Source organism: Salvelinus fontinalis, chromosome 1 (genome assembly GCF_029448725.1).
Source record: "Salvelinus fontinalis isolate EN_2023a chromosome 1, ASM2944872v1, whole genome shotgun sequence".
NCBI classification, from domain to species: Eukaryota; Metazoa; Chordata; class Actinopteri; order Salmoniformes; family Salmonidae; genus Salvelinus; species Salvelinus fontinalis.
In genome coordinates, this window is record NC_074665.1 from 48,728,455 (window position 1) to 48,800,113 (window position 71,659).

The 71,659-nt window shown below is 41.6% G+C and overlaps 4 protein-coding genes across 7 annotated transcripts; 2 read left to right on the top strand and 2 right to left on the bottom strand.

The window, feature by feature from the left end:
* Positions 1–5,130: 5,130 nt before the first annotated feature.
* On the top strand, positions 5,131–11,236 carry LOC129856813 (peptide Y-like). The gene is made up of 4 exons (XM_055924524.1): positions 5,131–5,264; positions 7,412–7,599; positions 10,705–10,785; positions 11,036–11,236. The coding sequence occupies exons 2-4, from the start codon at positions 7,412–7,414 to the stop codon at positions 11,058–11,060; spliced, it is 294 nt and encodes a 97-aa protein (XP_055780499.1). The 5' UTR covers positions 5,131–5,264; the 3' UTR covers positions 11,061–11,236.
* Positions 11,237–11,550: 314 nt separating this feature from the next.
* On the top strand, positions 11,551–54,734 carry mpp2b (MAGUK p55 scaffold protein 2b). Of its 4 annotated transcripts, XM_055924506.1 has the most exons (14): positions 11,551–11,986; positions 14,385–14,523; positions 22,625–22,706; positions 41,364–41,464; positions 45,222–45,398; positions 45,738–45,893; positions 46,145–46,372; positions 48,902–49,033; positions 49,153–49,255; positions 50,906–50,974; positions 51,189–51,350; positions 52,204–52,406; positions 52,816–52,944; positions 53,346–54,734. In XM_055924506.1, exons 3-14 carry the CDS (start codon positions 22,676–22,678, stop codon positions 53,520–53,522), a joined length of 1,668 nt encoding a protein of 555 aa, XP_055780481.1. In that variant the 5' UTR covers positions 11,551–11,986; positions 14,385–14,523; positions 22,625–22,675; the 3' UTR covers positions 53,523–54,734. The 4 variants fall into 4 exon arrangements, with proteins under 4 accessions (XP_055780481.1, XP_055780474.1, XP_055780487.1 ...); XM_055924499.1 differs by lacking the exon at positions 14,385–14,523; XM_055924512.1 differs by lacking the exon at positions 14,385–14,523 and having other exon boundaries at positions 45,246–45,398.
* Positions 54,735–61,250: 6,516 nt separating this feature from the next.
* Positions 61,251–64,870, bottom strand: LOC129858251 (uncharacterized). The gene is made up of 3 exons (XM_055927396.1): positions 64,797–64,870; positions 61,863–62,157; positions 61,251–61,475 (listed from the first exon to the last, which is right to left on the bottom strand). The coding sequence occupies exons 1-3, from the start codon at positions 64,868–64,870 to the stop codon at positions 61,251–61,253; spliced, it is 594 nt and encodes a 197-aa protein (XP_055783371.1).
* A 1,749-nt stretch (positions 64,871–66,619) lies between these two features.
* Positions 66,620–69,311, bottom strand: LOC129854108 (uncharacterized). The gene is made up of 5 exons (XM_055920857.1): positions 69,095–69,311; positions 68,559–68,726; positions 68,174–68,353; positions 67,756–67,901; positions 66,620–67,575 (listed from the first exon to the last, which is right to left on the bottom strand). The coding sequence occupies exons 1-5, from the start codon at positions 69,233–69,235 to the stop codon at positions 66,831–66,833; spliced, it is 1,380 nt and encodes a 459-aa protein (XP_055776832.1). The 5' UTR covers positions 69,236–69,311; the 3' UTR covers positions 66,620–66,830.
* Between the last annotated feature and the right edge of the window lie 2,348 nt (positions 69,312–71,659).

Here is a 71,659-nt window from a genome sequence, read left to right on the forward strand (position 1 = left end):
GTAACCAGTCAACTATGACATTGATATACATTACATGCAGTGGCGACCCGTCATTCAGGGCAGGTTGGACAGAGCAAAAATAAAACATGTTCTCTAGTTGAACCGTGATGGCTCAGTGTTCTGTCACTCATGGGAACACTACGTAACCGCAAAATCTACGGGGAGAGCTCGAGAATTTAAGCCCCTTGGGTGCTGCCATAGAGTTACATTAGAAGTGCCCATCCAAGAACGCTCAAGGTAAATGGCCACAGATAAAATTACGTCAAATCACGTTATATCTACAGTAGCTCTGATTGGACTGATCATGTCAATGTCATACTTTCAAAATCTTAGCTAGCAAGCTAGCAGTCATCATGATGAATTAAGTCAACAATCTACTGGCAAATTCTTTTCAATCCTTGTCATATGAAGTGAAATTATATATTAAACGTATCGGTGCTCATTGTCCATTGGATATAAACATTAGACAACAAGTTGTAAATCGCAAATTCAACAATGAGTAGTTTGGAAGGAATCAGTGGCTAACTGCATGCATTGCAAAGCAATCACTAGCCTGCTATTCAGTGGTGGGTGTGTGGTCAAAGTCTGGATTTAAGGGTCTCTTTTCCAAGCTTAAAAGGATAAAGATTCACATGCCATGGGACAGAAAAGGTTGAATACATTGGCCATGCTGTCAATCCAGCATGACTTCTGCCTCATTCAAAACAATTGGAAACTCGGAACTGGGAAATCTCAGTTCAAAACAACTGGGAACTAGGGGGGAAAATGAGCACCAACTGGGAAAATACGTTTTGAACGGTCATCCAACTTGGAATTCCAAGTCTGGAACTCGGACCTTTTCTACAGCTCCGACCTGAAGATCACTGATGTCATTTTTCCCCCAGTTGTCTTCAAAGCATCATAAATCCAGAGAATGCCAGACTATGAAGACAAAGTTTGATGACAAAATTTGCCCACAAAGGACGGCCACGCAACCTTCCTGTTCACGTGAGCACAGCACAACAAGGTGAGTCCAGAAAATTTATTGTATGCTGCTGCATAAATTATGTAATATGCCAGGGAGATATGTATACTGTAGCTAAGAAAGTAATACTAAGTGTATGTTGTGTAGTAAACTGCTAGTAGCCCATGCCTCACCCTAATAATTTTGTCTCTTTCCCCCTCATAACTTAGCCTAATGTTTTGATTTGGTGGTGCACATGTAGCCCATAGACTGTTTTTGAGAAATGTAATCATCGATTATTGTAAGAGCTTTCCTTGTCTGTTTATATGCCCCCTTTATTTATCTTATGGTTCTGACTAGGTCTACAGGGAGAATACTGCAAGAACGGCCCATGTTTAAAATTCTGTCACTGTACATTTCAAAGGTGCTGAACAAATAGTTATATTGACTGTCCATCCTAGCTCGCTCATTAATGTCTTAATGGAAATTACAAATTGCCTCTTATCCGCCCTTATGCCATAGTTTGTACATCTCAATTGTCAGTAGAAACCACATTTGTTTAAGCATGTCAGCCATATCAGCTATGTTTTTAAAAGGCAGTAAATGAGACTGAATGAACTGCCAGACAAGACTCCGCTGATAGCCAGGTGTAGAAGTGGTAAGTATTCACTCCATGGTGCTGAAAAGAAGGCTCTGCTGTTCGGACAACTTTATGTAGGCCCTAACAATTTGTGGGCACCGTTTGTCACCGTTATAGTGCAATTAATGCTGTGTTGTGTAGTGGCTTTTCTGGCATGCATCTAAAAAAATGTTGGGGAGTTTGCCCCACCAAGATTTACATGTTCAAATCGCCACTGACTACATGGCTAAAGGAATGTGGACATCGCTTCAAATGAGTGGATTTTCCTATTGCAGCCACACCTGTTTCTGAAAGGTGTATAAAATTGAGCACACAGCCATGCAATCTCCATAGACAAACACTGGCAGTAGAATGGCCCGCACTGAAATGCTCAGTGACTTTCAAAGTGGCCCCTTCATAGGATGCCATCTTTCCAACAAGTCAGTTTGTCAAATTTCTGTTCTGCCAGAGCTGCCTCGGTCAACTGTAAGTGCTGTTATCATGAAGTGGAAAAGTCTAGGAGCAACAACAGCTCAGCCTCGAAGTGGTAAGCCACACAAGCTCACAGAAAGTGACCGTCGAGGGCTGAAGCGTGTAAAAATTGTCTGTCCTCGATTGCAACACTCACTAACGAGTTCCTCTTGAAACACAAGAACTGTTCATCAGGAGCTTCATGATATGGGTTTCCATGGCCGAGCGGTCGCACACAAGCCTAAAATCACCATGCACAATGCCAAGCGTCGGTTAGAATAGTTTAAAGCTCGCCGCCATTGGACTCTGAAGAAGTGGAAACACGTTCTCTGAAGTGATGAACCAAGCTTCACTATCTGGCAGTCCAATGGACTAATTTGGGTTTGGCTGATGCCAGGAGAACGCTACCTGCCCCAATGCATAATGCCAACTGTAAAGTTTGGTGGAGAAAGAATAATGGTCCCTTAGTTCAGGTGAAGGGTTCTGTGCTTCCAAGTTTGTGGTAACAGTTTGGGGAAGGCCCTTTCCTGTTTCAGCATGACAATGCCCCCGTGCACAAAGCGAGGTCCATATGGAAATGGTTTGTCCAGATCGGTGTGGAAGAATGTAACTGCTCAGAGCCCTGACGTCAACCCCATCAAACACCTTTGGTGATGAATTGGAACGCCGACTGCGAGCCAGGCCTAATCGCCCAACATCAGCGCCCAATCTCGCTAATGCTCTTGTGGCTGAATGGAAGCAAGTCCCCGCAGCAATGTTCCAACATCTAGTGAAAAACCTTCCCAGAAGAGTGGGGGCTGTTAAAGCAGCAAAAGGGGACCAACTCCATATTAATGCCCATGATTTTGGAATGAGATGTTCGACGAGTAGGTGTCCACATACTTTTGTTATATAATTCATGACGGTATCTACAATCCATTTATAATTAAAAAACACATGATAAACTCAGCAAAAAAGAAACGTCTTCTCACTGTCAACTGTGTTTATTTTCAGCAAACTTAACGTGTAAATAAACTCAGACATAAACTGAACAAGTTCCACAGACGTGACTAGCAGAAATTGAATAATGTGTCCCTGAACAAAGGGGGGGTCAAAATCAAAAGTAACAGTCAGTGTCTGGTGTGGCCACCAGCTGCATTAAGTACTGCAGTGCATCTCTTCATGAACTGCACCAGATTTGCCAGTTCTTGCTGTGAGATGTTACCCTACTCTTCCACTAAGGCACCTGCAAGTTCCTGGACATTTCTGGGGGGGAATGGCCCTAGCCCTCACCCTCCGATCCAACAGGTCCCAGACGTGCTCAATGGGATTGAGATCCGGGCTCTTCGCTGGCCATGACAGAACACTGACATTCCTGTCTTGCAGGAAATCATGCACAGAATGAGCAGTATGGCTGGTGGCATTCTCACGCTGGAGGGTCATGTCAGGATGAGCCTGCAGGAAGGGCATCACATGAGGGAGGAGGAAGTCTTCCCTGTAACACACAGCATTGAGATTGCCTGCAATGACAACAAGCTCAGTCCGATGATATTGTGACACACCGCCCCAGACCATGATGGACCCTCCACCTCCAAATCGATCCCGCTCCAGAGTGCAGGCCTCGGCGTAACTCTCCTTTCTTTGACGATAAACGCGAATCCGACCATCACCCCTGGTGAGACAAAACCGCGACTCGTCAGTGAAGAGCACTTTTTGCCAGTCCTGTCTGGTCTGGCGACGGTGGGTTTGTGCCCATAGGCGACATTGTTGCCTGTGATGTCTGGTGAGGACCTGCCATACAACAGGCCTACAAGTCCTCAGTCCAGCCTCTCTCAGCCTATTGCGGACAGTCTGAGCACTGATGGAGAGATTGTGCATTCCTGGAGTAACTCGGGCAGTTGTTGCCATCCTGTACCTGTCCCGCAGGTGTGATGTTCAGATGTACCGATCCTGTGCAGGTGTTGTTACACGTGGTCTGCCACTGTGAGGACGATCAGCTGCCCGTCCTGTCTCCCTGTAGCGCTGTCATCTCACAGTACGGACATTGCAATTTATTGCCCTGGTCACATCTGCAGTCCACATGCCTCCTTGCAGCATGCCTAAGGCACGTTCACGCAGATGAGCAGGGACCCTTTCTTTTGGTGTTTTTCAGAGTCAGTAGAAAGACCTCTTTAGTGTCCTAAGTTTTCATAACTGTGACCTTAATTGCCTACCGTCTGTAAGCTGTTAGTGTCTTAACGACCGTTCCACAGGTGCATGTTCATTAATTGCTTATGCGTCAAGCATGGGAAACAGTGTTTAAACCCTTTACAATGAAGATCTGTGAAGTTATTTGGATTTTTACTAATTATCTTTGAAAGACAGATACCTGAAAAAGGGACGTTTCATATTTTTTTGCTGAGTTTATGTGTGGATCGTTATTGCTTGAAATTAGACAAAAGTAGGCTATAGACCAGGGGGTCATAGACCAGGGGTTCCCAATTATATTTGGAAAAATGATATTCCCTAGTTAATGCTGTGTGATCATATTCACTAAATTTTGAGTCTGGCATGTTCTCCCAAATCATAATAATGACATGAAAGTACATTAAAGGCTCTTAGTTGACACTGAAAGATTGTATTTTATGCTTCGCCCAGGTCTGGAACCAACAGGACTCTGAACAGCTTCTACCCCCAAGCCATGACTGATAAATAGCTATTTCAATAGTTAACCAAATAGATACCCGGAGTATCTGCATTGGCTCTTTTTGGATTTTTTATTTTTTTGACCCATCACATAAGCTGCTGCTACTGTTTATTATCTGTCACTTTATTCCTAGTTATTTGTTAAATGTACATATCTACTTCAATACCCCTGCACATCGACTCGGTACGGATACCCTGTGTATATATCTTTACTCATTGTGTATTTATTATTACTTTTATTATTACGTGTTACACTTTTTTATTTATCTATTTTCTTTCTCTATTCGTTGTTGGGAAGGGCTCGTAAGTAAGCATTTCACTGTTAGTCTACACCTGTTGTTTACAAGCATGTGACGAATAAAATTTGATTTGATACTTTCAATAGGGAAAGAGTGCTTCCGTACTCCGCTCGTTCTCGCTTGCTTAAATTTAGTTGAAAACGTGACTTAGCCGTGTCTCAAGGCGCGCGCATCAGGTAGCCTTGACTATATAAACCATCCGGCTTTGGGAATAATAAAACGCACAACAAGAACATAGTGAAAACCGGTGACGCAAGCCTGCTGCAGAGTGAGTAATGAGTTACTTTTTGCTCTCTGTGACTAGGCTGAGTTGGGAGGTTTTGACTGTTGAAGTAGTTTTAGCAATTGAGTCGTTTTTAAAATGCGGTGGTATGCCATTTAGGAAAGAATTAACTACATTTTTCTTTATTTAAATGTAGGCTATTTGGGTATCATCCCATTCTAAATCAACTAATATGGCAGCTTACTGAGACTATCAGTAACATTTCAACGATCTACTAACCCTAAACTTAACCCTTATCCTAACTCTAACCTTTACCCTAACCCTTATTCTAAACCTTACCCTATAACCCTAATCTAACTTTAGGAAGCAGTTGCTTATCAACAGTTTGTTAATAGTATGACCACCTACAGATGGACTATCCAAATAAAGTGTGACTAATCATTTTTACCATTATGATAACTTTGCGCATGCTATAAAGTAGGATCAAAGTAGGATCAACCCAACTAACTTTGATAAACAACCAGAAATAACTATTGATTTTCTGGTTCATTAAGAAAGCTAAACTTGGATATGCGTTTTTGGTTGTTGAATTTTAAAGGGTTAATTCGGAACATTTAGGGAAGCTAGTTGGCTAACTCCTTGATCCTGCTTTGTAGTTAGTACACCCTACAGGTGTAGTGGTACAGTTATGCTTGAGGGTGCTGTACTACGGTCATTTTGCAACCCAATTACTACAAATGTTATTGGGTTGTTGCTGAATGTGTACTCTGCATCATTTGTATCTAATGAAGGAAATGTAATATCCTTTATTAGATATTCTAAAATACATAAACATATGTTGTTTTAGTAGTTTATAACATCTGAAAATGGATTCTACTAGACGCTATACGGCACATAAACAGTATAGTATGATTGTGGAAGAAATTAGAGGGAAATAACACGAGTAGTAAAGAAACGAAGGACAATAACATGTAAGTATTGAAAATAAGCTCAATTTATGAAAAGATTTATGCATTTGTGGAATAATAGAGCTGTTTCGTGATCAAGTAAAAGCTGTGCAGAATCCTTTGGTTCGATTTTCACCAAGAGCTTGGAAGGTTCCCAAATACATTTTACAAGGGCATGGAGAGGGTCTAGTATAATGTCATTGACACAATTGTTAAAACAGAGTGTGTTATTTATAAGCCCCTACAATGCCTCTTTGATGATTTCATAGCAAGTGGCAGGTGAAGTGGGACATTCATGTATTTCTAATGAGAAAATAGTGCCCCACTTCATCTACTAAATTGCCCCACTGTAACTGAAAGACACACTTTAGCAAAAGTAAGGGTCTGATGTTGTTTTAGGTATTGTAGCAACCACTGAATAATCAGTTATCCACTTGTTTTCATCATAAACATGTAGATTAAGACCTTAATTCATGACAATAAACATTACTTGAGTAGGGTAGGCTGATTTAGATTTTCTACATAGAGATTTACCAAAAGTGCCCCTATAATGCTGACTTCACCCTCGGAGTAGTAACACCACAGATGCTCAAATCTAAGGTCGTTAAACCCTTTAACCCTTCATTTACTAAAGGTATTTTAATAGCCTTTGTTTTTATTGATCTATACAATATATGAAAGACTTGTAACTACAACACTACTGGGACAAGCCAATTTGCTTGCCCTAGGTACTTTAAATAATGCATAAACATAATGTTTTGCAGTATAAAGGACTAGCATTATGTTCTATCATTGATAAACACATCAATATAAACAAAAACATGTTTGCTGTGTAAGTATTTGTAATTTTAAAGTGTTTTTCATGGTTGCAAAGGCAAAGGACGCAAATGCCACCGCAATTGCAGTAGCAATTAGAAAGAGTAAACAAGCAATTCTTTCATTATCATTACTTAACACAATATAATGTTCCATAGTATTGTAGAATCAATAGGTTGAAGACCAATTGGTTTATTTCGTAAGCAACTTTGGCACACATTTCAGCACCATAGACAGTGCAACTGCTAATGTGTCTGATAAAGCCTCCTGTCAAAAAGACGAAGACTTACTCATCTGAGTCATCAAAAAGCTTTGCTTAAAACTGTTGACTTTGAGATTCTGATGCCAAGAATGCCAAGCTTTTGTTCAACTTTTCTTTAAGTCCAGCAGACGTCAGGGAAGTGCTAGCCTACATTCTTTTATTTACAGATGGCCAACACACTGAGACCCTGGTTGATCCTTGTAGTCCTCGTTCTGGGCGTGCTGGTTTGTCTGGGCACTTTCACGGATGCCTACTTTACCAAGCCGGTGAGCCCCGACGACAACGCGCCTCCGGAGGAATGGGCCAGATACAACACAGCGCTGCGACACTACATCAACCTCATCAATAGACAGAGGTGAGTGAGTTCAGCACTCTGTAGGCTAGCATTTTATCTACACAGGAAAACCTTGTCTTAGATATGGCACGAGAGTCCGAGATAATGTGATGTTTCAGCCTATTGGGGGGGGGGGGGGGGACAATTTCTCAAACCAATTTTATGGGAACGGAACCTCCCACTGACAATCAATAGACTCAGCATATTCCTTCACTCAATTGGTATACAAAGGTTTAAAAAAAAATCCCTCTGCCAAATTCCAATAAAATGTTGCTGATATTCTGAAGAAGGTCAAATTACCACTATAGCCAAGGTCACAGAAAAAGCTCTGAGGGGACAAGAGATATTGGAATTAAGCCTGAGGATAATGATATTCTCTTGGCTCTCCAAGTTCATGTCCTATCTCTGTGCCTTGGGGCAAAAGGTAAGCACAACAGGATTTGCCCCTGTCTCTCAGTACAATTGAGTCTCTGTGTCTGCGACACTGCATCAACCTCATCACTAGACAGAGGTGAGTGAGTTCAGCACTCTGTAGGCTAACATGTTATCAACATGGGAACACCTTGTCTTAGATATGGCACGAGAGTCAGAGATAATGCAATGTTTCAGCCTATTGCGGGGGGGTGGGACAATTTCTCAAACCAGTTATATGGGAATGGAACCTCCTACCGACAATCAATAAACTGATAGCATATTCCTTCACTCAATTTGAATACAAAGGCAACAAAAAAAATCCCAATCCCTAAATTCCAATCAAATGTTGCTGATGTTCTTAAGAGGGTGAAATTACCACAATAGCCAAGGTCACAGGAGAAGTTCTGAGGGGACAAGAGATATTTGAACAAAGCCTGAGGATAATGATATTCTCCTGGCTCTCCAACCAACCGTTTGTTCTGAACACTGTTATAACATAACTTCATTCCAGTTTTGGCAAGACACATATGCAGCAGCATTACACAGACAGAGAGATGAGTATTTAGAGAACAGAGTAGTTATTTCAAATAATGATGGTATGGACAGAAAAGAAAAGGAGCCTGGTTTTGCTCTAGGCATTAAGTTAATGTCCTATCTCTGTGTTTTGTGGGCAAGAGAAAAGCTCAACAGTAATTGCTCTGTGTGTGTGTGCGCGCCTGTGCATATGTATCTGTGCTTGTACGTTTGTGGCTCAGAGAGATTTCATGTAGGCTTATAGCGTTTGATGGATCCTGAAACCAATCCAGTCTCAGACTGCAGTCTATCATTAAATAGATTATCCAGTACTTTTGTATACTCTCTCTCTCTCGCTCGCTCGCTCTCTCTCTCGGCGCGCCCTGCAACCTTATTGGATAACACTGGGCTGGCCTCTTGCTAGCTGTCACTCAAATGTGAGGGGCTGAAGCTCATTGGCTAGAACTCGAATTGCTAGGGGGCAGGCACACGTGGCGGGAAATTAAGTGAAAAAGGCACAGCACATCTTCAAGAAAACAGTTGCTTTCAAACTGGGCATTTCGTGGCTAATTGAGGTAAGACAGTTATTCTGCTCATAGATTATGCATGTAAGAACTACACATTAACACATTCAGCCCAAAGGTTGAAAAAATACTTTCTTAGTCGCCAAAGTACCAGAGCATGTCTTTAAGTGGGCTGAAGCTGTCAATGCACTACAAGGGCTGTGTGCCATGCAGTTCAGCCCCTCTTGTTCTCACAAAGGGAAATTCACTCCTCATTGGCAAAGCATTGAGTTCAGTGATTTAAAGATGATTTAAAAGCCGTGTCACTCTCTGTGGAACCGAGGATTGCTTGCCTTGCTGAGCATTGGATAATGGACTTTAAAATCTCTCCTTGTTTAGAGCTAATTGCTTGAGATATGTGTTCTTGCCTCTGGAGATAAAAAGGGTATAGGCGAGTAGTGAGTACACACACTAGGGCAAGGGTCCACATTACATTCAGCCGTGGGCCTATTTTTCCTTGTGCGGATGGTCGGGGAGACGGAACATTGTTCTAAATAATTTGCACACTGCGAATGAACAGCGAGAATCCCAAACAGACATAGTTTTTGACACATAAATATATGCCTCTCTATTTAAGCATGGGAATACTTGGGAACATACAGTACCAGTCAAAAGTTTGGACACCTACTCATTCAGAGGTTTTTCATTATTTTTACTATTTTCTACGTTGTATAATAATAGTGAAGACTTTAAAACTATGAAATAACACATATGGAATCATGTAGTAACCAAAAAAGTGTTAAACAAATCAAAATTAGATTTTAGATTCTTCAAAGTATCCACCATTTGCCTTGATGGCATTCTCTCAATCAGCTACATGTGGAATGTTTTTCCTTTCCAACAGTCTTGAATGAGTTCCCACATATGTTGAGCACTTGTTAAGCACTTGAGCACTGTTAAGCACTGTTATGCATGTTGAGCACTTGAGATTCTTAAAAGTGGCTACTTTCACTTTGAAGAATCTCAAATCTAAAATATATTTCTTTAAAACCTTTTTTGGTTACTACATAATTCCATATGTGTTATTTAATAGTTTTGATGTCTTCACTATTATTCTACAATATAGAAAATAGTAAAACAAAGAAAAACCCTAGAATGAGTAGGTGTGTCCAAACTTTTGATGGTACTGCATTTCCTAAATTAAAATCACTTTGAGCTGATTTCCTGTTGATTTTACAGTCTTTTATGTCCAACAATGAAAATTCAAAGTTTTTTTTGCTGAGAGAACTTGTGTGCCAAATAAAATCCCCCGCGGGCCGTATTTGGCCCACAGGCTGCCTATTGGGGAACCCAGCAGTAGGGTATTCACACCAATAATGTCTACGTAGTTTCTTGAAACTTTGTCTCTTTCGCAATTAATTTTTCTCCCGATTCCTGGCATCCTCTCGCCTCTTTCTTAAAACGCATTGGAGAAGGAGTTCTGAAGGGAAGGACCTTGGATCTTCTCTTCCAGAACTCGGCAAGACTAATTGAGGTAGTGCCTCGCAATTCATGGGTCTGTCAACGATCAGGTGGCCAGGCTATTAATCGCGACAAGGGGACATGATATGATCTTAAGACCCCTGTTAGCACACTCCAGCAAGTAATGTACATCTCTTGGTGACATACAGTATGTGATGGTCTCTGTGTCCACTAGGTACGGAAAGAGGTCTGCGCCTGAGTCAGCTCTGGGGTGGTTGCTGCTCAGAAATGAGTCGGAAGGCGATTTAACACAACGGTGAGAGGATGAAGAGACTGAGGGAAAGGGTGATTCAAAGTGACTGTCTGCTCTTTGTTACAACAGACTCATACCTTGAGTATATCAACATGACCCATGCATACACCTGCAGTAGGAATGTGACAGTCCACTCAGAGACTCCTAAAAGTAGTGCCCACACTGGATAGCAATATCTAAGTTTGATCACTTGATATGGAGTTTAGTGAGTTTGAAAGGCCAGCTACTGACTTTCTGTGTCTTTTTCTAACAGTTCGGATGGCAGTGATCTCGGATAAATCTGGGTCCCGTCCCACTGGCATGCTGTTCCACTCAAATGGTGGGCCTTACAACAACTCAAATAGGCTGCTCATCTGGCAACCTTCACTGGACTGTGTGGCCCACTATTTATTTTCAACATGCATGCATCTCTCTCTCTCTTTCTCACTCTCTCAACATAATTGTCTATTTTTTGTTGTTGACATAATTTGTAATTAAATTCAACAATGAATAATAAATAAATGTGTTATAATACATCTCGTCACAGTGAGCTTTTGTTGAAAACCTTTCCGTGTCTGACTCAACAGATAAACAAACCAATATTTATATCCAAAAGCCATGATTGGATATGATCCTAGACCACCCACCACTTCAGGCTTATTATTAACCATGGTTACAAGAGTAATATCATTGTATGTGACATATTATACCACTATCATACCACTAGGTGGCAGTATATTACAAGGAAAATGTTCTCTGTACGTTATTTGCCATTGGACTTGTAATTTATGCATTAGACCACATATTCTACTGACCTTGCTGCAGGACATGGCCAGCCTACACATTTACCATAATTTCTCACAACGGTCTCAAAAAGAGTAGGGATGTATTGAAGTATCAGCATTTTAATACAGTTTCCAATGGTGAAGATGAAACTCATCATTTTGAAACTTTGGACACAGTATAGTGTACTATTTCCTTACTTTGTTTATGGTACATTGTATATTGCACTGTCTTATCACGTGTGATATTTTGATCTTTAAGTCGTCTAGACTCAAGACCTGCACGACAAGAAGCATTCAAACCGCAGTTCGGTGGGGTCTGCACTGTGGCACACATACCGTTTTCCCTTTTATCTTCAGCAACCGTGCTCAGGGATTTGACATTTCAGCCGCGCCGTCTTTGCTCTCGTCTCGAATTGGACAGTGGGAGCAACAGAAGCAAGGTAACCTAATATGAGCTCCTAAAGTAGTCATTTGTTGAACAGAAAGAATGGTTATTGATATAGAAGATGATCATTTCTTGTTGCTATCGTTTTCTTTGTGTCCCGGCTATTTAAAATCGATTGTGATTCTGCCGTGATGCGCCCGTGGCACCAGGTGGTTTGTTATAGGCTAGAATCCATCATATTACGAATGAATGGATTGGACATTGTGAATTATTCATAGTGGTGTTATCGCAATATCAATAATGTTGATAGTGCACATAATAGCATATTCCTGGCACTTTACCTCCTCTAGCTTAGGCTACGTCCATAGGCTATGGTTATTACGCAGGAGCCTATTGGTGTGCATACAAAGCCCACAGATGGTGAGGAATAGTCTAAGAGAAAAGCATTTAAGCAAAAACACAAGCTATTTCTGATTTATTTTCTTATCCCACGTACGGCACTCAATAGGTGCCAAGTTGTGTGAGGAGATACAATGTAGTCTAACCAGTGTCCGGTCTTCCATCCCTTGCGCTTGTGAATTAGAACAATATATCACTGCCTTTACAAGTTAATGATGGATTATCAATCATACTCTTGGAAATGTACTTGTGACGGAGAGAATGGCTGTTTTACAATAGCAGAATTCCAGACCTTATGTAGTAGCCATAAGGATAGTCGGATCGGACATCATGTGCACCTGTTCCCTGGTGCATGCTCACGTCACTCCCTACGCACCACATTTCGCTTTCAGTTTTAATATGAATAAACAAACAAATGATCATGTGTAATTTGGTTCTGAGAGTAATAGCCTACAGTAGCTTATTGGGTAATGACATTGTAGCAAATACGAGGGGTAGCCCCGACCGGGACTCGAACCCGGGTCCACGACTGTCAAGCAAACACTTTAACCCAGGGATGGGCATCTTGCGAGCAAAACACTTTAGCGGCCTCCTTTTTGACAGTGGAGCAAAAAAATATAAGTTTTAGAGTTTATTTCCTGCAATTCCGTACTTGGCACAGACTTCAGTTCAACATCTAGTTGGTTCAGTTGTCAACTAAGGAGAAATCAACAAAACATTTCACCGTCATTGGATTTGGATAAAATGTTTGGTGAATTTTTTTCCCCTTACATTTTTGACTTTTAGCAATTCCAAACAGTTTTCCACAAATATATGTTTTGTTGAAATAATGTGGAAACTCAACCTTACCATTCAATCAGAACATCATACCTGGTGGATGGGACCATGATGTAAACACTTGGTAATTCATTTTGACATCTTCTCTAACAAGGTAATTGGGAAAGGGAGTGATCTAGCCCAGGGCTTCCCAAACTCGGTCCTGGGCCTCCCCCTGGGTGCACGTTTTGGCTTTTGCCCCAGCTCTTCACAGCTGCTTCAAAGAACCAACTCATCATCAAGCTTTGATTATTTGAATCAGCTGTGTAGTGCTAGGGCAAAAACCATACCTGCACCCAGGGGGGGACCCAGGACCGAGTTTGGGAAACCCTGATCTCGCCTACTGAATGAGCACTGAAGACACGGCTGGCAGGAAGAGAGGTCCTTTTCAACATTCATAGTGTCCTTTATTACATGTTACACTCAAACTTACAGTGAGATGGTTATGTCTAAAATCATAGATCATATATTAGGTGTTTGGGTTGAGATGAGCTTCAGCAGTTATTCAAGTCTTCTAATACAGTTTTTTTTTTATCCCTCTGGCGGATTTACACAAAAACTGTGATAGGTCTTATTCTGGAGTGCTTTTAGCTCAGCTTAAAGGAACTTCATCCTTCTTAATAGTCTCCTTTTGAGAACTTGCAGCTGCAACAGTACTTTTGGCGGGTTTGACAGCTGTGTGATGCTGCACGATCAATGAGCTCAACAGAAATGTGACCTAAGCACTTCCTTACACAGCATGAAAACACTTCCAGGTTTGGGGTGATTCTCAATTAGTAAAAAGTATGTCCTCTCCTAGACTCCTCTGTCATCCTCTGTGACCGGGAAACCGATAAGTGGTCGCCATATGAAGGAGTGTCAATTTGTTAAGAGGCAAATTGAGGAGTTTGCTCCTCTACTTGATTGCCTCCTCCGGCGAAGGATATTCAGGTGTATCTTACTGCGGTGCGGAAGAGTTTTGAAATCCGCCACACCCCCTTTGAAAAAGCTGTTGTTTTATCGGATGAGAAAATCATGCACACATTTAAAAACAACATGCTACTTATCCTTTTATTAATGTCTTGCACAACTAGCTACATTTCTTTTTACCATTTTACAGATGTATTTTGGAGTTTTACATCTGTAAACGTAATATGCCTGATGACACACTACAGTAGGATAGCCTCATTTCATATACAAGCGCATTTGTTTCCACATTTCCTCTCCTCACCTTGATTAACTTTGACCTTTTCCAAAAGGAGGCGAGGAGAAGATAGGACAGAGGAGAGGACTTACGGAATAGAGGACATCTAATTGAGATTCTCCCACAATCTTAAGCCTCCCTTACTTCCTCGTTCTATCCTTACTTCTCTTCTTCCTTGAGGCAATGACTGCAAGGTAACCAGTATATTCATTCACCAATCCAACCATGTCAGATCAGTGATTAAGGAAGGAAGGATCTCTAAAATATTTAAACAGGGCCTAGGGCAGCCTCAAATCTCACAATTATAAGGTTATGATGGGGTAACCTAACTTAGCAGGCGTAAAGTCCCCCTACTGCAGGGATCATCAACTTTTTTTCTTGAGCTGATGGTCAGGGGACCGGAACATAATTAGAAATCATTTGTATACTGCAAATTGACCACACGAAGCCCAAACAGATATAATATTTGACTAAAACATAATAATTTCCTACCTTGCTTACATTTGTGTATGATCACATATACAGTATCTCTCTGTTATGCGTGGGAATACTTTGGAACAGATTTCCAAAAGAAAAATCACTTGGAGCTGATTTGCTGGTGTTTTTATAGTCTTTTATGTCCAACAAAAGAAAACTTGGGGGGCCGCGGGCCACCAGTTGAGGAACCCTGCCCTACTCTCGATACTGTTGACGAGAAGAACAAAACTGTCAGTAGAGGATTTCCTCTGCACTGTTTAACCAATCCAGTAAATGTGGATGAAGAAGTTGCATCACAGGCTCTCTTTTCATTTCCCCTGAAAACCGGAACATCCGGTTGTTGAGAACTCGGCAGAGGCTATGATGGGGTAGTGTAATTTGTTTTGGTGAAGCTACTCTGAAAATGTAGTTTACCAAGCTACCAATTACTTCACACTGGAAGACGTTAAGATACACTAACACTAGCCTTTATATAAAAAACGAAAAAAATATAGTTTACTTAAATAGATTCTCCGGTACTTTTGTATATTTTTTAACCAGTAGTTTGGAATGTAGTGCTCACATGCCAAAAGTGGTCCCCAAAAATGGTGTATTACATCACATATGTGCAGATATGTGCACCAGGTCATTGCTCTCACTCTGCTGTGTGTGCATCTTGCTCATTGTCTAGAACTTAAATTGCTAGGGGGTTGGCCCACGTGGGGGAAATTTGGGGGAAAATGTTGCAGCACAGCTTTCAGAAACAGTCGCTTTCAAACTAGGGATTTCGTGGCTAATTGAGGTAAGACATTCATTCTGCTCATAGTATGAACTACACATTGACATATCCAGCCCAAAGCGGGAGGTTTAAAAAAGTTCCGGAGCATGTCTTTAAGTAAAGTACTTTGAAAAACTACTATGTGAAAAATGATCATATCTAAATCTGAAATGTTATAGACTACAAATTGTCTGATGTTAATAACAGAATGTGTAATTTAGCCGATTAAACACAAAAAACAGTTTCAAGTGACAATTAGGCAGGTCTGCTGTAAAAAAATAAGGATATTCTTGCCTACTTTGCAAAAAATACTGTGTAGTTCCAGTAGTTAGCTACACCGCTACATGGCAACAAAGTAACTACTGAAAACACTATCAAGATTTGAATTTGGTTCAACTACGACCAAGCTACTGAAAATGTGTAATTAAATTACTAATTGAACTACATATATTTCACTACTCCCCAAAACTGGATCCTAGATCATTAGCCCAGAACTAAAATCTCACATAATTTGTACCTTTTATGTTTATGTAGCCTGTCCACAAAAGTTTTTTTGGCAACTTCTATCTTGAATACCAAACCTAATTGTGCCTATATTCATATGAACTATTCTACTTATGCCGCTCCATAGCGCTGTATCCCTAGCTGTAGGGAGAGACTGTGTTGCTGAGAGACAACCGAGCCTCTCAGGCTTTGATTTCTTCTCTGGCTGAATCAGCTGTCGGCAGAGAAAGTGCAGAGGTAAGGCCAGAGATGGAAGAGGAAGCAAGACACCCCACTCACAGTTTTTTTTCTGCTTCAATGAAAGTCAATGAGCTAAGTACACCAGACCCAGCTGCTATTGCATTGGTGTCTATGGGAGACCCACCCCTTTAAGTAGACCGGAACTGCATTTTATTTCAATGGTAAACGGCCCTTAGTGAACTATCTTAATTTATCCACCATATTTGGTTGGGCCTCCATTGTAGGCACGGTGAGTCGGCATAGAGATTAACCGGCGACGGTGTAAAGCATCTATTCCAGTGGCCCCCCTCCGTCCTTCACCCTTCGCACCACATTTAAAGCAACTGGAAAACGTCCATGGCAGGCATTGTTGTCACCTTAGCTTGCTACATCGGGAATGATAGAAAGCACGAGCACCACCACCAATCAGTTTACACCACAGCGCACACACCAGTCGTTACTATGACAACTAGCGTAATCCGATTTGGACTCTTGTAACTTGCTGTTTGGACAGTCAGTATTCAAAAACTGATTTGAAAAACTGATTTGAGCATTAAGGCCTGCAGTGTGAACAATGCTTATGTCACCCCTGCCACTACCACAACAGATCAGTCTGGATGAATTTAGGGGTCGTAACCATGGTGACACAACTACTGTAAAATGGGCTGGGCTACTGCATTCTTTTGTATGGATTGGCTCTATAGGGACAGGAGTTTTACTTGAGGTGAGCTCATGTGCTCTGGAAAAACTCAGGGCCACTAGATCCAAGACAGTATAGTATAAAGATAGGCAGAAGCTGCTTCTCAATAGAATTCCCCGATCACACTTGTAGGCGATGTCAAGGTGATGTTGGCTAGCTAAACTCATGTGCAGAAACATGTTGTCTCGCGCTGAACTGTGCATGTGCAGGCTGTCAAATCAAAGGCACTTCTTCGATACTTTCATGAGGTTGGAGTAATAACATGTTCAACTAATTAGGACTTTTCTCGAATGTAGGTTGTGCCTTTGGATTTTGAGAAAATTAACAACTAAGGAATCATTTTTCACCCTTCTTACCACCTGTTTCCATCCAATTGGCGACAGATTTTAATGCGAATATTCTAAAATCCCCATGAAGAAAATATGCCTATATTCCCCCCAGTGGTGTTGCAACCAAACGGATTTGTTGCGGATACAAATGAGTGCAGGATGAGGTAGTGCACACAAAATGTTAAGTTTTCATGTACCGAATAAAAATCGAACGTTTTTTATGTGTTTCCATCACATTTTTAATTCCATCGCAAAAACTGTTGCGTTAAATAGTAAATGTACCTACTCTGGTTTTGGCACCTGTGCTCTAGCCAACAGCTCACAGATACAGTGCGGGTTGGCTGTGCAGGTTGGCTAGTCTACATGATGAGATTATTATGAATAAGAGCGATGTCAGCAGAATAAGACCCTCGATATTTATTGGAAAGGAGCATCAAGCTCATCACCGTGCACTTTCACCACCATTTGAAAGTTCATCATACTTTATCTAATCTGTAGCCTAATAAATTGCATGCTTTCCCAAATCGTAGCGGGAGGGACACACAATATATCCTCGCGTGACTCTAAGTTTACTTTGATATGATGGTTATTATATCAATATTTGCGCGTTTACGCGTTTCCATTGCCATTTCTCGCATAATTCATTTTACAGATGGAAAAAGAGCCCACCATGTCGAACGAACAAATTATCTCCCTGCATTTATAACATTGTACCGAGACTTCCTGTTTCCATCACAGCTGTCAGGATTTTGTATTATACGGTATGACTTTAGTCGCATAAAAATTGTGGATGGAAATGTGGTTACTGATTTCTCAAACCCCAAATCCCGGTTTGGCTTGCTTGGTCTGTTTCGCAAGCGTTCCCGGAAGTCTAACGATGTTGCACCTCTGGGTTTAGAAACTTTGTGACTAGAGTTTCACATCACAGCATTTCCTTTGAAGGCCTCATATCGTATCTGATCATATTGTATTTTAACATATTGTATTTTATATCGTATTGTGTATCATATATTATAAACTGGGTGGCTAGAACCCTGAATGCTGATTGGCTGACAGCTGTGGTATATCAGACCGTATACCACGGGTATGAAAATAACGTTTATTTTTACTGCTCTAATTACGTGGATAACCAGTTTATAATAGCAATAAGGCAACCCGGAGGTTTGTGGTATATGGCCAATGTACCACGGCTAAGGTATATGGCCAATATACCGCGATGTGGTATATGTGGTACATATACCGCAATGTGGTATTTGTGGTATATGGCCAATATACCGCAATGTGTCATGTCTAAGAACAGCCCTTAGCCGTGGTATATTGGCCATATACTACACCCCCCCGTGCCTTATTGCTTAAATTGCCTTATTGCTACAAAAAAGTATGAATGTATGTACTTGTAAGTCGCTCTGGATAAGAGCGTCTGCTAAATGACTTAAATGTAAATGTAAATATATCGTATAGTATACCATATCATACTTTACCATATCCTATCTGTAACATTTGGTCAGAAACTTTAGTCTTTAGTCAAGAGGTATGTTGGTGACGTTGAACCAAGGGCTGTCATTACTCAGACTTATTCAATCAGTACTTTTTTGACTGAATTACTGGCAGTGGAACTGCTAAGGCTATTGTGTGTGGCTAAACTTTTATTTTCCAGTTGAGTTGGGGCTATCACTGTTGATCCCAGGGGAATTTAAGTAGCTAACTATAGTAACACCTTGTGTGCATCAATATACATGAGGTGGTGAGAATGAAAACAGTGTTGAACATGCAGATCTCAGATCTCAGTTGACCATGTGGCACATACTAGCTTCAAATGACCATTTCAATTAGTTTGTTTCTCCTCCCTACAAAATACTCTTTTGTTTTGATGTAGTGAATTCAAGTTATTTTGGGCTCCCGTTGTGTAACACAGATTCACAGAAGTTTGAGTTTGTTAAGGAGGAATTTAGGTCACACCTGATTTTACAGCTCTTAAGTAAATAAGTAAAACCTTTAATCTGTTATTTAAAAGCTCCTTATAAATGTTCTGTGATTCTCTTGCTTTAGTTTTTCATGGAGAAATCAGGGCCGGTGTCAGAGCCGGTCTCAGAGTGGGATCAGGTCCCTCCTGTCCATGTAATCACATTCATTATGATCTAATAGGCAAAACTGATCGTAGATCAGCGCTCTTACTCCAAGACACTATATGAATACCGCCCCGGCCCCAGACCAAATACACCATACGCTTGCCACTCAAATATTGCACCAGTGGACCTGAATATAAACTATATAAAGTGTACAATCAGACACACACTCCTGAAGTTTATTCAAGCACTTTGGTGAGACATGATACATATCGGAAATCTGAAATCAAGTTTAATCAGTCTTTCGGGTGAGAGAGCAAGTTTACAAAGACATTTCTCATTGAGAGCTTTTATCGTAGACCTCTGAGTTGGCCTTTTTAAACTGCCAGTTAAGCCTTGTGATCCAGCTTGTGTATCTCACTGTGCTATGATCGATTCCACTGTGATTCGTTTTGAAGGCAATACTCTGGATTTCAATGATGCGGTTCACCCTCTACAATTTATTCTCAGTATTGTTTTGATATAAAAAAACTACAATACAATAGCAGAGACACATTAAACTACTACCATTTGCATTTCATTATTCCCCAATTGAGTACAATTGCAATTCCCTCTCCCCTTATTATTATTTTACGCATTTTTCCTTGTTGCCATGGCAAACCAGTGGAAAAAAAGGAAAGAGGTCCTTGCGGTTGTCTTGGATACGAGCGCTTTCCCTCTGTGATGCAATGAGAGGAGGAGAGGAACCTGCGGGAGTGCGGGCAGGGTTATTTTTAGGCGTGACGCGAGCCACGCGTGGATTAGGATACGGTTGTGGTGTATGTGTGTGCGCGTTTGTGTGGGTCTGTTTCTGTCAGAGTATGTGTGTGTCAAAGAGTCTGTGTCTGTCAGTAACAGTGTGTGTGGGTGAGAGAAAGTGTTTGTGTGTGTGCGTGTTGGCATCACAGATTTAAGGTGGAACCTACCTGTTGGGGGTAGATATAACACCTGTGTACCTGGACCACACATTAAGAAAGTAGGTGCTGGCTCCTGGCCAAGATGTGGATCCAAGACACCTAGTTTGTGCAACAACAAACCTTTCAAAAATATATATCAGAGACCTGTAAATGACTACAGAAATAGAAATGCTACCTTCAGTGTTTCTCACTCCGCTCTCTTAAATTGTGTTAATCCTGTTGTCGTCCGTCCCTCTGTTTGTGGCCCTGGCCCAGTGTCAGTGTTTCTCTCCACTTCAGCTTTGCTCTCCTCTTAATTGGTTGGCAGGGTGGAGAGATGATGATTGCAGGCCCGCGCTGCGAGCATGATGTCATAGCAGCTGTGGTGGCGATGTAGCCTCGGCTCAGTATGACAGAGAACATGGGACTTTGGATCACACCTAAAGACAAAGCAGTTCCCACAATAAAAAAGACCTAGCAGGAACACGCTACAGACCCTGATCTCTGTTGTAGAATCTAATGCAACTATTGTACATTTATATACCCTTATTATTTAGATTGGAAAGTGCTTTATAAAGGCTTAATCGCTTGATTACAATTTCATCCGTTTTCATAATATGGTTAAGAAAATGATATAATTCGGTGTGCAGCGTCATTGGGCTGATTTTGTCCCTGCATAAGAAACGCTCCGAAAAAAAAGAGAGAGGGAGAGAGCTGGCGAAATAACGCAGGAAAATGCTGACCTCTCTCTCTCTCTCTCTCTCTCTCTTCACCCTCTGTAAACCCAGCTCAAGCATGGCCAAGCCTGCCTGCAAGCTGCCTGCATACTTTTAACAAGCTCTGTCATTTGTGTGTGCGTGTTTGTGTGTGCGTCTATGTGTGAGAGAGTAACTGTATGTGTGTGTGTGTGTGCGCGTCTGTGTATGCTTTATCGTGTGTGTGCTTGCCTGTGTGCTCTGTCATTTCCCAGTGCGAACACCGGAAGGCTGGAGAGGGAGGGATGAGCTGGGGGGGGGGGGGGGGGGGGGGGGGACTGGTGTGAACGTTTTAAGAGCCTGATCTGCGTAGATCAGAGTTATACAAAGCCCTGGGCAGTGGTAGAGTACATTTCACACTCTGGGTTGCAGTGTGTTTCAATGGCACAGCAGGAACTACAATTCGAGCTTCTGTCTAAGTGTTGATATGGTGGTAATATACTCATCTGCATAGACACACACTTTTTAGATGATGATTGTGCTTTGTGCTTTATACTGTAGGAAGTGTGTGTGTGTGTGTGTGTGATGACGGGGCTGAATGATAGACTTTCCCTCCTATTTGGCTACCACCCCTTCACCCTGACCACAGTCTGAGGTATATTGTCATGGCAACCAGGAATTAGCATCCTTGGATGCTGTTCTCCCTCATCGACTTCTCTTTTTCCACCTCTGTTCCATCTCTCTCTCTCTCTCTCTCTCTCTCTCTCTCTCTCTCTCTCTCCCTCTCTCTCTCTCTCTCTCCCTCTCTCTCCCTCTCTCTCCCTCTCTCTCTCTCTCTCTCTCTCTCTCTAGCTCTCTCTCCAGCTCTCTCTCTCTCTCTCTCTCCCTCTCTCTCCCTCTCTCTCCCTCTCTCTCCCTCTCTCTCCCTCTCTCTCTCTCTCTCTCTCTCTCTCTAGCTCTCTCTCCAGCTCTCTCTCTCTCTCTCTCTCTCTCTCTCTCTCTCTCTCTCTCTCTCTCTCTCTCTCTCTCTCTCTCTCTCTCTCACACACACACTAACGTCTCACTTGACTCTTCAATCTGTCGCTACTTGTCCTTGATCTCTCACTGCTGTAATGTAATACAATTCTAGGACTCTTCTTCACAAATCCATCGGCAAACAATTTATTTAGAAACTCCAGTCAGTTCCTGATGACATTAAGCGTAATGCCAATGGGTTCAATCAGATGCCTTAACAATCCTCTCCAAGCTAGTACAACATGTTATCCTGATCACTCGCTTACTGTAGCCAATCTCTCTAACTAGCTATAGTTGACTTCGTGGAAACTGAGTTGGACAGTGTGGGTGTTACCTATAATTAGACACTGACAACAGGGGAATGGGCATGTGTGGGCATGGGAACTATACTGGGACTGGGTGGGTGTAAATAACATGAGGGAGAACTCCCTCAGTCTCCCTCTACTGCTCTTTGTCTGCTTCTCTTATCGTCCCTCCCTCCCTCTTCTTGGTCCATTTCTCCAGTTTGGTGTTTGAGGATGGTTGTATTCATAACTGATGAATAATTCATGTTTGTTTACCATGTTCTTCTCCCTACCTCTCTCATTCTCTCTCTCCAGCTGACCTAACAAGATTCAAGGAAGAGGATTTGGGAAGACCAGATTTCCAAAATGCCCGTGGCATCATCCAGCTCGGACTCTGGTAAGTGGCTTGGCCTCGCGATAGAAAGAGATAGAGATAGCGAGAAAGGGGTGAAACGTGTGTGTCTGTGTGTGTGTACAGTTGAAGTCGGAAGTTTACATACACCTTAGCCAAATACATTTAAACTCAGTTTTCACAATTCATGACATTTAATCCTAGTAAAAATTCCATGTCTTAGGTCAGTTAGGATCACCACTTTATTTTAAGAATGTAAAATGTCAGAATAATAGTAGAGTGAATGATTTATTTCAGCTTTTATTTCTTTCATCACATTCCCAAGGGGTCAGAAGTTTACATACACTCAATTAGTATTTGGTAGCATTGCCTTTAAATTGTTTAACTTGGGTTAAACGTTTCAGCTAGCCTTCCACAAGCTTCCCACAATAAGTTGGGTGAATTTTGGCCCATTTCTCCTGACAGAGCTGGTGTAACTGAGTCAGGTTTGTAGGCATCCTTGCTCGCACAAGCTTTTTCAGTTCTGCCCAGAAATGTTCTATAGGATTGAGGTCAGGGCTTTGTGATGGCCACTCCAATACCTTGCCTTTGTTGTCCTTAATACATTTTGCCACAACTTTGGAAGTATGCTTGGGGTCATTGTCCATTTGGAAGACCCATTTGCGACCAAGCTTTAACTTCCTGACTGATGTCTTGAGATGTTGCTTCAATATATCTACATAATTTCCTACCTCATGAAGCCATCTATTTTGTGAAGTGCACCAGGCCCTCCTGCAGCAAAGCACCCCCACAACATGATGATGCCACCCCCGTGCTTCACGGTTGGGATGGTGTTCTTCGGCTTGCAAGTTTCCCCTTTTTCCTCCAAACATAACGATGGTCATTATGGCCAAACAGTTTTATTTTTGTTTCATCAGACCAGACCATACCTTTGTACCTGTTTCCTCCAGCTTCTTCACAAGGTCCTTTGCTGTTGTTCTGGGATTGATTTGCACTTTTCGCACCAAAGTACGTTCATTTCTAGGAGACAGAACGCGTCTCCTTCCTGAGAGGAATGACGGCTGCGTTGTCCCATGGTTTTTATACTTGCGTACTATTGTTTGTACAGATGAACGTGGTACCTTCAGGCATTTGGAAATTGCTCCCAAGGATGAACCAGACTTGTGGAGGTCTACAATTTTCTTTCTGAGGTCTTGTCAAGCAAAGAGGCACTGAGTTTGAAGGTAGGCCTTGAAATACATCCACAGGTATACCTCCAATTGACTCAAATTATGTCAATTAGCCTATCAGAAGCTTCTAAAGCCATGACATCATTTTCTGGAATTTTCCAAGCTGTTTAAAAGCACAGTCAACTTAGTGTATGTAAACTTTTGACCCACTGGAATTGTGATACATTGAATTATAAATTAAATAATCTGTCTGTAAACGATTGTTGGAAAAATTACTTGTGTCATGCACAAAGTAGATGTCCTAACCGACTTGCCAAATCTATAGTTTGTTAACAAGAAACTTGTGGAGTGGTTGAAAAACAAGTTTTAATGACTCCAACCTAAGTGTATGTAAACTTCCAACTTCCACTCTATCTGTGTGTGTGTGTGTGTGTGTGTGTGTGTGTGTGTGTGTGTGTGTGTGTGTGTGTGTGTGTGTGTGTGTGTGTGTGTGTGTGTGTGTGTGTGTGTGTGTGTGTGTGAGAGAGAGAGAGAGAGAGAAAGAGAGTGAGAGTGAGGGAGAAAGGTAGAGGTCCAAGGTTTTAATTGTTGACAGGTTTTAATCTTGGGGGAGTTGCGAGAGAAAGCGAGAGGGTGACAGATAGAGAAAAATAGGGTGAGAGATAGAGAGGAGGGGTGAGAGAGCAAAAGAGAAAGAGAAGATGAGAGGGATGTTTCAACCTACTCTGATGAATGAGACTGGATGAATGACCCCCCAGTCCAGCAGATTTCCACATAACAGAGAGAAACACAACTAAAAAGAAACAGAGAAGGATGGAGGGATAAAAAGAGAGAAAGTGTTCAAGTGGGAGAGAGACAGAGACAGAGAGAGATATAGAGAGAAATGGAGCAGGTAGGGACAGTTTATCACGTGGGGCCCTGCAAGTTATCTCGACTCCTCTAATGTGACTTAATGATGTGCCTAATGAAGCAGTGAATTCGGACTCCAACTCAGACTTATCAGTCTGGCTGTCTGGAAGAATCTGTCTGTTATTAGACCTCACTACCCTCTGGTACTGACCTTGGTGTGTGCAGAGACAGAGAGACAGAGAGAGAGAGATATAGAGAGAGATGTAGCAGGTAGGGACAGTTTATCACGTGGGGCCCTGCAAGTTATCTCGACTCCTCTAATGTGACTTAATGATGTGCCTAATGAAGCAGTGAATTCGGACTCCAACTCAGACTTATCAGTCTGGCTGTCTGGAAGAATCTGTCTGTTATTAGACCTCACTACCCTCTGGTACCGACCTTGGTGTGTGCCCCCCCCCCCCTCCCAGCCCCCATTGAGGCTTCTCTAGTGGGTATTAGTGTTGGGGTGAGATGGGGGTTTGGGAGTTTTGAGATTGGGTGGGCTGATTTCTCTTCAAATAAATCCTTTCAATTCCCTGATTGTGGGCTGATTTCTGTGTTTGCTATTGGACAGGGAGAGGGAGTGGGAGAAGGATATTGACAAGGACAGGGACACTGGACAGACACATACACAATGACAAAGACAGAGACAATTCATTTATCTCACCATTGGGAGATGGAAGAGAGGGGAAATTCTCTCGTTTGAAGTGTTTTCACCAATGGCTGGCTGACTCAATGTATTACCGAAAGTTGTATGGCATCTGATGTGAAGTACATGTAGCTCATGAGTTTGTGCAGGCGAGGTGAGGAGTGGAATTTAGATTTATGGCGGTTCAACACCCCTGAGATATTGAATGTGCATTAAATCTGTTTTTAGAAATGGCCCGCACGTCAATCTCTGTTTGTAAACTAGCCAAGGGGGAGATCTTCCTGATGGACGTTTTCTGCAACCAAGAATAAATTGTGCCTCGGAACAATTTCTTGTCTCCCAGTTATCAAAAAAGTTAGCATTTTATAGTATGGCTATTTTTTGGCACTGATATGCAGCCGGTTACAATTATATTTTGATTTGAAGCGAGGAGGTGGTTCATGCACTCGGTCAATGAAGCCGTAATGTTTTTATGTGCACTGCTTCGTGAGCATAATGCTAATAGCTAGCTACAGCCATAATACATCGCACAGAGAATGTGAGGAATAGTTTATGGAGGTTCATAGCTTTCCTAGTCTCTCCTATAACTTGGATTTTGGCAACATCTCGATTCTGCACCCTTTCCCAGAAGCGTGCACTTGCACACTCCTGTCATGAATTTAAAGGTATAGGATTGGTTGGAAGGAGTTTTCATCAGTGTTAAATTCATACGGGAAAGAGTCCAAGTGTAGGGTCGAGAGTCAGGACACGGCCAATGTGTGGTGAACCATGATAATGTCACTAAACTGGAAGGACGTTCTTGATATAAGCACCAATCAGAAGATCCCTCCCTCCCAACACACACACACACACACACACACACACACACACACACACACACACACACACACACACACACACACACACACACACACACACACACACACACACACACACACACACACACACACACACACACACACATACACACACACATACACACACACACACACACACACACACACACACACGGTAGTGGCTAGTAGGACATCATTGTGCCTTGATTCCCCCTTCCTTTCCAAGCATCACACCTCCCACGTGAGATGCACCACTCAACCCTCCTCGTTCCCCCTTTATTTCTCTCTCCCCTTCCTCTCTCCACTGAGAGGCTTCCATTCAGGGGGAGAGGCTCAGTCATCCTTGGCAGCTCTCAGGAGCTGCAGGTATTGAGAGGAGGAGGAGGGAGAGGAGGAAGAGGAGAGAGAGAGGCGCTCTGAAGGAGGGGATGAGAGAGGAGGAGAGGAGCATCTCTCAGGCTGTCTCAGGTGTGAGTGTGTGAGTCGTCGCTAGGTGTGTGAGTCGTCGCTAGGTGTGTGTGTGTGTGTGTGTCGTGGAGGTGTGTGTGTACCACATGGCTGGCAGCCTGTTTGGAAGGTTCTCCCTGGAGGACTCTGTCCTGTCCCTGGAGTGCCTGGAGCTCAGTGGGAAAGGTAAGGACAGGCGGATGGGGTGATGCTGATGGTGATGGGGGTCATAGAAAGGATGAGGGTTTTAATGGTTTGTCTACAGTGAAAGGATGAGTGTTTGCACTCTTTTGATAGGGGTCATAGAAAGGATGAGTGTTTTGACTATATGGTAATAGGATGAGGGGTTTGACTCTGTGGCTCATCTATGGTGAAGGGATGCATGTTTGGATTCTATGGTTCATCTATGGTGAAGGGATGCGGGTTTGTATTCTATGGTTCATCTATGGTGAAGGGATGCGGGTTTGTATTCTATGGTTCATCTATGGTGAAGGGATGCGGGTTTGTATTCTATGGTTCATCTATGGTGAAGGGATGCGGGGTTGTATTCTATGGTTCATCTATGTTTGGATGGGTTCCACTTACTCCCTGTATGTATTGGTGTAGAAATAGAAGTGTAGTGTGGTTGTGAGAATTATGAGCTATCTGGGAGATACAAGCGAGACAAATAAGTACCAAAGGCAATAGGGTGTGGATGTGCCAGACTCATCGCTAAGGTGTGAATCTGTATTCACCCAATGTCAGAAATAACTAACAGCGGAATCTAAAGCATATGGGACTACTTATCATTTTGTATGGTATTCCTGTCCTTTAATTTGACCATTGATCAAGTGGAATTATTACATACTAGCTCAACTATTGCATGTATAGATTCAATGTCCCTTATGACTGAAAGAAAATGAGAGAGTGCATAGAGAGAAAACATGTACTACTTTACGCAGAGCCCTCATATAGCCATAGAAATAGAATCAATCTATGTAATTCTATTTCTATGATAATAACCATTATACTCTTCATGACAAATATGGCTGCCCGTAACAGTAAATGGCCGTGCGTTACAATAACCAGGAGATAGTGACAGCCTCTCAATAGAACAAAACTGAATGACAGTACATTGATAATACTGTATTCTATCCATAATTGATGGTATTAATTCATGTTGCATTTATTGCATACTATACTGCATCCGTGTCCATGCTGTTCACTAAGGAAATGTGTCACTGTACAAATGGATGGTGGTCGAAATGGAGCGTAAAGGGAAATTGGATACCTGGTCAGTCGCACAACTGAATGCGCAGACGCTTTCACAGGACGTACTGGAATTATATGCCTGTGTTAGACAAAATGTTGCGTTGATGATCAAAGGTAATTATAAGATACATGAAATAAACATCAAGAGAGAGAGAGGTGAATGAGGAGTGAATAAGGTAACACTTGTGGTACGTACTGCTGTACAACACAGTGAGGTCGAGATGTAGAGGTCGGAAGTTTACATACACTTAGGTTGGAGTCATTAAAACTCATTTTTCAACCACTCCACAAATGTCTTGTTAACAAACTATAGTTTTGGCAAGTCGGTTAGGACATCTACTTTGTGCATGACAAGTAATTTTTCCAACAATTGTTTACAGACAGATTATTTCACTTATAATTAATTCACTGTATCACAATTCCAGTGGGCCAGAAGTTTACATACACTAAGTTGACTTTGCCTTTAAACAGCTTGGAAAATTCCAGAAAATGATGTAATGGCTTTAGAAGCTTCTGATAGGCTAACTGACATTATTTGAGTCAATTGAAGGTGTACCTGTAGATGTATTTCAAGGCCTACCTTCAAACTCAGTGCCTCCTTGCTTGACATCATGGGAAAATCAAAAGAAATCAGCTAAGACCTCAGCAAAAAAATTGTAGACATCCACATGTCTGGTTCATCTTTGGGAGCAATTTCCAAATGCCTGAAGGTACCACGTTCATCTGTACAAACAATAGTACGCAAGTATTAACACCATGGGACCACGCAGACATCATACTGCTCAGGAAGGAGACACATTCTGTCTCCTTGAGATGAACGTACCTTGGTGCGAAAAGTGCAAATCAATCCCAGAACAACAGCAAATGATCTTGTGAAGATGCTGGAGGAAACAGGTACAAAGGTATCTGTATCCACAGTAAAAATTTGTCCTATATCAACATAACCTGAAAGGCTGCTCAGCACGGAAGAAGCCACTGCTCCAAAACCACCATAAAAAATCCAGACTATCGTTTGCAACTGCACATGGGGACAAAGATCGTACTTTTTGGAGACATGTCCTCTGGTCTGATAAAACAAAAATAGAACTGTTTGGCCATAATGACCATCGTTTTGTTTGGAGGCAAAAGGGGGAGGCTTGCAAGCCGAAGAACACGATCACATCCGTGAAGCACGGGGGTGGCTGCATCATGATGTGGGGTTGCTTTGCTGCAGGAGGGACTGGTGCACTTCACAAAATAGATGGCATCATGAGGTAGAAAAATTATGTGGATATATTAAAGCAACATCTCAAGACATCAGTCAGGAAAGCTTGGTCGCAAATGAGTCTTCCAAATGGACAATGACCCCAAGCATACTTCCAAAGTTGTGGCAAAATGGCTTAAGGATAACAAAGGCAAGGTATTGGAGTGGCCGTCACAAAGCCCTGACCTCAATCCTGTAGAACATTTGTGGGCAGAACTGAAAAACTGTGTGCGAGCAAGGATGCCTACAAACCTGACTCAGTTACACCAGCTCTGTCAGGAGAAATGGACCAACATTCACCCAACTTATTGTGGGAAGCTTGTGGAAGGCTACGCGAAACGTTTGACCCAAGTTAAACAATTTAAAGGCAATGCTATCAAATACTAATTGAGTGTATGTAAACTTCTAAGCCACTGGGAATGTGATGAAAGAAATAAAAGCTGAAATAAATCAATCTCTCTACTATTATTCTGACATTTCACATTCTTAAAATAAAGTGGTGATCCTAACTGACCTAAGACATAGAATTTTTACTAGGATTAAATGTCAGGAATTGTGAAAAACTGAGTTTAATTATTATTTGGCTAAGGTGTATGTAGACTTCCGACTTCAACTGTATCTCCTAATAGTAGTTGACTTGACAGGCAAGACAGTCTGTCAGTACTTTCACATGAGTTCTTCGTTGAGGAGCTCCCTCCTACCTGGTGCGTTTTGTATTCGCTGTTATTCTGTTATTCAGATGCAACAGTGCGCTTCTCAGAGTGGTCACATTCGGGAGTGTCACCGACAGAGACACAACCTTCAAATAACATTCGTCTCTAACTGCCCTCTCTGGACCAGGACCTGTCAGATGAATACTCAATCACATTTTCCAAATGGCAACCTATTCTCTATGTAGTGCACTACTAACCATAGGACTCTGGTCAAAAGTTGTGTACAATAAAGGAAATAGGGTCCCATTTAGGACTCACAAATCGTCAACACTGTTGATGATGAGTAAGGGGAGTTTTCATGTATGATGTGGCTGTCAGTAATAAAAGTGTGGGGCCATAGACAGCACTGTTGAGTGTATTATTTCTGAGTGATCCGGATTTGATTATGTGGTTTGGTTATCCTAACAATAAAACCTGGGTTTTATATAGCCATTTTCAAAGACACAAAGATGGATGGTTTGGTGACACAATGGTGTCATGTTGCTATTGAAATGTTATTATAAACTGTCCGGTTCGAGCCCTGAATGCTGATTGGCTGACAGCTGTGGTATATCAGACCGTGTACCACGGGTATGAAAAAACATTTATTTTTACTTCTCTAATTATGTTGGTAACCGGTTAATAATAGCAATAAGGCAGCTCGGGGTTTGTGGTATATGCCCAATATAACAAGGCTAAGGGCTGTGTCCAGGCACTCTGCGTTGCGTCATAAGAACAGCCTTTAGCCGTGGTATATTGGCCATATACTGCACATTCCTCTGGCCTTATTGCGCAATTATAGATTATAATTGTCATTATAAAAACAAAGTGTGTCTACGTTACACATTTGCCTGTTACCTTCCCGACAGCCATCATATAATAGAGCTGTTGTTCAACCCTGTCATCTTTTTTCTGGACATACTACCATTCAATATAATGGGAGGTGCAAGAGTGAAATGTCACTAAATATCACTGGTTGTGGTCTGGACTGATGACCTTCAGCTAGGTAATCATGTCTGAGCCCTTCTGAGGCACGCAGACGGGGCACAATGACCATCGCCATGGAGATGTTGTTGTGATTTCACTGGCTGCTATACTGCAGGCCATTCAGAGGGTGTGTTGTGTTCTCAACAGGGAAGGGGGGGTTGGGAATATCTGACTGTCAGGAGGTGTTACACATATATTGTACACTTGCATTAGACACAGGCACATGCATGCACACATGAACACACACATGTACGCAGATACACACACACACACACACTGCATGCACGCATTCTTTATGCAAACATCAGTCCAAATCAATTGTCTTAACAGTAAACTTACTGTGTCACTGTGTGAATGTTAACTTCAACTCTGAGATCTACATACTAGAACTCTTTCACACTCTAGGCTGGCTCAATTTATAATACAATACCTTGTGTTGGGATGGCATTTTGGATCTCAATTGGCATAGGAATGACTTAAACCAAATCGAAAATGTGTAGAAATGATAATGAACCTACATTTAGTCTATTCACTCTGTCCAGCTTGCTGACAGTCATGGAAACGAGAGCTAGACAGTCAGGGACCATCAAAAATGGAAAAAGCGATTGTTACAGGACAATTTTGAGCAATTTTTTACGGCAAGGAAATATAATACATTTTAAATGTTGCCCTCCAGCCCTCGCTGAATAGTGAATTCGGCCCGTGGGGAAATTGAGTATGACACCGTTGACCTAAACCATCTAAACTGGAACTATGCTGCTCTATGCTGTTGTTTTCAGCAGGGAGGACAAGCTGTTGATTAAAAGTGCGTGTTCCATCACAAGTTGTTCAACAGTGACAGGAATAAGTTCCACTCCAAGACGTCCACTGAATATTGTCTACCGACACTCATCTTTACCTGAGGCCTCAGTTAAATTACACAACTGTAGGAAAGCAGGGGATATTATTATATTAGAGGTTCATATCTCTGTCAAATGTAAAGTTTTTAAAGGCTTACTCCCGATTGGTGACCTAGGCGATTTTGACGGTCATTGTCAGTGTGGAATGTATTTGATTTATAAATCGCTCCACAGCAGTGCACTCACTTAACAAATTTAACAGCAATTACTTACAGTCATATCAAACACCCCATTGATTTATTCAGAGGGAGCAAAGTCAAAGAGGATTTCAGGGAAACTACCCAAATAGCTTACAGAAACACTACCTGTTAAGATCCTCGAGACATGCCAGTGTGAATTACCGAGTAGTCCTTTAGCAAATTCAAATCCGACATTTTGTCTGTCTTCAAACGCTTTGTCTCTAGACATCATTAGTCTGTATTTCCTACATCCTTCAAACCTCTACAAAACCAATATCCACAGTACATCCGGTTGTTATTGTCAGGCGCTCCATAGAGGCGTGTGTATTTGTGTGTGTGTGTGTGTGCACTTGGAAATGACTGTCTATCTGCTAAAACCATTGTCTGCTCCTCTGTGACCCAATCCCCATATCACCTTACCCCAGATCTGTATGTACTTTAGCCAACCCCTCTAACATATAGTACCAGTCAATAGTTTGGACACACCTACTCATTCAAGGGTTTTTCTTTATTTTTATCATTTTCTACGTTACAGAATAATAGTGAAGACATTAAAACTATGAAATAACACGTTTGGAATCATGTAGTAACCAAAAATAATATTGAGTATTTGAGATTCTTCAAAGTAGCCACCCTTTGCCTTGATGACAGCTTTGCACACTCTTGGCATACCAGCTTCACCTGGAATGCTTTTTCAACAGTTCCCACATATGCTGAGCACTTGTTGGCTGCTTTTCCTTCACTCTGCGGTCCAACTCATCTCAAACCATCTCAATTGGATTGAGGTCAGGTGATTGTGGAGGACAGGTAATCTGATGCATCACTCTCCTTCTTGGTCAAATATCCCTTACACAGCCTGGAGGTGTGTTTTGGGTCATTGTTCTGTTGAAAAACAAATGATAGTCCAACTAAGCGCAAACCAGATGGGATGGTGTATCGCTGCAGAATGCTGTGGCAGCCATGCTGGTTAAGTGTGCCTTGAATTATAAACAAATCACTGACAGTGTCACCAGCAAAGCACCCCCACACCATCACACCTCCTCCTCCATGCTTCACGGTGGGAACCACACATGCGGAGACCTACTCTGGGTCTCACAAAGACACGCCGGTTGGAACCAAAAATATCAAATTTGGACCAAGGGACAGATTTCCACCGGTCTAATGTCCATTGCTCGTTTCTTGGCCCAAGCAAGTCTCTTCTTATTGGTGGTGTCCTGTAGTAGTGGTTTCTTTGCAGCAATTTGACCATGAATGCCTGATTCACGCAGTCTCCTCTGAACAGTTGATAATGAGATGTGTCTGTTACTTGAACTCTGTGAAGCCTTTATTTGGGCTGTAATTTCTGAAGCTGGTAACTCTAATAAACTTATCCTCTGCAGTAGAGGTAACTGTGGGTCTTCCTTTCCTGTGGCGGTCCTCATGAGAGCCTGTTTCATCATGTCTTAAAATAATGATGAATTGTAATTTCCCTTTGCTTATTTGAGCGGTTCTTGCCATAATATGGACTTGGTCTTTTAGCAAAAAGGGCTAACTTCTGTATACCAGCCCTACCTTGTCACAACACAACTGATTTGCTCAAACACATTAAGAAGGAAAGAAATTCAAAAAAGTAAATTTTAACATTTTAAATGCATTCTAGGTGGTTTCCTCACGAAGCTGGTTGAGAGAATGCCAAGAGTGTGCAAAGCTGTCAATTAGGCAGCTTGGCTACTTTGGCAGGCAGGTAGGCAGGTGGCTACTTTGAAGAATCTGAAATATAAAATAGATTTTGATTTGTTTAACACATTTTTGGTTACTACATGATTCCATATGTGTTTATTTCATAGTTATCCTACAATGTAGAAAATAGTGAAAATAAAGAAAAACCCTTGAATAAGTAGGTGTGTTCAACCTTTTGACTGGTACTGTATGTATGGCATGACAATGACAGACAGATCTCAGACCAGTGTATTCCCTATGTGGATTCACTACACAACAAAAACACCCACATCCCCTGCCTTCCTCACTGGAGCCGTAGTGCTCCATAGCAACCGGTTGCCTCCTCTATTGCTGTGGTTAATGTTCCCCACTGTGTTCCCGAAGCACTAACCTAACGTAGCAGGCGTAAAAATGTCATTTCTTTCTTTCGGGTCCTGACGAGAGATAGAGAAAACTGTCGGCGGAAGTTATCTCCTGCACTGTTCAACCAATCCAGTAAATGTGGAGGAGGAGTTATGATGGAGGGTCGCCTTGGTAACGTCCAAAAGCGTAAGTCGTGTCACAGGCTCTCTTTCCATTTCCCCTGAAAACCGTATGCATCCGGTTGTGAACAATCCCCGCAGAGGGTGCTGAAATACAAACAATAAGAACTTTCATGTGCAACATTGGTGCTTTAATTGCAGCTGTTGTTAGCATGAGAATGCTAAACCGCATAGCATGAGTGTGTGTGTAACTCAAGGTAGTCCCTATTATATTTTCTAGTTTAAAGACGTCTACCTTTTCCCCTAAAGCAAACAGAGGTTATTACAACCGGTTGTATTGTTTTCGTCGTGGTACCTTAGCGGATTCCCCATGAGATCAACTGAAGCTTAGCAGTCAATGGCTGGTCACCTGTGGCCTCATGCTGCTGTTTTGGGCGAATATGGACAAGAAGGGAGCATTCTTTGACATAGTTTTATCTTTTGTGATGGGCTAGTGGCCAAGCCTTTGTCTGTCTGCCATCTTAGGCTGTTAATAAAGCCAGTGGAATGTGATAATCTTGCTGACTGCTCTACACTCTTATACAGGGGCGCAACCCGACACTCAGAGGCGTTCGTATGGTCCTAAAGCACACCGTTGCCTCGTTTTGTATTCCATTCCAATGATAAAATTTGTGGGGGACAAAAATGCAATTTCAGAATGTGGGGACCCCGTCCCCAGTGAAAGTTGCGCCCCTGCTCTTGTAAAAAAGGGTTCTTTGGCCGTCCCTACAGGATAACCCTTTTTGATTCCAGGAAGAAACCTTTTGGGTTCCATTCAGTACCCTCTGTGGAAAGGCTTCTTACGTGGAACCCAAAAGGGTCCTATCTGGAAACCTGTTGTTGAGCCTCGCACTTCAACGCTCTTAGTTGTTGCGGAAATTGACCCACTATACTGTTTCATTTCTGCGTCTATGTCACATCGCTGAGTCTGTCTCCAAACCGTAATTCAACTATAGTTGATTAGTTGATTACTGTACAAATGCTCGCGTTTTTACTGTGTACATCAATTGTGGGATAGAGGTAGATGAGTACTTCTTTAGCGTGGTTGAAACTATTACATCTTGGCAATGGTAGCTGGACACAGTTCATAGGGGAGGATTTCACAGTAATCGGTCCCCTACTAATTTAATACTCTGCGTAAAGATGATACTGCATTTTAATTTGAAACACAATAGCATGCATTACACAGATTCCGCAGGTCATACACTATGGGAAAGGGATCACCTGAACTAATACTGACATCTAAACCTACCTATGTTGGTGAACTTCTGACCTGTACACTTCTTACTCTTAATTCTACAACTCTTTTATTGTAGTGTAGGTCGGGGAAAGTGAGTGAGGCAACCCAATCTGGCAACTGACACAGAGCAGCAAGGCATTGAGACACAAGAAGGAGAACACGTTGGATTTGTGATAATCCTTCTGAATAATAGAATAATGGCAGCAGTAACCAACCGCTGTTGAATAGGGCCATTATTTTCTTGTCGCTTTCACAACTTCGCTCGTAATCTGCCTAGATGGCAAACCTATTCCAAAAGCATGGCTAGGCTACTTATCCCCCCCGCCCCCTCTGTTATTTAACTCTCCTTTATATCTTATTCAAGCCATGTAAAGAGCCTACTGTGATGCCTACATGATGTCAGCATTGTCGGAATGATGGGAATAACAACAGGAGTGAATGCGAGGAGAGAGAGAAAGAGAGAGACTCACTGGATTCTCCGATGGATTCTCCAATTACGTTGAATGAACTACAAGACAAATAAAAACCCTCCAACCCACAAAAGGCCTGTGGGGTTGATGGTATCCTAAATGAAATAATGAAATATACATGCCACAAATTCCAATTGGCTATACTTAAACTCTTTAACATCAACCTCAGCTCTGGCAAATTCCCCAATATGTGGAACCAAAGACTGATCACCCCAATCCACAAAAGTGGAGACAAATTTGACCCCAATAACTACTGTGGGATATGCGTCAACAGAGAACTGCTTCATCATTAACAGCAGACTTGTACATTTCCTCAGCGAAAACAATGTACTGAGCAAATGTCAAATTATCTTTTTACCAAATTACCGCACGACAGACCACGTATTCACCCTGCACACCTTAATTGACAAACAAACAAACCAAAACAAAGGCAAAGTCTTCTCATGCTTTGTTGATTTCAAAAAAGCGTTCGACTCAATTTGGCATTAGGGCCTCCTATACAAATTGATGGAAGGTTTTGTTGGGGTAAAACTACACAACATTATAAAATCAATGTACACAAACAACAAGTGTGCGGTTAAAATTGGCAAAAAAACACACACATTTCTTTCCACAGGTCCGGGGGGTGAGACAGGGATGCAGCTTAAGCCTCACCCTCTTCAACATATATATCAACAAATTGGCGAGGGCACTAGAACGGTCTCCAGCACTCGGCCTCACCCTACTAGAATCTGAAGTCAAATATCTACTGTTTGCTGATGATCTGGTGCTTCTCTCTCCAACCAAGGAGGGCCTACAGCATCACCTAGATCTTCTGCACAGATTTTGTCAGACATGGGCCCTGACAGTAAATCTCTCCATAGCAAAGCCATCACCTACAGAGAAATGAACCTGGAGAAGAGCCCCCTAAGCAAGCTGATCCTGGGGCTCTGTTCACAAACACAAACAGACCCCACAGAGCCCCAGGACAGCAACACAATTAGACCCAACCAAATCATGAGAAAACAAGATAATTACTTGACACATTGGAAAGAATTTACTAAAAAACAGAGCAAACTAGAATGCTATTTGGTCTGAAACAGAGAGTACACAGTGGCAGAATACCTGACCACCGTGATGGACCCAAAATTAAGGAAATCTTTGACTATGTGCAGACTCAGTGAGCATAGCCTTGTAATTGAGAAAGGCAGCCTAACGCAAACCTGGCTTTCAAGAGAAGACAGGCTATGTGCACACTGCCTACAAAATGAGGTGGAAACTGAGCTGCGCTTCCTAACCTCCTGACAAACCATATTAGAAACACATATTTCCCTCAGATTACACAGACCCACAAAGAATTTGAAAACAAATCCAATTTTGATAAACTCCCATATCTATTGGGTGAAATACAACAGTGTGCCATCACAGCAGCAATATATGTGACCTGTTCCCACAAGAAAGGACAACCAGTGAAGAACAAATACCATTGTAAATACAACCAATATTTATGTAATTTTTTTTCTCCTTTTTTGTACTTTAATTATTTACACATCATTACAACACTGTATATAGACATAATATGTCATTTGGAATGTCTTTCTTCTTTTGGAACTTTTGTGAGTGTAATGTTTACTGTACATTTTTTATTGTTTATTTCACTTTTGTTTATTATCTATTTAACTTGCTTTGGCAATGTAAACATATGTTTCCCATGCCAATAAATCCACTTAAATTGAAATTGAGAGAAGACGAGAGAGAGAGAGAGAGAGAGAGAGACGCAAAGAAGGGCCCTGTAAACTAAAGTAAACAAACCCTGTGGCACACTGTGGTGAGTGTTGGTGATTAAAGAGAATTATGCAGGGCCTGAAAAAGCTTGGTCGGCATTTTGATCTGTTCTCTGCAACCTCCGCTCCAGATTTTGATCTGCAACCTCTGCTCCAGATCTCCAGGGGAAGAGAGGGAAGAGAAGAGAGGATGAGGGGAGGGATAACAAGGTTTTACCACTGCACACTACATCTAATTATTTGTTTAGGGAGGCAGACGAAGGCTGGGTTTTGTAATCATGGAGGGCCTTCCTCTTTATTTCTTCCTTCCGTCCTTCCTTCCTGTCCCGGTGGAAGCCAAACCAAGACCAGGGCTGCATCTTTCTGTTTTGCTATTGACAGCTGGGGGCAGATGTGTTGAAACTGCAGAAGTTGTCTAGGATGAGTATAACTACAGTAATGTCTCTATAATTGGGGAGAGGTCTGCGATGATAGGACAGATGTCCAAAAAAAATGACAGGGAGCGCAAAACGAACCATTCATCAGTATCCTCTTGAAAATGAACAGTATCATTACGAACATCAGAGATTTTTGTGGTAACATACCGTTTGTGTGTTTGTATGTGTGTGATTCATCATAGATTCGTAGTGTGTTTCTCTTAAAATAGGACATACGTGAGGATTTGGAGTGGACTAGAGTGTGTGATTTCTGTTTATTTTGACACAAGTCAAGGTTGTGTCTGATGTACAATGCATGACTGACCTCAGAGTTCCTTATAGCCTTACTTTGTTTGTGAAGTGTCTCTATAGGGATGTGAGTACAGAACTACTTTTCACTCTTGGCCATGATTCACACTGACCCTCATGTTGGAAAAGATGCACAACTTCTCTACTGTCTTCTCTCTATATTTTATGTCATGTTATCCATCTGTGCCACCAGAGCTATAGTGTTATGGAGTGGGGTGGAATTCATAGAAGTTTCTCCCAGCCGCTATTAGAGGATCACATGTTCTCTTTCTTTTTTGTTAAAAATAATATTTTATATATATATATATTTTTTTGTTTTGTTATTTAACAAACATAATAGATTAATTCATATAAATACAAATCTGTTTTCACATCAATACATGGGTTCGTTATTTGACTACCATAATTTACATATTTCATAGTGTCCAGTTTTCTTCTTCTTTTTAATTCCGTTTGGATATGTTTCAAAAAGTTATTTTATAGTCGTCATACATCATCATGCATTTTGTCCTCCAAGTCTTATTGTTCACAATGCATATTATTGTCCACTTTAGATATTCAGTATTGTCATCCATGTTAGGATCAAAAACACCAGCCTCCTCCTTTGCTTGAGGAACAATAGAGGAGCAATAGAGAACAGAAGAGGACGGCCCACCGCCACACTTGTGCTATTTCATGAATTACCTGGACCACCTACTGAGATGCGACTTTTGTTAACTAAATCAGGTGAAACATGAGCTGAAAACTGGACTAGGACTTAATGGTTTGGATCTGTGTAATAGTTTTTTGATGGTCTCTGGTAGGGTAATCATACCCTTGATCTATGGTTATGAGAAAACAATATTATAGTGGGAGGCAGTAAATGATGCAGGGTCCTTGTGTCTCCAAAGTTGCCGCACAGTCACTCCTAATGGAGCTGATGAAATTGATGAACTGCACTCTAATTGGACAGATCATCTCTTGAGTTACACATCACGCCCTCATTGGGGAATGATGCCTCGTTAGCAAGTGATGAAATGGGAGAAAAAAAACTCTAGTGCAGGGGTTCTCAAACCTTTTGGGGTCGGGGACCCCTTTAATGATAGCAAATTTATCAGAGACCCTCTCATAATCAGAACACAACTCGAGTCAGGGGCGCAACTTTGGTTTTAGAAGTGGGGGGGGAGATAATTATTATTATTATTGTATATATTTTTTTATCCAGTTGGATGAACATTCCAAACAGCCTACCTGACGGCACGGAGGCGTCCACATTGTCCTGAAGCACAGCGCTGCCTTGTTTTGTATCACATTCCAGAAATAGCAAACAAGGAGTTTCAATATGACTTTGGCAGTGCATGGCAGGACGAACCAAGTCTCAAACCCTGGGGAGGAACATTTTAAAGGCCCGTCTCTTGGCATCGGAAGAGAAAATGTTGCGGTTTTCAAGCTAATTTCCTGCAATTCTACACATTTTGTCATGTGGCAGAGAGATGTTTTGATGTTGCAGCTTTAAAGCTAATTTCCTGTAATTCTACACATTTTGTCATGGAGCAGAGAGATGTTTTGATGTTGCAGCTTTAAAGCTAATATCCTGCAATTCTGCATATTTTGCCTTGAGGCAGAGAAAGCTTTGCAGTTTGAAAGTTTAAATTGTAATGCATTTATGTTTGATGAAAAAATGCAAATTTGGGAGTAGAATAAGTATTGAGTTGAAACATTTTATAATTGTTGGAGTACTGCAGTGGATACCAATATCCCAGTGAGCCTCCCAGGCCTATGTTGCCCTTGGTTAAGAACCTAAATTGTAGATGAATGATATGTAATGAAATTACATTGTTTTATTGTATTACACCCTTTAAACTTATTTCACGGATCCCTTGGCCAAAATATGTTTAATCTGTTTATGTTAGTAATATTCAGTCATTTTTTTTAGTGCATACAGTATATAATTTTTGGGATATGGCCTTGGATCCCCAGTCCACGGAGGTACTGCAGGGGGGTCCATGGCAGATAAAAGTATATTTATATATATATATATATATATATATATATATATATATATATATATATATATATATATATATATATATATATATATATATATATATATATGCATTACGACTTGGAGAACCCATGCTCTAGTGGACGCCCACTGTGACTTCTCTGACAATTTACAAGTCTGATGCATTGCGATAGGTTAGGGATGGGATAAGACAGTGAGATTAACGAAAAGCTATCCAACATAATGAGGGAAGGATAATGTTCTGAGAAGAAATGCCACTGTCTCCATCAGTCTGTCAGTCAGGTCGTTATTGTAAAAGAAAATGTGTTCTTAATGACATGTCTGGTTAAATAAAAGCCACACCGTCAGTCAGTCAGTCAGTTAGTGACAGTCCGTCAGTCAGTCAACTACTATGTGTCCCTTTTGTTATATAAAATCAGTGGACAAACTGCACTGCCCACCTTCCTAGTTATACAAGTGGAGTTGCTTTGAAGGGTTGTTGACGTGACTTCTTCAGATCGTACAGTTCCTGCTGCCCCCCCCCCCCCTCCCTGTGACTCTACCCCAGAGAGATAAGAGGTAGAGAGAGACGAAGGGGAGGTGAGATGCTGTCTCCACTGTCAGAAAGAAAATTGACAGGGAATTCGCTGACAGTGGTGAGATTGCTTTGGAAAGGATGTGAGGCATTTCATCTCTCTCTGTATCGCTTATCCTCTAGACGACTTTTTCTCTAGGTTCTTTTGCTCATGCTTCCGGTGAACATCTCTATTCTCTCACACTCTCTCTCTCTTTATGTGTTTGTTTTCCTTATGAGCTGACCAATGGTGACTAATCAAATGAAAACCACTGCACTCTCCCAAAGGGTTAGTATGTGTATACAACCAGCGAGTATAGATATACAAACGATATAGTAGTAGTTCCGCACTCAAAAAGTTGCTGCAAAGAGCTTACTTAAATATTCATTTTTTGTAAAAATGATTTTCACTGCACAGGGGGGAAAAGTGGAATGATGAGTAACCTGTAGTCCTAACTGTCTTCTTCTCTCCTGTGTCTGTCTCCAGCTATGCAGCAGGTTCTGGACACTTTGAGTGACAGCACCAGCTCCACCATGGCCAATGACCTGGACCTCATCTTCCTCAAGGGCATCATGGAGAGCCCTGTGGTGAGAATATTACTTTACCTACAGTATACCTACTTTTCTATGGATCTGTTCCACTATGTTGGGCTTGTCGATATAAGGCTTTTGCGTTCTTGTTGAGTTCTAGTTGTCTTCATATGACTATATTCTTTGCTTTACATAGATGGAATTGCAATTCATGAATCGTTTGTTTAGTCAACTTATCAGTCTGTTCTTGTCAAAAACTGTATGCACTGGACTCAAATCACAAACTTATGAGGCACCAAGTTCACCAAGTTCTCCAAAAAGCACAAAGAAGCTACTTTCTTGTGAGAGAAGAGATACCAAAACAAAAACTTGCCTTATCGACTTTTCTTTTTAATGACAACTGCTACTAGTTTTCCAACATATAATGGATCCATGTTCTTCGTTTGAGTTACATTTGGAGCTTTTCAGCTTTTGAAGAGACTGAGGTTGGAGGGAAGGAGGAGGGGAGGGATAAAGGGAGTTGGGAGTCGCAGACTGGCTATTGAGAGCAGCGCCCCACTGAGCTCCGGGTTCGGTCTTTTTTTATCCCCGATTTTAAACGTCCTCCTTTTCCCGAAAAGAAAAGAGCATGATTCCAAATTCAGCGCCCTTAAAAACATTTGAATTTTCCAAAAGCTACTAGAATGAAAAGTCCACAATCAATAATCGAAATAATAAAACGTCAATTTATGTTTAGAACCTTAAGGAAATGAACAAATCAACATTGACATTAACATTGTAATTATTAAAATTACAATATAGTCGTGATTGTTGCGTTATCTATTAAAATGCAGTTGAGACCTAGGAACTGTCAGAAGCTCTGAGATTTTACAATCGTGGGGGATACTCTGTTCTTTGCCATGCTCTCAAAGAAAGAACAGACTCGCAGGCTCACTAATGCTGTGTGGTCTTTCTCTCTCTCCGATTCAGAGCATTCAGACAGACAGAGTTTTCTGGAAGCGAGAAGGAGATTAGAGCTCTTTGGGGAGCACTGCATCAAATGCATCCATTTGCATCTCTCTCTCTGCTCTCCACTCCGTTTCTCTCAAGGCTGATTTATTTCTTTTCTGGGGGAGATTTATTATCTGTGCGTGTGTGTGTCTATCTGTGTGTGTGTGTCCCCCTTTTGTCTATCTATATATGGGAAGCTCCTAAAGGATTAATGCACAGACGCAAGCTGTACGAACACTGTCCTATGTTCAAGGACTTGAAACAGGCGTTTTGAACAGAGTGTACTGTTGCTTGCCATTGACCTCCAAGCAGGTCTATTGTATTGTTCTTCATGGCATAGAATATATGGAGCAGCTATGCCAAAAGCCATTCACAAAGCTACAGTGCATCATGATCAATTATCAACATGGCAGCTGCTTGGCTCCTTATGTTGGAGTCATCAGAACTATTGAAGCATTGAAATAGCTCATAAGATCACAAGCGCGCAATTGCTCTTGCTCTCACTCACGTCTTGAGGTGGCCTATGTCTTTTGAACGAGACGACACAGACCTGGTATGCTACACTATTAGAAAAAAAGGGTGCTATCTAGAACCTCGAAAGGTTCCGCGGCTGTCCCCATAGGAGAATCGTTTGAAGAACCCTTTTTGGTTCAAGGTAAAACACTTTTGGTTCGGTTCCATGTAGAACCCTTTCAACAGAGGGTTGTACATGGATCCCAAAGGGGTTCTACCTGGAACTAAAAAGGATTATCCTATGGGGACAACCGAAGACCCATTTTGGAAGAGTGTATGCATACAGTAAGCCAGACAACAACAACAGAGACTAAAGGTAGCTACATTATTCTCGTCAATTTAGGTGGTCTACAGAATTTATTTAAAACGGGACAAAGACTTAATATGCACATGCAGTCCTTTCGCTCTATTTGGATTCTTCAGCCTCCCATATTTTCAATGTGCCTGTGAAGTAGCTAACAAAGCCAGACAACAATAGCAGAGACTAAAGGTATCTATTCCAAGAGGTCTGAACCTTCTGGCTGTCTGTCTCCCCACCCCCTGATCTAAGCAGCAGTATTTGTGTTGTTCTGCTGTCCGAGGACCACTTTCTGACAGCTTGCTCCACCAGGTTGCCAGACCCTTGCCAAAGCACATTTAGTAAACCCAGTCTTCCTGCAGAAGAGTCCTACGCAGTGTGTGTGTGAGTGGGGGTGTTTGTGTCGGTGTGTGTGTGTCTGTTTTTCTGTCTGTTTTTCTGTCTGTTTTTCTGTCTGTCTGTCTGTCTGTCTGTCTGTCCGTCCGTCCGTCCGTCCGTCCGTCCGTCCGTGTGTGTGCGTGTGTTTCTGCGTCCGAGCAAGTGTTTGTGTGTACTCATATCCTGTTCAACAGCAGGGGCGCGTTCCCTTCCATCACGTAAACAAACAGCCATAGCTGCCAGACCAGACAACAGGGACATGGGAGCATGTCTCTGTGGGATTGACTGTCTCTGTAAATCTACCCAAAAACCAACATGGCTATTTGTGTCTGTTTGGGAGTAACGTAGCAGAGCGGTGGAATGTTAAATGATATCTGATATATATTTATAGTCTATGCAGCAGCAGATGAACTGCTATGTATTGATATCCTTATTTGAGTTGTTTTCTCAGTGTTCTTATTCATTTCTCTGGTGCTAATTTGGATCAGCATTGTAATTACGCTGTACTTGCCTCAACACTGTAACACTGCCTCAACACTGTAACACTGCCTCAACACTGTATCACTTCCTCAACACTGTAACACTGCCTCAACACTGTAGCACTGCCTCAACACTGTAACACTGCCTCAACACTGTATCACTGCCTCAACACTGTAACACTGCCTCAACACTGTATCACTGGCTCAACACTGTAACACTGCCTCAACACTGTAACACTGCCTCAACACTGTATCACTTCCTCAACACTGTAACACTGCCTCAACACTCTATCACTGCCTCAACACTGTAACACTGCCTCAACACTGTAACAATGCCTCAACACTGTATCACTGCCTCAACACTGTAACACTGCCTCAACATTGTAATTACACTGTATCTACTCTATAATGGTTGAAGCCAGCATAAGTTGATATAAAGTGGAAACATTTAATTAAGCACAATACAGCATTTCAAACTTCTAAATGAATTAGAGGGTTTTCTGTTAATGGGATTAATGGGAAATAAACACTTGGAGATTGAGGGGCAGGAGCACATTGTGATTTAGTTCATAAGTTTCACGTGGGTGGTGGGCCAGAGGCCAGTAGTGTTAAAAGGTGAGGACATGTTCAGTAAAGTAGGCTCAGTGCCCTCAGTGCAAAATACGAAGTGAAATATTCATATAAACTAAAATATTGATGCTCCACAGCACAGGGAGAAAACTTACAGTGTGTCTGACTGTTTTAGGGCAGACTGCATATTATTTGGTGACGTCGTGACTCAAAGTCGTTTGTTGCTGCATGGGAGTTACACTGTGTTTCTTTAGATGTTTTCTTTATTTTTACTGGACAGTGACTTTAGTGCTACAAAAGAACTGAGTTAATAGTAAATACTCTGTGACTATTTGTATGGCCTAAGTACGTCGTGACATTTGCCATATATTTGCTCTAATTTGGTACTATTGGTCCTGTGTGGCTCAGTTGGCAGGAGCATGGCGCTAGGAATGCCAGGGTCATGGGTTTGAATACTAAAATGTATGCACTCACTGCACTGAAAGTTAAACGTGTCTGCTAAATAGTACATATAAATAATTACTGCAATGGGCTAAAATGACCAACAAAGATTGCTAGTTATTAACAATAACTTTTTGACCTTCAGTTCCCGTCTCCCTGCTACCCGCAGGCCCATGAGAACCTGGAGGAGTCCAGGCTGGAGGCGGTGAGTGACAACAACATGGAGCTGGTGCAGGACATCCTGAAGGAGCTCACTCCCCTCACGCACAGGAGCAAGGCCGCAGACGAACTGGCATGCATACTGAAGGAGCCACACTTCCAGGTCTACACACTCAACGTTTTCGTTTATGCTTGATATCACAGCTGATCTAGGATCATGCAATCTGTTCATGCAACCTTATTCATCATGATCTAAAAGGCTAAACTCATCCTAGATCAGCCCTCCAACTCTACTTCTACTCCATTCTCAAAGAAATCCCTTACTGAAGGGAAACCTAACTGATGATGCTACCATGGATGCCATGCTACTTTGTTTAATGCATCCAATGCAGTCTTCTTAAGATCAGTTGCAAATATGACTGTCTTACTAGAACAATTCTATCCTACAGTATGTGCCATGCAATCATCCACATCTTGATCCTCTGTCCCTATTGGTCCACAGTCTCTCATGGAAACTCATGATTCGGTGGCATCCAAGACCTTTGAGACTCCTCCTCCCAGCCCCTGTTCCTTCATGGACGCTGCCTTCAACAACCAGCCTGTGCCCCCAGATGCAGTCAGGATGGTGGGCATCCGCAAGGTGTCTGGAGAGCACCTGGTAAGACTCAGTGAGGGACAAGAAATGCTGGACACCCTGGCAGCCATTTTGAAATGGCTTTACAGTGGTTTACGTGTGCAACTGTGTGTTGAGTTGTGGTGTGGTTCTTTATGAAACTGAAAAACAAAATGGTGGTCCTTGTTAAACCTTTGTTAGTACTTCTAGTCATGGATGTTTTCCTCTTCTTTGACTCGGCTCAGGTAGATAAAAACACAATGGTAAAATAAAGTGCTACATCTTTGTCTTTGTAGGGTGTGACATTTCGGGTGGAGAATGGAGAGCTGGTGATCGCCCGCATCCTTCATGGCGGGATGATCGACCAGCAGGGCCTCCTCTACGTGGGTGACATTATCAAGGAGGTGAATGCAAAAGAGGTGGGCAATGACCCCAAGGTGCTCCAGCAGATGCTCAAGGAGGCCAGCGGCAGCGTGGTGCTCAAGATCCTCCCCAGCTACCAGGAGCCTCACACCCCACGCCAGGTGAGTTGAGCCCTGACCCTTGATCCCTCGGTGTACCCCATACATTGACCCATATGACCTCAGCAACAGCTGCCGAAATTCCTAGGGTCCTATGATTTATTCTAATTGGAACCCTAGCCCATATCCCTTTTTGGACTTCATTAGATCTGAAAGCATTGGGTAGGTGTATCCAATATGCCCCAAAAAATCCACTTAGTCTGTCAGAGTACAGTTTGAGCTATTACCATATTTCTTCTACCTATCAAATCTTTTAAGATCTATATGTAATTCAATAGGATTTGTTGCTGGGAAAGTTTAACAGAAAAGATTTTTGCATTCGTTTTCAAATATTTTTTAAATTGTCATAGAGTTTTACTCTCGCTTTAAAATTATTTACTTACCAGTTTTGGGGTTTTGCTTTTGATGTCTTATTTTTGTTTACAATTCTATATATTATGCTTTCAATTGTTTGGTTTTTGATTTCAACATACATTATTTCACCCGTCCTGGAAAATATAATGTTTACATTCTCAACTTTATTTTTCATGTTCACAATTTATTTTATTTTGAATTCAATACATGTGGCGTGAAATTGACCCCATATAATCCTACTGAATTATTCTTCTCTCATGAATAATGAATTAGCTACTGGAGTGAGTATGATTTAGAGCAAACAAAAAAACAAAACAAAAAACGGGGGAAAAAACGGATTTGTACAGTAGATCTGTTCCAACTAGAAAGGAAATTTTGCGATGTTTGATTTCCAGCCACATCCTCAGTATTTCAGCTGACAACAATGTTGTATAAAAGAGTGTTAAAGAGTTTCACACCATTTGCAAGTGTTTGAACTTTTGCAGTAAGTAAGTTATTCAAAATAGTGGATTGTTTCCCTTAGTATGCACCCTCAATGAATACACCCAAAACACATTACTGGTTACTATGAGTCCTTTTAAACAATCCCTTTCCATTTAGGGGCCCAGCCTTTGAATTTGTTGTTGGTATAGTGTCCTTAGCTCTGTGAGTGTTTAACCCTGGAGTCTAGCTAATGGTCACAGGGTCTCAAAGGAGCCAAAGAGTGTTATAGACTGAGTGTACTCAGCAACAGCATGGCCCAAATGAAAGCTCACAAGGAAAAGCTCACAGGACAGGACACCTGTCTCAAATAACAGTAATTCATGTCATGCCAATAACCCACAGCTCTGTACTGTCTATCCCATTCCACTGACCAGCCAAGGCCCAATATGAGCTGGACAGAGGCCCTGGGCCAGACGCCCTTTTGAAAGAGTGCCTTTGAATCGGCCCCTCATGGCTGACTGGATAACATCAGGTCTGGGCTATTCGTTTGAAATATTTCAGGGCGCATTTCAAAAGGTTCGAACAACAAATTCTGAGTGGCTACTGCCTTGACTTTCTTCCTGACGACCAACGCGGGTTCATTTTGAAGTGTTTTGATTGCCGGAGGCGACTTCAAGCTGTCCAAACAGAGAGCTGCTGCAGAATGTTATCTCTGAAAGGGAGAGAGATGACAGATTGGACGCTGTTGTCTGGAAAGACATTTCCCTTGCATCGGAAAACTGCTCCATCATCACAGCACATTGCCAATCATGAGAAAAACTGTTTGTCAAAACACAATTCCATTCCATATAAGGATCTACGTGCAGGTGGGTGCTACAGTACATGTTGATAGTAGATGATACATTCCCCTTAAGTGCAAAATAAATCCAGTCCATTAAAGAGATGTTCAACTCTGTGTATTACACAGTATCAACAATAACCACCTCTCTGCACTGTGTGCGGGTGCATGCTGAGGTGACCGAGCTAAGTAGACAACATATTTTACCCAGTGCCCTCTCTAACGCCTAGTGGCAGCATTGGAGGGGGTGATGGTGGAGCATTTCATTCACGCTTCAACTCGCCAGCTTTGGAAATCACCGTAGAGCATATCGTATGATTGCCATGGCTACCCATTATGGCTCTTCCTCCTTTCTGGCTTTTCCATTTTCAGGCAAAGGTATTACAGGGGTGGTGCTCTAGCTTCGTAATGTCTGGGAAAGTAAGAGGCGGATGAACAAGGTCGTCTGATTTGTATGGTCTGGACCAGATACTGTAGCTATTCAATGGGGACCATTAAGACCACACACTGGTTGACCAGATTGTGTTTACATTAGAAAGGCATGTAAACTACAAGTAGTTTAGCTGTAATGTACTAAAGTGTTCAACTTTGCATTTCTTAATAAGCAGTATATTATATATTATGACACACACGATAAGAAGACATGCACTCTACACACACGTACACATGGATGTTGTATTGTAAATATGTGATAGTGGAGTGGTGGCCTGAGGGAACACACTAAATGTATTGGCTAGAGTGTCATGAAATGTAATGCCATGTGATATTTTGAACTGTATAGAACTCTCTTAATGTTGCTGGACCCCAGGAAGAGTAGCTGCTGCCTTGGAAATAGCTAATGGGCACCCTTAATAAATACAAACGCCTCTACTCAAGCGGCTAACCTGTTCACCGCGCTCCCTCTCCGTCTCCCTCAGGCCTATGTGAAGTGTCACTTTGAGTACGACCCGTCCCATGACAACCTAATCCCCTGTAAGGAGGCAGGCCTGGGCTTCAGCAGTGGAGACATCCTGCAGATCTTCAACCAGGAGGACCTCAACTGGTGGCAGGTCAGTCACTTCTAATGGACAACCACTCTTAATTCGTTCCCTTTATCCCCGAATAGTTTTCAATGTGTTGTTGTTTAATATGGTGATAGGACAGCTTTATGTATTTTTTTTCATCACAGGCATGTCACCTGGAGGGGGGCAGTGCAGGCCTCATCCCCAGCCAGCTCCTGGAGGAGAAGAGGAAGGCTTTTGTCAAGAGAGATCTGGAGCTGGTTACAACAGGTGATGTATATTGTATATGCGTCATTCCTTATACCGTATTATAAACCATAAGGGCAGGAAAACACAAAGTAGCTTGACCTCTTCTACACGCTAAAGATAACGCTCTGAGTTCACAAGTTGAACACGTTTACTCCTCGACATCTGTCAGGGAAATAACACAAGACAATGAAAAACTCAAACGGGATAAGGTGTGATGATACTTTATTATTGTCTGAACGCGCAACAATATGGTCCACAAAAATAAAACCGTGAAGCATATGTAACAGTATAACCTTAGACCTTCCCCTCGCGCGAACCAGGGACCCTCTGCACACATCAACAACAGTCACCCACGAAGCGTCGTTACCCATTGCTCCACAATATCCGCGGCCCTTGCAGAGCAAGGGGAACCACTACTTCTAGGTTTCAGAGCAAGTGACGTAACCGACTGAAGGGCTGCTAGCTCGCACCACCGCTAACTAGCTAGCCATTTCACATCCGTTACACATAAATGGAGACAAAAGAAAGATTTGTTGCTCTGGGTCTTTTGTGTGTGCACTGTGCACGTGTACGCTTTAGCCTCCTGCTTGTCCCCCAGTCAACCTTCAAGACGGTTGTTTCATCAGTGAAGAGGGACTAGCAATAAGCAGCAGGCTTAGAGAGGAATGACTCAGACAGGCGGGCTGATTCAATCTGTTCCTCGTTAAGCTCATTCTAAACAGAGGGGTCAGGTCACATTCATACTGTAGTGTCCTCTGTCTGTCTGTAGCACAATAGTACATGTGGTGGGTGGTGAGTCAGCCTGCAGCCTTGCCTGCAGCTGCTTCCCTTCACTTCACTTGTGGCTCAGTTGGTAGCGTGTGGTGCTTGCAACGCCAGGGTTGTGGGTTCAATTCCCACGGGGGACCAGTACAAAATACTATGAAAATGTATGCAAGTCACTCTGGATAAGAGGATCTACTTAAATGTAACTTCAGTAGGAGGAAGCGCCAGTCTGCTAAGACTGCTCTTGGGCCTGTTGTAGACACATATGGGACACTTGTGGGGGGTATTCATGCAGTATATGATATAATTATATATAAAATGCCTATCCCAAGCTACTTGTATTGAATGTATGAATCAAACACACAACAGTGGCGCTAACGACTGAGCCATTGGAACCAGCATGCAGTATATGATTAGGATTTTAATGTGATTGAGCTATATTTAAAAAGCAGAAGTGATCATTGTCAAAGGGCCAGCTCTTTTAATGCATCCCATCAACATATTGATCCACTGTGTCGATATCAAAGTTGTATTTCTTTTCATAAAACAAACATCAAAAGGTTATGTCATGCCCATTGTTGTCCCTGCTTCAAACAAACGTCCTCAAAGCCCACCTGCCGGCCAATACTGAGGAGACGACTGGGCAGTAACAGTGATTCCCAGTTGTACTGTTGTAATAAAATGGAGTGTCATCCTTACTGTAATGCAGAGGCATACTGCCCTCTGGTGGTACATGCTACCTATTGCACCCTCAGCAGACTTGATTTACGATTCAGAACAGCAACACTGTAAAAGGCAACAGACCCTGACTGGCAGGCGCTATTCATTAAATTGAAAACGATTCAATTGAAGTGGGTTGAGAAGTACTGAATGAAGACCGAACATTTTGTGTGTTGCTTTTCACAGGTCCTCTTTGTTCTGGAATGGGCGGGAAGAAGAAAAAAAAGATGATGTATCTAACGACCAAAAATGCAGGTACGTTTTTTGTACCAACGTGACCATTTGTGAACGTAACAATGTTTGAAACTCCTGCGAATGTAGTCTTTACTTGTAGTAAACATTATTAGACACAAGTGTAAACTGTTATCAATGCAGTATGCTAGATTGTGTAGGTGGAGCATGAATTCGATTAGGTAAAGTAATACCGTTAGTAATGCGGATATCTGATATGAATATGTTGACTGTTCAGAGTTTGATCGGCACGAGCTGAGGATCTACGAGGAGGTGGCCAAGGTTTCCCCGTTCCGTCGGAAGACGTTGGTTCTGATTGGAGCACAGGGAGTGGGCCGCCGTAGTCTGAAGAACAAACTGTTGGTGTCAGACCCCCTGCGCTATGGGACCACCATCCCCTGTGAGTAGTACTAACATTGAACATTGACAGAGCTACAAACACTGACACTTAGATGTACTCTGGTATTCTGTAATCAATGCCATATTAGAAAAGTATACAAAAAACATAAACAATGAAAATAAATACAAATGCGGTATACACATTTGTATGAGTTACAAAGACTACATTTTGTGATTCTTTGTGCGTTGTTCACTATATTTGTCGGTTGCTATACCTTAATGTATATGACCAAACAACAACCATCAATCTGTATTTATCACCAGCAGTGGTGTAAAGTACTTAAGTAAAAATACTTTACGGTACTACCTAAGTATTTTTTTGGGGTGTCTGTACTTTACGTTACTATTTATATTTTTGACAACTTTTACTTTTACTTCACTACATTCCTAAAGAAAATAATGTACTTTTTACTCCATACATTTTCCCTGACACCCAAAGGTACTCTTAACATTTTGAATGCTTAGCAGGACAGAAAATTGTCAAGAGAACATTCCTGGTCATCCCTACAGCCTCTGATCTGGCGGAGTCACGAAAAACAAATGCATTTTTTTGTAAATTATGTCTGAGTGTTGTAAACAATAGCCAGTGTACCCCTGGCTATCCGTCAATTTTAAAAATAAGAAAATTGTAATATAAGGATTTTTTTTTAATTCATACTTTTACTTTTGATAATTAAGTATATTTTAGCAATTACATTTACTTTTGATACTTAAGTATATGTAAAACCAAATACTTTTGGGCATTTACTCAAGTAGAATTTTATTGGGTGACTCACTTTTACTTTTTCTATTAAGGTATCTTTACTTTTACTCAAGTATGAAAATGGGGTACTTTTTCCACCACTGATCAACAGTTACCTCGAGGAAACCCAAGGTGGATGAGAAGGATGGACAGATGTACTCGTTCATGACTCGCAGTGAGATGGATTTGGACATTAAGAACGGGCGCTTCCTGGAGCATGGCGAGTACGACGGGAACCTCTACGGCACCAAGATCAGCTCCATCCATGAGGTGGTGGACTCTGGCAAGATCTGCATCCTGGATGTCAACCCACAGGTAGACTATAGCATCTGGGCATCTTTATTCATTCAGATATTATCCTCTATGCATTTTTGGAGTATCAATGTCCAGGGAAGAGGTTGATCTTGACCTTTATTTCATTTAAAGGAGAGCTGAATTCTGTCTCCCATTCATATTGTATTGTTTTATTTTTAGATTGTTGGCTACATTACCACTATGCCAAACTTCGGCACATAGTAAAGTAATCGGGTTATGATATAATGTTCTTATTGTTTAACCAAAGCGAGAGTTTGAATTACAGAGATGAAACGGAAGGAGGGGATTCCATTAATGAGACACATTTTCAAGTGATTCATGGCCAATTTGATTAGCTGGTTACGTCATTAGCGGCTTATAATAACATATTGTTACAGCTACTTTTCAACGATTTCATTCCACGCTACAGGCACTTAAGGTTCTGCGGACGTCAGAGTTCCTTCCCTACGTGGTGTTTATTGAGGCTCCAGATTACGAGGTCCTCAAAGCCATGAACAAGTCTGCCAAAGACGCCGGAGTCATGACCAAACAGTTAACGGTGAGTCCCAGACAGACTGGATAGTTGTATCACAGCTACATCATTGGTCCTGTTACTGTTAGCAGACATAGTTGTTAGACACATGGTAAAATGTAGGACTGGTATGTTCAAAATGCATAAACATCATCTTTAATATGCCCATTCACGGCAATTCATTTCTGACCGTGTAAAACCAATCTCAGTGTTTACATCATCCCTTGTTACCTTCTCGGTCATGCCATGGGATCAGTTTGACCTTTTAGACCACAATGAATAAGATTGTAACGGACAGGGAGAATCTGATCCTAGATCAGCATGTCTACTCTGAGATGCTTTTTGAATGGGCCCAATTGTTCATATGCAAACAAGTCATAGTTGTCCATGATAGCCACTATCATCACCCTGTTGTTCCTCCTATGCAGGACTCAGAGCTGAAGAGGACAGTGGATGAGAGTGAAAGGATCCAGCGGGCCTACGGACATTACTTTGACCTGAACATCATCAACGACAGCCTGGAGGGGGCCTTCTGCGGCCTGAAGATGGCGCTGGAGAGACTAGGCGCAGAGCAGCAGTGGGTTCCTGTCAGCTGGGTCTTCTAAAGGCCGGTCAGAGGTCAGAGCTAGAGGTCAGGATGTCATCATGAGGAGGTCAGAATAGGCGTCAAAGGCCTGAGGAGTTGGTACAGGCCGCAGGTAGAGAGGGATCAATCAGGAGAGAGTAAATTGTAAAGGGTTGGAGCTTCCCTCCACAGCTTGTGACGCTATTGGTTGGAGGTCTGTTGTAAGGGTCCAATCCCAATGTTCCAGTGCAAGAGGTCTGCCTCATGGTAGACTTTTGCACAAATTATATACTCCGCAGACATGATGTCAAACTGCAATTTTTGTTTAAAAAAGATGTAAAAAATAAACGAATAACCAAATATATATTGGTATTTGTTGAGGAGGCTTTAGAGGGGATTTGAGGTACAGTGCGTAGTGTGTGAGTGATACGAGTGGCAGTATATTATATATGTTGAAGTAGGCTTATTTTGCAAATACTGTGCTGGCGGTCTTGGAGTATAATGGATATTGTTATACTACCAGGAGTTCCCTGAAAATGTTTAGCCTTCCCAAATCTTACAAAAACTATGTAGTGCAATGTTTACATTGAATGTTTCGTTTCGTGGCCGATTTAGAATACAAAGGTACCAACTGTCACACTATTCTTTATATCAAATTCGGTGTATTTTGTCATATGAGCGTACGATTGTAAATATTTGACAGTTGTCCTGATGTTACTGTACTTATTCTTATTTATGTTCTCTTTGTTGAAAAAAAAGCTAGCATAGCAATACATGATCTGAGATGAATACACAAATTCACGCATGAATGCATACCCACTCACACAAAGACATACACACAGCAATCAACAATGCATACACGTCAATACGCTCTATTTTCTCTCTCTGAGAATTGAATATTTTAATGTCATCTTAAATTTCTTTGTTACCATGTTTAAAAAAAAAATCAAATATGTGTTTTTTTAAAATTAGTTTAATGTGTGAGATGTTGGCAATATTCAGCTGGTGATCTTTTTAGCACAGATGTGACCACAATCGCTAAGTGTGAATTTAGGCCCCTAAGAAATGTTTTAGATGATTGAAACTGTAATTGTTTGATTACTCTGCACACTTGTTCGTTTTACTTCATGTGGACTATAGTGTCTGTCACTTATAGTGTCTGACTCTTTCTGAGTAGAATGTTTGTTTTGATGGACATATTTAGTTTATTATCAATGTTGATTATACAGGTTATATATATATTATATATATATATATATATATATATATATATATATATATATATATATATATATATATATATATATATATACAGTACCAATCAAAAGTTTGGACACACATACTCATTCCAAGTTTTTTTTAAAATTTGTACTATTTTCTACATTGTATAATTATTTTCTACATCAAAATGATGAAATAGTTTATTCAAAGTGGCTACTTTGAAGAATCTAAAATATATTTGGATTTGTTTAACGCTTTTTTGGTTACTATATGATTCCATATGTGTTATTTTATAGTGTGCATGTCTTCACTATTATTCTACAATGTAGAAAACAGTACAAATGAAGAAAAACCCTTGAATGAGTAGGTGTGTCCAAACATTTGACTGGTAGTGTATATATAAAAAATAAGTGGCTTCCAACATGCTTACTTTGCCTTAACATGGTACAGAGGCCAAGGATTTACTGTACACTAGTTATAGGTTGAAATGTTATCTATTTTTCACATGCTATAGCATGATTACTGTATGTTATCCCTTTCCCTATGATTAAAAAAAAATGTATGTATAATTCCAGTGATTTTATCTCAGAATTTCGTAAATATTGTACTGTAACAAAGATCATACATAAAGAAAACTTTAGTGCTCTGGGTTACTATACTACTGTGTTGAGGTAGTGGGGCAGCTACACAAGATTGTAATTCTGACGTTCATAGAAAAATATTAAAGATGAAATATCTTGTAGAACATTGCCTCGTCCTCATGGCTTATGGACAGGGGTGATATGTTCGTTTGAATTTCATGCTTGTTTTATTATTTAAATATGGAACATGAATTGCATCATTCAAGTCACCAGTGTGTCCCAAAGTTGATGGCTTTATTTGATCTGCTTGCCACTCTGGAAGTCACCTTTTGAGTTTCTTCAGTGAAGAAGGTACAAGGGGGGCCCATCGAGCGAGTAGGTAGGGGCGAGGGGCTGGTTTGGGACACTACACATCCACACTCCATCTCTAGGTGGCATCACTAATCAAATCAAATGTTATTTGTCACATGCGCCGAATACAACAGGTGTAGACCTTACAGTGAAAGAGAGTTGACAAGGTAAAAATCTGTCCCGAGCTGACAAAGTAAAAATCTGTCAAAATCTTTCGTTCTGCCCCTGAACAAGGCAGTTAACCCACTGTTCCCCCGGTAGGCCGTCATTGTAAATGAGAATTAAATAAAAAATAATTTAAAAAAAAGGGTCAGTGCTTCACTCCTATATGGAGTGAATGTATTTTGTTTTTAGATTTGCTGCAGCTTCTTCCTTGAGTGGTCTATCCGCATTACAAACAAACAGGATGTTGCATCGTTTTTTTCTTCTCGTTTTTAATAGAAATGACATAAATCAAAATAATGTACATTAATGTAAACAATATCATTTATTTCAGCACTATTTGTCAAAATATGACAAATATAAAGGTGCATTTATTCAGCGTTATACCTTCGCAATAAACTCTTTCCAAAAGATATAGAGAAAATCATCCATACAGTGTTAATTTTGGCACTCTTTTTTTAGATTTGGTCTAGTCTTAGTAATTTTTGACTAAAATATCCTTAAGTCTTATTCAAATGACAAAAATGTGACTATCTAATTTAGTCTATTGTCAAAATGTATGAAAACACTGGGTCATTTTTGTCAACCAAATGCCCTTTCATTATAGTCACAGTGTAGTCACATCACATTTGCCTCACCCTATAGTAAACACAAATCACTGATTTCCATGTGGACAAACATATAGTACAAAAAATGGTCCTATCGACATATTTTTCTGCATAACATCCTATTGTCTTCCCAACAGAAGAAAATTTGACAAACATACAGTACCAGTCAAAGTTTGGACACACCTTCTCATTCCAGGGTTTTTCTTTATTTTTACGATTTTCTACATTGTGAATAATAGTGAGGACATCAACACTATGAAATAAATCATGTCATAACCAAAAAAAGTGTTAAACAAATTATATTTATATTTGGGGTTCTTGAAAGTAGCCACCCTTTGTCTTGATGACAGCTTTGCACACTCTTGGCATTCTCTCAACCAGCTTCACGAGGTAGTCACCTGGAACGCATTTCAATTAACAGGTGTGCCTTGTTAAAAGTTAATTTGTGGAATTGACAAGGTAGGTCAATTGTGTTGTGACAAGGTAGGGATGGTATACAGAAGATAGCCCTATATGGTAAAAGACCAAGTCCATATTATGGCAAGAACAGCTCAAATAAGCAAAGAGAAAGGACAGTTCATCATTACTTTAAGACATGAAGGTCAGTCAATCCGGAAAATTTCAAGAACTTTCTTCAAGAAAGTTTCTTCAAGTGCAGTCGCAAAACCCACCAAGCGCTATGATGAAACTAGCTCTCACGAGGACTGCCACAGGAAAGAAAGACCCAGAGTTACAGTTCATTAGAGTTAACAGCACCTCAGATTGCAGGCCAAATAAATGCTTCACAGAGTTCAAGTAACAGACATATCTCAAAATCAACTGTTGAGGAGGCTGTGTGAATCAGGCCTTCATGGTCAAATTGCTGCAAAGAAACCACTACTAAAGGACACCAATAATAAGAAGAGACTTGCTTTGGCCAAGAAACATGAGCAATGGACATTAGACTGGTGGAAATCAGTCCTTTGGTCTGATGAGTCCAAATTTGAGATTTTTGGTTCCAACCACCGTGTCTTTGTGAACGGATAATCTCTGCATGTGTGGTTCCCACCGTGAAGCATGGAGGGGGAGGTGTGATGGTGCTTTGCTGGTGACACTGTTGCTGATTTATTTAGAATTCAAGGCACACTTAGCCAGCATGGCAACCACAGCATTCTGTAGCGTTACGCCATCCAATTTGGTTTGCGCTTAGTGGGACTATCATTTGTTTTTCAACAGGACAATGACCCAAAACAAACCTCCGGCTGTGTAAGGGCTATTTGACCAAGAAGGAGAGTGATGGAGTGCTACATCAGATGACCTTGCCTCCACAATCATCTGACCTCAACCCAATTGAGACGGTTTGGGATGAGTTAGACCACAGAGTGAAGGAAAATTAGCTACCAAGTGCTCAGCATACGCGGGAACTCCTTCACAACTGTTGGAAAGCATTCCTCATGAAGCTAGTTGAGAAAATGCCTTAGAGTGGGCAAGCTGTCATCAAGGCAAAGGGTGGCTACTTTGAAGAATCTCAAATATAACATATATTTTGATTTGTTTTACACTTTTTTGGTTACTACGTAATTCCATATGTGTTATTTCATAATTTTGATTTCTTCCCTATTATTCTACAATGTAGTAAAAATATAGAAAAATCCTTGAATGAGTAGGTGTGTCCAAACCTTTGACTGGTACTGTAAATAAGAATGATATTGTATTAGAATTCTCTGACCATGTAAATTCCTAATTCAGCCTACATAGATATTGCAAACAGACATGAGAGAAAGACTCAATCACCAGATGGTGCCGCAAAGTAGTATGGATTGCACCGCCATCATTCGGTCGCGTCATTACCATTGTTATAAATGTTTCACAGACGCCACATAGATGTCCAAAAGTAGAACAGGGGCTAATGATTTTGAAAGGGAGCTAATAACTATTTCACCCAGTGATATATTTGAGTCACTAAATCTCAAGTCCGAATCAAGTCCCAATTCCCCTGTGCTCGAGTCCAAGTCATAAGTAAGTCATGAGTCCCTATGGCTGAAGTCAGAGTCCCAGTGCTTGAGTCCTGGTCCAAGTGCTCAAGTCTGAGTCACTGGGTCCACATTAACTCAAAATATAGTTATTTACCCAGTTAGACTTTGTGTAGTGGCAAGAAGAATTTCAATAAATGGTTTACAATCCCTTTTGCTTTCTCTATGTGCCACAAAATGGTTGCATATACAGTGCCTTCGGAAAGTATTCAAACCCCTTGACTTTTTCCACAATTTGTTAGGTTATTTATTCTAAAATTGTTCTAAAATTGATAAAATAGATTTTTCCTTCATCAATCTACACACAATACCCCATAATGACAAATCAAAAACACGTTTTTAGAAATTGTAGCAAATGTATATAAAAGAAAATAAATATCACAGACCCTTTACTCAGTACTTTGTTGAAGCAACTTTGGCAGCGATTACAGCCTCAAGTCTGCTGGGTATGACTCTACAAGCTTGGCACACTTGTATTCGGGGGGTTTCTTCCTTTCTTCTCTGCAGATTCTCTCAAGCTCTGTCAGGTTGGATGGGGAGCGTTGCTGCACAGCTATTTTCAGGTCTATCCAGAGATGTTCGATCGGGTTCAAGTTCAGGCTCTGGCTGGGCCACTCAAGGACATTCAGAGCCTTGTCCCGAAGCAACTCTTGCCTTGCTGTGTGATTAGGGTCGTTGTCCTGTTGGAAGGTGAACCTTTGCCCCAGGCTGAGGTCTTGATCGTTCTGGAGCAGGTTTTCATCAAGGATCTCTCTGTATTTTGCTCCGTTCATCTTTCCCTCGATCCTGACTAGTCTCCCAGTCCCTGCAATAAAAAACACCCCTACAGCATGATGTTGCCACCACCATGCTTCACAGTAGGGATGGTGCCAGGTCTCCTCCAGACATGACACTTGACATTCAGGCCAAAGAGTGCAATCTTTGTTTCATCAGACCAGAGAATCTTGTTTTTTCATGGTCTGAGAGTCTTTAGGTGCTTTTTGGCAAACTCCAAGCGGGCTGTTATGTGCCTTTTACTAAGGAGTGGCTTCCGTCTGGCCACTCTACCATAAAGGCCTGATTGGTGGAGTGCTGCAGAGATGGTTGTCCTTCTGGAAGGTTCTCCCATCTCCACAGAGGAACTCTAGAGCTCTGCCAGAGTGACCATCAGGTTTTTGGTCACCTCCCTGACCAATGCCCTTCTCCCCCGATTGCTCAGTTTGGCTGGGCGGCTAGCTCTAGGAAATATCTTGGAGGCCACTGTGTTCTTGGGGACCTTCAATGCTGCAGAAATGTTTTGGTACCCTTCACCAGATTTGTGCCTCGACACAATCCTGTCTCTGAGCTCTACGGACAATTCCTTCGACCTCATGGCTTGGTTTTTGCTCTGACATGAACTGTCAACTTTGGGACCTTATATAGACGGGTGTGTGACTTTCCAAATCGTGTCCAATCAATTGAATTTACCACAGGTGGACTCCAATGACGTTGTAGAAACATCTCAAGAATGATCAATGAAAACAGGATGCACCTGAGCTCAATTTCATTGCTGAATACTCAATTTATTTTTTATAAATTTGCCCAAAATTCTAAAAACCTGTTTTCACTTTGTCATTATAGGGTATTGTGTGTAGATTGCTGAGGATAATTTTTTATTTAATCAATTTTAGAATAAGGCTGTAAAGTAACAACATTTGGAAAAAGTCAAGGGGTCTGAATACTTTCCAGTCACTGTAGGCTACTAGTAATGTTACCAGGGCCACGTTCAGTTGAAAAACGTTCTTGAACGTTGCAGATAGAAATTCCAAGAATAGAGCCTACGTTATTTCTTATTTAACATGTCAGAGAGGCATGTTTGTTCTACAGAGCATATTTATATCTGAACGTTTCAAAACGTTGCGTCCTGCTGAACATTCCCCCAGGTTGTTAGCTTTAGCTAGCTAATGAGGTAACATGACTGAACAAGGTGTAGCCTAAACAAATAACGGTCCGGTCCGCAAGTAACCTAGTTTTAGAACGGCCTGCGATATCCTTTATGAATGTAAAATGCTGCCCGCCAATGCACGATATAAATATAAAAAACATAGCGCTGGTATTATGGGTAATGTCTTTTAAATGGTACCTTAAGGGCTTAAATCAAGCCGTTTTCTCGGAGGAAAAGAGGGACACTTGACTACAGAACATGTATATGAAATGCAGTGGGAAAAGTGGGAGGGTTGAACGAGACTACAAATTCAAAGACGGCCTACTTTTCTATAGCCTACTCAATGAAGAGAAAAACATAGCTAGACTGTTGTTTTACTATTAAACACAATGCTGTTATTGTTTTTAATTTGGTAAAGCAGCTTGTATTTCTTAACCAGCAAAGAGTATTCTAGCTAACTAGAAGGCTGGTGGTGTTGACTGGTTAAGGTGAAGCAAGAGAGTCACCTGGGTGATTATTTTATTCACTATTTTTGTTGACGAAATTAACAATGACTCCATAATGGCCCAGTCCTCTACACAAGCCGAACCAGATACTTTACAGTACAATGTCACGTCAGTGACGAAAGTGTTCAATTTAAATAAGATGTACCACTATACAGTATTTCAGGCCCTGAGTTTTCACTAACCGGGAACAACTCTAGGCCCTACCTGTATCACATAAATCCAAACTTTCCTCAAAAACGTAGATTAATCAGCATTGTTCTTTGGACGGACTGAATATGTATGTTCAGAGCTCTATATGAACCCCATGGAGGTGCAAGGGAATAGCAGACATAGCCTGGTCCCAGATCTATTTGTGCTGCCTATAGGTGTTGGCAAGACAGCACTAACAAATCTGGGACCAGGCTGTAGCAGAAGTGCTGTGGGATTAAATGGAATTCTCAATTGTGCAAGTCGCATCCATGTTAGGGTCTTGGTAACGGGAGTTGGACGTAACCTGGACTTGGGAGTAAGGGGGTGAGACTGGGGGCAGTGGCGGATACCAGACAGATGGAAGGTCATCTGACACCACCACTGCTGAGTAGACGGGTGGTATGTCCTCTATCACCACTCGGTAGGAAGGTGGAACGTCCTCTGGGTCCTTTGGGTCAAACTGCAATGGAGAGGAGTCAGGTTCATGTTAGTGCCAAGTTGAAAGGTTATTGTCACTGATACCTCTGTCTGTGTGTAGTTTCTGTTTCTTCAAGAGGAGTAGATCACTTAAAAACTCAATGTGAAGTGATCATATGTTTCTAGTAGTTCGGTCACTAGATTGCTTAGAAGATTGCACTGCCCGTGTTTTTAAAAGCAAGTTCTTTTTTTCTAGCCTGATTCAAGTGAAACATAGTGAGCACAGCATTCAGTCTGGTTTTGCAAGGCTGATGTTTCCTCCCTAAATTACAAAATGGGGGAAAGTGTTGACAGCCGCTGAAAGTCTTTACAATCAAGATGTCTGTTGACAGTTTGAGGAGGTCAACCTAGCAGTGGAGGGATGTCGTACCGGAGTGTATGGCGGTGCAGGGTTGATGAGATCCACTGAGCTATACGGCGGCAGTTGTCTATAGGGAGGTCTGTAGACAGTCGTGGGTAACGGTGGAGGGGTTGGGGCCCTTGAGGGCCGAGGAGGTCTACTGGGGGGACTTGGCTCCTCTCTTCGTCCTTCTGTCCTCTCTTCTTCATGCATAGGGATGACATAGATAGAGGAGTCATCTGACTCTTCTTCCTGAGTGCATGGCCATTTTCTACGGCAACACAGCAGGTACAGTGCTATGCACATCAAAGGCGTGATTAAGAACCTGGGAATTGTAGTTTGAGGAATGTAAGATTTAGTCAGGAGTCAGTCTACTACAGCCAGAACTACAGTATATATTACACTTAGGTTTGATGATGACTGATGACCATGGAAGTGACAAGGATTGCCACTTAGTTTTGCTCTTGGACGTCTTCGTAAAACTATTCTCTGTACTGTACAGTTGAAGTCGGAAGTTTAAATACAGTTAGGTTGGAGTCATTAAAAGTCGTTTTTCAACCACTCCACAAATAACTTAGTCGGTTAGGACATCTACTTTGTGCATGACACAAATAATTTTCCCAACAATTGTTTAAAGACAGATTATTTCACTTATAATTCACTGTATCACAATTCCAGTGGGTCAGAAGTTTACATACACTAAGTTGACTGTGCCTTTAAACAGCTTGGAAAATTCCAGAAAATTATGTCATGGCTTTAGAAGCTTCTGATAGGCTAATTGACATAATTTGAGTCAATCGGAGGTGTACCTGTGGATGTATTTCATGGCCTACCTTCAAACTCAGTGCCTCTTTGCTTGACATCATGGGAAAATCAAAAGAAATCAGCCAAGACCTCAGAAAGAAAACTGTATACCACCACAAGTCTGGTTCATCCTTGGGAGCAATTTTCAAACGCCTGAAGGTACCACGTTCATCTGTACAAACAATAGTACACAAGTTTAAACACCATGGGACCACGCAGCCGTCATAACGCTCAGGAAGGAGACACGTTCTGTCTCCTAGAGATGAACTTAATTTGGTGAGAAAAGTGCAAATCAATCCCAGAACAACAGCAAAGGACCTTGTGAAGATGCTGCAGGAAACAGGTACAAAAGTATCTATACCCACAGTATAATGAGACGTATATCGACATAACCTGAAAGGCCGCTCAGCAAGGAAGAAACCACTGCTCCAAAACCACCATAAAAAAGCCAGACTACAGTTGCAACTGCACATGAGGACAAATGTAACAGTATAACTTTAAACCATCCCCTCGCCCCGACCCGGACGCGAACCAGGGACCCTCTGCACACATCAACAACGGTCGCCCACGAAGCATCGTTACCCATCGCTCCACAAAGGCTGCGGCCCTTGCAGAGCAAGGGGCAACACTACTTAAGTCTCAGAGCAAGTGACGTAACTGATTGAAATGCTACTAGCGCGTACCCGCTAACTAGCTAGCTATTTCACATCCGTTACACTCACCCCCCTTTCAACCTCCTCCTTTTCCGCAGCAACCAGTGATCCGGGTCAACAGCATCAATGTAACAGTATAACTTTAAACCATCCCCTCGCCCCGACCCGGGCGCGAACCAGGGACCCTCTGCACACATCAACAACGGTCGCCCACGAAGCATCGTTACCCATCGCTCCACAAAGGCTGCGGCCCTTGCAGAGCAAGGGGCAACACTACTTAAGTCTCAGAGCAAGTGACGTAACTGATTGAAATGCTACTAGCGCGTACCCGCTAACTAGCTAGCCATTTCACATCCGTTACACAAAGATCGTACTTTTTGGGGAAATGTCCTCTGGTCTGATGAAACAAATATAGAACTGTTTGGCCATAATGCCCATCGTTATGTTTGGAGGAAAAAGGGGGATGCTTGCAAGCCGAAGAACACCATCCCAACCGTGAATTACAGGGGTGGCAGCATCATGTTGTCGGGGTGCTTTGCTGCACCAGTCCGGTGCACTTCAGAAAATAGATGGCATCATGAGGAGGACAATTTGGTGGATATATTGAAGCAACATCTCAAGACATCAATCAGGAAGTTAAAGCTTGGTCGCAAATGGGTCTTCCAATTGGACAATGATCCCAAACATACTTCCAAAGTTGTGACAAAATAGCTTAAGGACAACAAAGTCAAGGTATTGGAGTGGCCATCACAAAGCCCTGACCTCAATCCTATAGAAAATTTGTGGGCAGAACTGAAAAAGCGTGTGCGAGCAAGAAGGCCTACAAACCTGACTCAAGGTACACCAGCTCTGTCAGGAGGAATGGGCCAACATTCACCCAACTTATTGTGGGAAGCTTGTGGAAGGCTACCTGAAACGTTTGACCCAAATTAAGCAATTTAAAGGCAATGCTACCAAATACTAATTGAGTGTATGTAAACTTCTGACCCACTGGGAATGTGATGAAAGAAATAAAAACTGAAATAAATCATTCTCTCTACTGCTATTCTGACATTTCACATTCTTAAAATAAAGTGGTGATCCTAACTGACCTAAGACAGGGAATTTATACTAGGATTAAATGTCAGGAATTGTGAAAAACTTTTAAAAATTATTAACTGGGTGGTTTGAGACCTGAATGCTGATTTGCTGAAAGCTTTGGTATATCAGACCGTATACCGTGGGTAGGACAAAACATTTGTAATCCGTTTATAGTAGCAAAAAGGCACCTCTGGGGTTTGTGGTATATGGCCACTAAGAACAGCCCTTAGCCGTGGTATATTGGCCATATACCACACCCCCTCGTGCCTTATTGCTTAAATATAACCTCATGTTATTGCACACATACTGTTGTAATGTGTAGTATATAGTACATCCACATCTGTGTGTTAATTGGAACATCAGTATGTTTGTTTCCATTTGGTAGAGGTGGAGATCACAAAAAAATATGAAAAAGAGAAAGACTTACTTTATCATATCAAGTAACCAACTTTCATTCTGCATGATGCGCAGTCTGTTGTTGTGACAGGCCTCTGTCTCCATGTGGAGAACACACAAAAGAGAATTCTAAGGTACAGTTCGTGGAAATTCCTTACATTTCTATTCAGCAGCCTCATCATTATTAGAACTTTCAAAAGCTCTATGTGAATCAACAGTAAACGCTAGTCAATCTGTCATGTTCAGTTCCTATTCAATGTCAGACTCAGCTTCATGACCCAGAAATAACCCATCTCAACCCCTTTTTGTGACCGGTTCAGAACCACCTACATAGTACGTTCTCAGAAGTAATTTAATTTTCTAGGTGCCCCAGATTACATAAAATGTAGGTAAGAATTACACAAGTCTATCTAAAGTCTGCATCCATTACATTTGTTCAAAAGGCCAAACGGAGCAGACTTTGAGCAGGCCACTGACCACTGATCAGCAGAGAGATGTGATCAGGGGTGTATTTATTACGGAAACTTTTTACCGTTTAAGAATCAATCGGAAGCAAACAGAGCAAACAAAACGTTTTGCAACAGAATCGGAGTAGTGATTTATACCCCTGAAGTCACAGACAACCGAATAAGCTACATTTAATTGTACAAGTTTGACCTCTTTTACAAATTAAAACAAGTAAACTGGAGCATAAACCTTTGACCCTTTTGTCCATAAATGCCCAATGACAAGAGTGATCATTACAAAGCCCCTGTCAACAACCATTTAATACCATGCTACAATCCAATAGGAAAGTGGTGCTAAAAAGCACGCTTTATACACTGTTAGAAAGAGGGAGAGGCGTAGTTGTTATGGTGCCTCCCTCTACCCAACCATGACCATGTTAAAATAATTGAACTGGGTTGAATGAATTTGGACCTTGTATGATGTACTTATGTTTCATTCAAACTTGAAAGTCTAAATGACAAAACAGTTGGATTTGGAGTAAGACAACAGTCATACAATATCCTGTCACCAATGATTACTACATTACTGCATTTTGTATTAATAGATGTATTCAAAATGCACCTTACCTTAACAACCAAGACCTCAATGTACAGCAACCTGTATGTCGACCTGTGAGTTTCTTTCATACTCTGTCACAGGAAGTACGCAAAGACGAAAACTTTTACAGCCTTATTGACCTGTTCAAAGACCCTAAGCATGTTTACTGTCAGGTACTATCAGTGACGCACAACACTTTGAAGCTACGCCAGCGTCCCAAATAGCACCCTATTCTCTATTTAGTGCACACTATATAGGGAATAGGGTGCTATCTGTGACACAACCTACATCAGCCAATTGCTTTGAGGCACATGGAATGGAGACTCAAATGGATATATTAATAAACATACTGTATAAGAGATATGATATAGATGTGTAAGACTATTAGAGGGAGAGAAATGAAGAATATAAGGCTAATGAGAAAAACAAGGGGTCCACGTTAAGGCATGTCACTGAGGAATGCAGTCTGGGCATTGTTGGGACACGTCGAGGTAGTTTGGATGAGTGAGACCCACAGCTGCTTTACATTGGTAGGAATGTGCACTTTGAGGGATTTTGTGAGAGATATGTCGGCTATAGTAGCCTGGTCCCAGATCTGTTTGTGTTGTATGGTCTTCGTAGTGGTGTGGCGTTGTCAAATGCATAACAGAGTGGTGTGGCGTTGTCAAATACATAAGAGTAAGTATATAACTGTAAAAAGGAATAACTGTATAATTGAATGGCTGAATAATTGTATAACTGAATGGAGAACCATAACATAACACTGGTGGACATAGAGGTAGTTTCTGCAAAACACAACAAAGCAAAATATAGATTTAAAAACTTCCTTTAATGCAGAATCCTGTCATCAATATACTTTCAAATTGAAATAAATCACATTTGTTTAACACATATTCATAAAAACTCAATCATGATCACACACTGTATTCATGCTACATACCATATTCAGTTCAATTCATTGCTGTGCCATGTAATCCCTACATAGCAGAAGGTAGATAGGGAAGACACGTAACAATATAAGTTATGGAAGAGGAGGAGGTGGGGGTGGTGGAGGAGGTGGGGGCACCTTAGTGGAGGTACCAGGGAGAGGAGGAGGAGGTGGTGGAGGAGGAGGAGCATTACCCATTGAACCAGGTGGAGGAGGAGGAGGAGGAGGGGGGAAGCTATTTGATGAGCTGGGAGGAGGTGGAGGATGAGGAGGAGCATTACCCATTGAACCAGGTGGTGGAGGAGGAGGGAGGAAGTTATTTGATGAGCTGGGAGGAGGATGAGGAGGAGTATTACCCATTGAACCATGTGGAGGTGGAGGAGGGAGTAAGCTATTTGATGAGCTGGGGAGAGGTGGAGGTGGCGGAGGAGGTGGAGCATTACCCATTGAACCAGGTGGAGGAGGAGGGGGTAAGCTATTTGATGAGCTGGGAGGAGGTGGAGGTGGCGGAGGAGGTGGAGCGTTACCCATTGAACCAGGTGGAGGAGGAGGAGGAGGAGGAAAGCTATTTGATGAGCTGGCAGGAGGTGGAGGAGGGGGTGGCGGAGAGGGAACATTAGGGGATGCATTCGGTGTAGGAGGAGGGAGGTTATTTGATGAGGTCATGGTAGGAGGAGGAGGACCAGTGCCCATGGAGCCAGGTGGTGGAGGAGGAGGAGGTGGGATGTTGGAGTCAAACGTGGATCCAGGAGGGGGTTGTGGGCAGTTTTGGGTGAGGTTTGAGGAGACTGGCAAGGTGGGCACCGATGGTAGGGCCACATTAATGCCAAGATTGGACCTGGGAGGGTAGAATGAGAAGGTTCCATTCAATGAATGTATCACTTTATCTTTGAGACAGTTAAAGCCATGAAATACTAACAGATGGTACTGGTTTTAGGGGCATGATTTCATGATGAGCTTAACTACAGTATGCTAATTGATCCTATCCCATCACCACCTTAACTAGCGCTGTGCTTACCTATAGAAATCCTTATTGACACTGGCTGATGAGGGTTCCCCAGGCTGGGTAGCAGGAGCAACGGGACACTCCACAGGGCCACAGCTCCCTGTACTCCGCACGCTCTCTGTGGTCACTGTTCTTTTCCGAGGCTGCAACTCATTGAGCTGGGGAAGACAATAAATTGAGAAAAACACCACAACCATATTACTGCTCTAAAGTCTAGATGGCCCAATAACATTGCTCTGGCGGGATTGAATTGCAAAGTAGGTGCTAATAAGTAACTAAGTGCTAGTAATTGTAATTACAATAATGTTGACTGCTATTTACTAGCTATGGACAGTCAATAAATATCATATTACAGAAAGACATCAAAACAATGCTAAGTCTAATGGGATAAATGTATCCATAAGGGAAACATTCTCCCAGCTGTCCTCACGTTAAAGCTGTGGCCCAGTGTGTCCAGTTCGGTGAAGGATATGGGTCTTCTGATGTAGCAACCCTCGAGCTCACGGCCAGCTTTGGGAGGGCTCATTAATTTGGCGCAAGCCAACTTCGTTACTGTGGTGAAAATTCCCATCTCTCTCCGAGACACCTTCTCCTGATGGATAGCTACAGCCTGGGAGATATCACAGGTATTACAACACTGAGTTTAGGTCCCAAATGGCACCCTGTTACCTATATAGTGAGGTAGTGCACTATATATGGAATAGGGTGCCATGTGGGACGCAATACAGTACTGTACTTCATCTATTGAGCAAAAGCCCCATACTGTAGTGTAGCCTCATGAGCTAACTGACCCATAAAGCGGCAGTGTTTCTCACCAGAGAGAGGAGGTTGAGGGAGTTCTCCATGTCCTTCAGCTGCATGGCCTGGGTGTCCAGCAGTCTCAGGACAGAAGTGGCTAGGCTGTTGATCTGGTAGGCCACACTGGCCAAAGCCTGAGTGGTCAAAGCCTTGGTCTCCTCCAAACCCCTCCATGTGTCCTCATCCTTAATCATGTTTCAAGCATTATTTTCTTGGCAAAGGTATGGTATATCAAAACTTAGTGTTCCTATACTTTTCGACACAATCAGAATACTATGATAAACAGAAAAGTGCACAACTTGCCCTTTCATATGCCTTAATGTTCCCTCAAAATGGGTAGGCCTAAGGCTTTAAATTAAAATGTTTTATAACTACGTTATAAAGAAGGCATCGTACCGTTTTTGTTTCAAAGACAGAAAGAGAAAGATCACAGCAAGCAAGTAAAAGTAATTCACAATTTACCCAAAATATATTCAATAAACAAATAAATGGACTAAGCCTATTATAATAATTCAGTTAGTTAATTCTGTTATCATTGTCAAAAAATACTCACCTGTAGGCCTAAATAATTGTTTTCACAGTAATCGGCCACTCTGTGAAGGTTGTTATAGTTGTCAATAAGCGCTTTTCTCGACGCGGGAGCATCTTTTAATATTTGCGTAGCAAGTTCTGAACAATTATTTTGCTCCGTCATTTTAGACTTAGTTCGGTCCGGAAAAGAATGTGCAATAGTTAACTACAAAGGTGTGTCAAACTCTGTGGGTGTGTTCTTATATCAATAGTCGAGGAGGACGAACGAAAGCGTCCCGCCAGCGAGCTAGACTAAAAGGGTGCATTCATTACTCCGATTCCGTTGAAAAAAGTTTCAAGTTTTGCAAAACTTTTTCTAACGGAAACCGTTTAATCCAAACGGAAACCGTTTTGCTACGAAAACGATCGTTTCTATTTGACAAATAAAGGTAGGTCCCTCCCTGGTTCGTTCAGTTTGCTCTGTTTGGTTCACTTTGGTTCCTAGAGTAAACTCTAAACGGTTTCTGTTGCAAAACGTTTTGCAATAGACCACACGTTTTGCAACGGAATCCGACTATGAATACACTCCAGGTGAAGTGACAGGAGAGGCATGCTGCTGCAAGGAGTTGCTGCTGAATGCGGAACAACCGCAAGGTATGAGTTTTGACTCCAACTAGGCTACGGTGTTAATATTACAGGCTAAACTTAAAAACCAGCCATACGATTTAGCACGGTAGATCATCATATAATAAGGTAGCCTAAAGCTAGGCTACTTGAATAATCACGATTTTATACATTGAAATTATTTAATTTATAGGCCTACGTTTTAAATGTCAGCACCCAAATATCGATTTCATTTATTTAAATAACAACATTGCTTAGGCTCGCCTTTTTGGTTATTTTTCTAACATAGTCTTTATTTCAAAGACCCCAATGAAAGGAAAAGTGCAAGGTCCATAAATACATTAACAGGATAAAGCTTCTCTACTGAACCTCCACTAGAGGTCAGTCTTATAATGCATTTTCTACAATGGCCTCAGCAGTTCAAATAGGTCCCTTCTCATTAGCTACCTACCTACCTACCTGCCTGCCTATCTGTCTGGGCTATGTGGCTACCTCTATCTATATATCCATCGAAATCAATACCTTACTCTATCTCCATAATGGCATAAAATTATGATAATATGTCAAATCATGCATCCATCCGTATATTTGCTGCATTGTAAGTTACTTTACTTCTTGCCATGATCCATTGATAGGCTCCTAACAAAAGAGCCTGCCGCGAAGATTGTAAAGACTATACAGCCTTTGATCCACATTGGATGAAGTTAATAAATAAGTGAAGTGCTGCCATGTATCAATGTCTAGGGGCGGACTGGCCATCTGGCATTTTGGGTATATGCCAGATGAGCAGGCCCATTTTAAGCCCAGTCCGCCCCTGTACAATGTCCCTGATAATGTTCTGACGCTGCTATGATTGCTCATCAATAAGCCAATAAAAAAAATACCTGATAATGTGTCGAAAGCCATTTTGAACAAACGTGCGGTGTGTCAGGTATCTTGTCCACATCACATTGTTTATGGCTCATATAGAGGGCTGACCATATTATTGCCACACAGGCGGTCACGAGTCATGAAGGCAGTCAAATTCCACGTGACCGTTTAGTTATGGTGATGCTGCTGATGGTCATTAGTAGCCTACCAAAATTGCTAACTGCCTGGTATTCAGCACTATTTTCCCTCTAATCACTCTGACATCAATGCAAATGTGATCGAAACTCTAATCAAACACTTAATGAGAGCCCATGAGCTCATGTTGCGCAACATTTCTGTAGGCTATACAACTGAGCGAGAAAACAGAATGATGGCCTCTATTAAAAATAGGAGGAGCCCATCAGCTTTCTATAGGCTAGGCCTACTATATTTATTTATCAACTTTCTTAATATTAAGCACATTGCTTATCTTTACCACAAGAGTATAGCCTATCTGGCTGGCATGAAAATGAACCAAGGGAAAAGCGGTCCTCCATTCGCTATCGAGATTGGACCATTATCATGCACCTATCTCAATCAAAACAAATTTCACACATATATTATTTAGTATACGTAAAGACAAGATTAAATCAAGAATTAGTCTGATGGGTGACAATATTAGCCTATCACTTGTGAATTATATATTATCACTTGTGAATGATGCCCAGCGTAAGGCAAGAGACAATGTTTTTTTTTTTTGGCAACTCGAATCATAGTCGCACACCTATAGGCTAGCCCATAGGCCTATATGTTTTGATAAGGTTTGTATCTAACTAAAGTGGCCAAATCATTTCTTAAAATTAAGCACATTACTCCGCTTTACAAGGGGGGTAGAACCTGACATACATAAGCAGAGTTTCAAATTTGGGGAAGATCATTTTTCACCATTAAAATGCACCTTTATAATAAAAGCATTACATGCATAATCACATTTGCGGTCACTTTTGATAATGGTGTTTTCCCGCTAATGGAACATTTGTGCTTATAGCCTACGTCGTGTGCCCATTGCTGCGCTTATAACGTGAAGAAATAGCCTAATAGTTTATCGACATTTTAAGTTAAACGTTCTGATCTG

Excerpts from the sequence above, each read along its gene's own strand:
- LOC129856813 (XM_055924524.1), top strand. The coding sequence starts at position 7,412 with ATGGCCAACACACTGAGACCCTGGTTGATCCTTGTAGTCCTCGTTCTG. Across the intron at positions 7,600-10,704 it reads AACCTCATCAATAGACAGAG|GTACGGAAAGAGGTCTGCGC; the intron begins GTGAGTGAGTTC and ends TGTGTCCACTAG. Across the intron at positions 10,786-11,035 it reads GAAGGCGATTTAACACAACG|TTCGGATGGCAGTGATCTCG; the intron begins GTGAGAGGATGA and ends TTTTTCTAACAG.
- mpp2b (XM_055924506.1), top strand. The coding sequence starts at position 22,676 with ATGCCCGTGGCATCATCCAGCTCGGACTCTG. Across the intron at positions 49,256-50,905 it reads TCTGGAGCTGGTTACAACAG|GTCCTCTTTGTTCTGGAATG; the intron begins GTGATGTATATT and ends TGCTTTTCACAG. Across the intron at positions 52,945-53,345 it reads TCATGACCAAACAGTTAACG|GACTCAGAGCTGAAGAGGAC; the intron begins GTGAGTCCCAGA and ends CCTCCTATGCAG.
- LOC129858251 (XM_055927396.1), bottom strand. The coding sequence starts at position 64,870 with ATGGAGACAGAGGCCTGTCACAACAACAGACTGCGCATCATGCAGAAT. Across the intron at positions 62,158-64,796 it reads TGGTTACTTGATATGATAAA|GTTCTTAATCACGCCTTTGA; the intron begins GTAAGTCTTTCT and ends TACAATTCCCAG. Across the intron at positions 61,476-61,862 it reads CTGCACCGCCATACACTCCG|TTTGACCCAAAGGACCCAGA; the intron begins GTACGACATCCC and ends TCTCCATTGCAG.
- LOC129854108 (XM_055920857.1), bottom strand. The coding sequence starts at position 69,235 with ATGACGGAGCAAAATAATTGTTCAGAACTTGCTACGCAAATATTAAAA. Across the intron at positions 68,354-68,558 it reads CCCTCAACCTCCTCTCTCTG|GCTGTAGCTATCCATCAGGA; the intron begins GTGAGAAACACT and ends GATATCTCCCAG. Across the intron at positions 67,902-68,173 it reads CACTGGGCCACAGCTTTAAC|CTCAATGAGTTGCAGCCTCG; the intron begins GTGAGGACAGCT and ends TGTCTTCCCCAG.